The sequence below is a fragment of the Corvus cornix genome, chromosome 22, assembly GCF_000738735.6.
Source record: "Corvus cornix cornix isolate S_Up_H32 chromosome 22, ASM73873v5, whole genome shotgun sequence".
NCBI classification, from domain to species: Eukaryota; Metazoa; Chordata; class Aves; order Passeriformes; family Corvidae; genus Corvus; species Corvus cornix.
Window position 1 is genome coordinate 2,960,708 of NC_046351.1, and position 72,089 is coordinate 3,032,796.

Genomic DNA, 72,089 nt, shown 5'->3' on the forward strand with positions numbered 1-72,089 from the left:
CTGCTCCTGAACACAGAGAGCCGTCTCTATCTCTGTGTGACCTTGAACAAGCTGCAAACTGCTTTGAAGAAGTTTTGCTCAGTTTGTCTTCCCTCCTCTCAGGCTCAGTTTAAAGGCATAGAAAGGCAAGAAGTGAATTTCTGGGCACGGGGCAGCGATAGGGGATACACATCATAAAGTCACCCCAAGACAGTGGTTTACTGGGTGACTTTTTATTTACCATTTCTGCTTTCAAAATACACCGGAAACCTCCTGTTTAAATTGTTACTCACTGGAATTTCCCCCCTGTCCCATCCAGGTAAAAAACCTGTTGGTTATCAGATAAAACAGGGAAATAACACTTTATTTTCAAGCACAGTATCCCTGGACTGTTACAGTTAAGAATTTTAACTCTCCTTATCCCTCCTATTGTAAATTGTACTTATCAATCCTATTGCAAACTACTGTTATCAATCCTACTGTAAACTATCCTTACCAATCCCATGGCAAAGATCTGCTGTTGCACCAGATTTTGCCTGTATTAACCTGAGTATTTGTGTGTGCAAACAAAGATTTCAGTAAAACTCAACAACCAGCTGTTTTCACATTTGCTCCATGAGTGTAGAAACATTTAATGAAATTGCCTACAGTTTAGTGATTTGTATGACATAGGCAGTGTTTCCCTTCTGTCAGACCTGGGCCAGTTCTCAATTGCTTGAGGATGTAAACATGAGAAAACAAACCCAACAATTTAAATTAAATTCCCGATGTACCTGGGGAGAGATTATCTGCTCTGCTGCCATCTTTCCTTTAAATCTTCTCACAGTGGGGGTTCCTTTTGTTGCTCAGTGTTTTATTGCGCAAATAGTTCAGCACCAACAAATAACACAGGGGTGAGGGGATGGGCATTTTTGGAGGGAAGCACCAAAGAAATTCAGAATCCTTTTAAACCTGCAGTTCCATGGTAGAAGAAGAAAATATCCTGAGTTGGAAGGGACCCATAAGGATCATTTGAAATGCTGGAACGGGCTCTGAGGGAAAATACAGAGCACTGGGACACGGGCAACAAACAGAGCTGTGGACAGCAAGGAAGGACTCATTCCTTGGGGCAAGGAGTTTTTTAGTGCACAATTCCCATTTTCCTCAGGGTGGTGCTGAGCCAGCTCGGGCTTGGATGCTCTGGACTTTGCAGCTGATCCAGGGATCATTTTTGATATGTGAATTTACCTTCCTTCCTTTGTCCGTCTTGAATATTAATGGCGTGGAGATGTTTGTGTGGAGCAGGGACTGCCTTTGTCTTGTGCCTGTGCAAAGAACTCTGGTCTTTAACATCCCAGAGCAGCTGTGGCTGCCCCATCCCTGGAAGTGTCCAAGGCCAGGTTGGAGCAATCTGGGATAGTGGAAGGTGTCCCTGCCCATGACAGGGGGTGGGGCTGGATGGGCTTTAAGGTCCCTTCCCACCCAAACCACTCTGTAATTCTATGATTCATCCTTTTATTTGCCAATATCAAGCTCTTAAAACCTTTACAAATGGGTAGCAAGGAGAGTCTTTGCATTCAGCAAAAAAAAAAATAGAGGAAACTCGGGATGTAGCTGCAAAAGATGATGACCTTATGGAATCCTAAACTCCGCTTCCATGCAAGTGAAGCATGTGGCACTAAGACCTCAAACCATCCCCTCAGGTTGTACCAAACAGACCTGTGAGATTTCCAGCACCAGCAGCATCCCTGTGATCACTAGAGTCGCAATCAGCTCACTTCTTGGTGTGTCCAGTGCTGAGGAAGGTGGTTAATCACCAGTTAGGGGACATTCCTTTTAAAAAGGAGGGTTGGGAAGGAAAGGAACTGCTGTTGGAATATCACACTGGCTTTGGCATTAGACAGGCAGGAGCAATACATTAAAGAGAGCAGCAGAAAGTCTGATGCCACCTACGTTACTCCCATGCAAGTTTTAATTATAGCTCTGGACTTGGCTGAGATGTGTCATTGAGCCCCGTGTTCAGACAGCTTTTCCATGACTAAAATTGGCTCCCAAGGACAAGGCGTGGAGCAGGATCTTGAAACTCAAATGCGTTTCAGAGAAGTCATTCTGGGTAGAGCCTCAGAATTAAGCTGAATCTCTGAGCAGGGCACAGAAATTAAGCCAAATTGCAATCTCATTTGATGTATTCCTCGGGTTTTTCCTGGTTTCTGGGTAAAGCAGCTGGGAGGCAGCTCACTTCAAGCAATGAACTTATGACTGTGAGAGCTTTCTGTTTTTTGCCAAGAGACAGCTCTAATTGGTTTCCTTGCACTGGGAAAAGTTGTGTTTGGGAGACAGTGTATTTATACCACTGATCTAAAGGGAATTTTCAGCTGGGGCCTTTGGCATAGGTGGAAAGTTATAATTTGAATGAGTAAAGGGTGAGACTTTGTAATGCTTCACCTGGATATTGCTGTACAGAGGCTTGCTTGGTCTTGAGGCATTGACATGGAAGAAATGTGTAAGAATAAATTTTCTGTCTTTTTTTGATGTGAAATTTGCCTTCACCCTTTGATTGTCTCCTGTCAAATCACTTTAAGAGCCCACAGGGTGTCAAGAGATGATGTGGGGAGTGACATCAGCTTGGAAATCTGGAAAGTTGGAGTCTGGAAAGTTGAAAATAGTCTGGCAGTCCCTATTAACTTATTCCTCTTTTTTTTCTGAAGCCTTATAAAACATTTCACAGTTAAAGCCGAACTCTCTGGTAGGATTGAAATACCATCAGCTGGTTGACTCTGCCAGCATCACCCTCAACCCAAGAATGGTTGAATGCAGTATTTTGAGTGTGTCCTTTGATAAACTCCCATTAAGAGTTTGTTGTATTGTGTTTTAAATTTGAACTTATGTCTTAAATTTGTAATTTTTTTTTTGTTTGTTCGTTTGTTTTAAAATTGAACTCTGGGCTTAGAGATGAGGTGAACTGCTCAAGGTGACACAAATTCTGAGCCAAAGAGGGAACTAAATTCTGCCAGAGAAAGATTTCCAAGATATGAAAATATTTTTCATAGAATCATGGAGTGGTTTGGGTTGAAAGGAACCCTCAAGACAATGTAGTTCTAACCCCTTGCCACTAGACCTGGTTGTTTTCCTCTGAAAACAAAAAGAAACCCCAAACATTTCTGGATAATTTAGTGGTCCAGCCACCTGTATGCCATTAGGATTGTTTGTTCCAGGTGTCGTCTCTTGTTGTATGGAAGCAGATGGAAGTGTGGCTGTCAAAGCAGGGTATATATATATTTGTGTATCTTTAATGCAAGAGCAGTTTTAAAAGATGGAGACTTCCTAAAAGAAATGAGTCTTGAAATCTAAGCCTTGCTGGGTAACTAACCCAAATAACACCTTCCATTATTTAGGTTGTAAGCAATAAAAAGTATTCTTGCTCCCAATAGAGATTTCTCCATATATACTAGTTTCTGCTGCAAAGTTGATGAATCTGTAATGCACTGCATAATTAAACATTGCAGGGATATTGCTTTGGTGAGGAAACAAGTAATGAAGGGGATACAGTAAATTTTGGTGATTACAGATGCAATTGTTTAGCCCAAGCATTGCATGGTCTGCTTTACAGGTTAAAAAAAACCCCAAAGAACACAATTTCGATTAAGCTCTGCATTGCTTTGCTAGCAATGGATTAGGCTATTAAACTATATTTTTCCATTAATAAAACAAATGTTAATGCATTGTTTGATGCTAATAATGAAACCATTGTAGGAAGCACAGCTCCTTCCATTAACATTTATCACATCTTGTCAAGGCTGGGCATGCATTCAGGGCTTTTTCATCAAGGTGAGTTGGTAAGGCACAGCAGGAACTTGCTGCCCTCTTAGTCTGCTTTGTGTTTGCTGTGTTCTCACGGACAAGGCTGATCCAAGGGCTACAGAGAGCTGAACTTTAAATACATCAAACTATCTGCTACAGCACATCACTGGCTTCACTAAATTGTATTAATTCTTAGCAGAGCGAGGCGAGGAAGAAACCTCTGCTAAGCTCTGCCTGTTTCTAGAATCTATTAGGAGGCTGGAAATGCTCCACCAGCTCTCATGGTGATGCACAGATAAAGACCTGCCAGTCCTAAGATTTTTGCACTGCAGCTTGTCTTAGGCACAGCCATAAAAACCTGGTGTTGGAATTCCTCCCTCTCCAGCAAATCCAGCATGGCTGGATCTGGCTGCCCTCTTGGGGTAGGTGTGTGTGTAGTTATCAGGGCATGGGGATGGTTTAATACTTGTCCAGCTGCTAATGCCTTGATTTTTACCTTCTCCAGGTACTTGGGAGAAAGTTCAGGAGGAAAAATCTGGTGTCTTCAGGGGGCTCAAACTGGGTGCCTTACTGGGGTGGGGTTGTGCACATTGATCAGGGCATGGAACTGGTTTAAGACCTCATCCAGCTGTTAATATCTTGATTTTTATCTTGTCCAGGGACATGGCAGAAACCATCTGAGCTCAGGAGGAAAAATCTCATGCCTTCAGTGAGCTCAAACTGGATGTTGCTCACTGCAAGGAGAGGGTCTGGGGGGGTCTTTTCCCCCCATTTCTTTGTCAGAGCTGGTTGTGCATTAATCCTTTTATCCCTGGCAATTCTGTCAGCTGGCTGGAGAGAGAGCGAGAGAGAAAGCATCTGTACAATGTTTATTCTCCCTGTTGTAAAGCTTTGTGCAGACACTTAAATTGTGGATATTTTACTGCAAACAATGATAGCTGCAGATAAAAGCCAGTGTAAGGGGATGGCTGGAACCTCCCCATCAGCGATTTGGGTGATGCTGCACACAACATTTCCTCTACAAGGGAGAGCAGAGGGCACAGGCAGCTCGCTGAAGCCTCAGCAAAAGCTGTTTCCAAGGTCTGCTGGGGCTCTGGGAGCAGGGCCATGCTGCTCACAGGTGTCTGTCACCAACGGGATGGCAGCCCCTTCAATCACAAATAAATGAAGTCTAAGGCAAAACAAGCTACTCGTACGTTGGGGGTGTAGCCACAGCTGTGCCCTCTTCATCCAGAGCAGCAATATGTGTTAAAAGACTGTGAGGGAGGCACAGTTGGTGAGTCAAAGGCATAAATATCCATAACCAAGCAGGTTCAAAGAAATGCTGCTGTGCTATTAAGGAGAACATTTCTGAGTCTTCCCGCAGCGTCACAGTATCCATTCTAAAATGTACCAATTTACAAATGTGCCTCAAAAAGCAAACCCAGCCATTTACTGGGATGCTTCTGAAGTCTGTACGGACCTTAATTTGCCTTATCAAAGGATAATCTCTTGTGTCAAGACTTGGAAGAAGGCTTGATTAAAAAAGCAGTTGAAGTGTGAATGCTGGCACCTGAGTGGTGCAGAAGTAGTATTTATTTAAATGCATTTAATGAGTGATTTTGGTAATGTGGCCCTGTATTTAGAGTTCCATCAGTGGCTCTTGCTTCAGCAGGGCTTAGTCACACACCGCTTCTCTCTTGTTGCCAAGATTATTTCTCTGCTCCATGGCAGTCCCCAGGCTCGGGATGTTAAACACTGGACAAACCCAGCAAGCTCGGCACCCTGAAGCTTTTATTGAGAGCAGGGAAGGGCAGCAGCCTGGGATTTTGGGGTTCAAAGCGCTGCTGTGCCCTTCTCTGCTCTGCTGGCAGGTTGTTCATCAGCAGGGTTTAGGTAAAACCTTGCCTTGTGTGAGCTCCAGGGCACAGTTTGGGAGAGTTCAGCTTCAGTTCTCCCCGTTTTAACAGTTTTTGTAAGTATTTAAATTAAAATGAATTATCTTAAGCTTTGCTTAAACAACAAATTAAACCTCCTGTGACTATTTTGGCATGAATAAAATTTTCCATTAGGCTGCAAATGATTATTCTTAGTAGGACAAATAAAAATAGATTTTTTTTCTAGATCTTTGATGCCTTCTGCACTCAGCCCTGCCCTTCTGGGTGCAGATGGAGTGGCTGCCCATTCCTACCTGGAAATCTCCTTCAGGAGCTGTCATCCATGTAGAATTATGGCAAAACCCTGCTGGGGGTTTTTTGGAATAAAGTCGTAGCAGGGGACTCCTAATCCCTTTTGTCCCCATAGCACTGTTTTGTGTGTTGGGCCACATTAATGTTATATAGTATTAAGTGAAGCAAATACACTGTATTTGAATCCCTGCCCTGTAATTACACGACACAGTTCAGTAGATGGAAATAAGCTAAGTTTTGAATAAAATATGGTTGTTTCAGCTAACACTGTAATGCTTGGGCTTATAATTTTCCTCTTGAGCAGTCTTTATTTTTTTCTGAAACTCTTAAGTGGTCATGTTTAGGTTTTATTAGTCTTTTTTTGTTTTCCTACTTTCTCCAATGTATTCAAAGTGTCCCCTATTCAACTCATGTAATTTTAATTAAATTCAATAGAACATTTCTCCTTTCTGTATTAATGTACCTGTGTTGGCTCTTATAATACAATCTCAAACACTGTGAAATATAAAATTCAGCTCTTTCATGAAAGAGAGGAATATAAAGAGAACGCAGTTGGTGAAACCAACTGTTGGAGCAGCTGATGAATATAACCTCCTGCTCAGGTACAGAGCATAAAACCCTGTAGTACAGACAATTTCCTCCAGACTGAATGAAAACTGAAATGTAATTCATTGTTGAAGAGGGTTTGTGTTTTTAAAAATACTCTCTGGGGGAGTGTTACGCCTTTCTGCATGGCACAGAGGTGAGCTCAGTGTTACCTGTGTGACACAGCTGATGGACAAGTTGGTGAGGTTGGCCAAAAATCACATTAAAGACCTTGAGATTTTTGGGATTCACCCTGGCTCAGGCCTGCAAGAGGAGGTGGTGGCAGGGACAGTGGCTTTCTCACCCCCACCGACACCGGGTGTTGTAAACCAGTTTTACCTTTTCTGACAAGGGTGTAAGGATTTCAGAGCACACGTGAAATGCAGGTTTTCCTTCAGGATCTGGGCTGAATGCTTCGTTCCTGGTGTCACTGTGGGGATGAGGCCTGGGACCACGTGCTCACCCTTCATGTGGGCGGTGGGGGCTGTCTGAACATCCTGGCTGGTACATCCCTCCCAGGATCTGGAGGGTCACAGGCACCTTGTCCTTGAATGTTCCCAGCAGAGAAGAGCTGCCTCTGACTGCTGTGGGCTGGACAGGCAGCTCTGCCACTTCCCAGCGCTGGTGAAGTGGTTTGGGTTGCCAGGGGAGGGAATGGACGGACAAGTTTGGATGGACCCCCAGCGGATGATTTTTGTCAATTATTAGAGTAGCTTTATGGCCAGATCAGGGGTGGCCTTTCTCACACACCTTCTAAAATAAGGTGCTCTTGCTCTGCAAGCTTCTTTTTGTGGTTTGTTTGTTGGTCCTGAGCTCTCTGGAACTCTGCTCCAGCCATTGCTTCCCATATGCTCTCCTGGCTTTGGGAAGGGCTCTCTGGGCAGCCATCCAAGAGGTGCCAGATCTTCCTCTGCAGATAATGTTGTCTCTTTTAACAGCAGAAAATAATCAAATATTAAGAAAGGTTGGATAAAGGCCTTGAAGAGAGCAATTAATTTGATGCACTGAAGATTTGCAGATCAATTTTCAGCCGTGGGCAGCCTTACTTGACAGGCCTAAATTATATGGTCACACAAAAAGGCACAGATTAGGATGTCTGTGTGATCTGCAGATTGTTCCATTTTTCCTTGCTTGTTACATGTGCCCTGGTAGAGGAGACTTTTCCATCACTGTGCATCCAGGTGATCTTTAGAAGAACATTGATGGAAACCTAACTGACACCTTCCCTTCTGCGCTCACTTCCCCACTTTTAAACATGGAATGGACCTATGAATTTAGCAAAAAAGGCATTTGTGGCCCATCCTGTCATCAGGTTTTTTTTTCCAGGCTCAGAAGCTGCACTAAACCCTCATGCACCTCAAAATATTTGCCTTCATTTTCTTTCTGCTCTTTCACTACCAGCTGCTCTGCCCTATCCAGCAGGACAAAGTCCTGATTTTACATTGGTTTTATAACTGCTAGAGAAAAAGTCTCTCATATGCAGTGTGAGCTCTACTTTTCTGTAAGAAACTCAGTTTGAGCATGTGCCGGTTTGGCCAAATTCAGAAATATATCCTCTGAGAGAAGGCAGGTCACCCCCCCTCCCCCACCAGGTTCGGGAAAAAATAAATTTTCCTCGAAGGAAAGTGAAGGAGATAAAAACTATTTATTTAACAAACACACAGGAAAAGGAAAATAATGCTAAATAATAAAATCTTTCGCTGTGGAGGAAAAACCTGGGAAAGTGTTAGAGTCCTCCCTTTGGCCTCCTCAGAGCTGGGGCTTGGCCCAGGGCCAGGCCCTCTGTACCTGGTGGAAAGTCCTCCCGATGTGCTCTGATGTTGAAGCAGTCCAGTGGAAAAGGGAGAAAATCCGAGTGCTTCCTCGCTCCCCTGCTGCAGCTGGAAAAAAAAAATCACTATCTCTATGTGACCTTGAACAAACTGCAAACTGCTTTGGAAAAGTTTTGCTCAGTTTTTCCTTCCCCCTCTCAGGCTCAGTTTAAAGGCATAGAAAGGCACAAGAATTAATTTCTGGGCATAGGGCAGCGATATGGGATACACATCATAAAGTCACCCCAAGACAGAGCAGTTTCCACCCAACTGTGTGGTCACTCTCTTACAGGTTCTACCTTTTCATGCAGAAACCTTCAGAGTGTGACTAGAACACAGTGGGTTTTTCTGTTTTAAGATTGTCCATTTACTATATTGGCTGATGAAGTTATTTACAGCTCAGCTGTTTCCATGTCATTGCCTTCAGTTTGTTCCTTAATAGAGAAGGAATCTGCAATGGTTTTCCTCTCCCTTAAATCTGTATTCCACTGCTGTCTCATCTGTTTAATACATTTCCTTTACAAATCTAGACTTATGTTTGAGCCTAATGCCAGCAAGAGCTCTGGAAAGATTTATTCTTTTGGGCCCTAATGTGAAATGAGTAATGCTACAACTGGCTCCCTTGGTAGCAGCAACACGTTTTACTACTGATTGTCAGAAACAATAAAAAAGAGAATACGTTGGTAGTTTCTGTGCTATTTGCTTCCTGGGATTTTTGTCCTGAATTAACCTCCACAAATAGATTGCATGAGTAACTTTGGAGAAGTTCTCAGTATGTGTGGAGGAGAGAAACAAGGAAAAAAAACTGAGTTGTTGCTATAGCTTTTAATAATAAACATCAAGAGAATGAGGGGTTCATGGCAAGGCTGTGGTGACCCACTGGGCAGCTACTCTCCAGGTGTCCCACTGTGTTTTGCAGAGCACAGAAATCATCTCTCAGCATGGAATTTGCATGTCCATAGCTGGAATAAGTTGTGTTTCAACTTTGCCAACACACAACCCGAGTGTGTGCTGAAGGAGACTCAATTCAAAGTTTTTTTAATTCCAATTCTCTTTAAAAAGTCAAGATTTGTAAATTCTGGGTTCTAGCACTTGCCAAGGGATAAGGGTGTTTTTTTAAAGCAATGGTTGATCACTTGGCTCAGCATCAGAGTCTGGATTTATTAGTTTTGCCTGGAAATGCAAGTGCTTTCTGCTCTACTTATTAAATAGATGGGCATGGCCTTCTTTTCTAGGTAAAAATACTGCAAAAATTAATCTGTTAACAGCCTGTTGGGGTTCCTCTCCCCTGCCATGGGGTCCTAGGAGAGGGGACCCTGGAGGGGAGGCACGGGGTTTCCCTAGCCCCTGGTCAGCCTCGTTCCCCGTTGGTTGTTTTGTGTTCCCCTGCGCGGGCAAAGGACCCTTGGGTCCCTTGACTGCGGCAGTTCCTTGGCATCCTCAGCCATGCAGCAAGGAAAATAAACATCTCTGAAAATATCTACCAAGAATCGGTCCATATATTTTTTTCCATGGGCCTTGTTGTCTGATACATGTGTTGCAAGTATCCCCACTGCAACATTTGGTTGGAGAATGCGAGCAGAACGATTCCCTTGGAGGACAGCGACTGTGATTTGTGAGTAAACTCGGGATTTCTCTCCTTGTTTTTGTTTTGCTGTTCCATCTCTAAACTATGGAGGAACCGTGGAAAAACGCGTGGCTCTCCGAGACGCATATGGATATTTATCTTAAACTTGAAAAGATTCTTGAACAACAATTTGTAAATTTTAGTTTAATTCAAGCTCAAAAGGAGCTGAAACATTGCCTTTCATGGTTGTTTAAGAACTTTTTCTACGTTTCTTGGGACTTGATTCTTACCAAAGACTTTTGGAAGACCGTTTGGACACAGTTAATTTCTGAGTCAAAATATATGCCGATGGAAGATTTTCATGAATATTATTTAATTACCGAGACTGTTGAGCAATGTCAGCTGTATCCTAGCAAAGGGAAGCCTGCCTCAGGGACTCTACGGCCCAGGCCACGTGTGCCGAGCGCTCTGCGAGCAGTAGTGAGGCAATCCCCGCACGCGGGCGGAGCCATGCGAGCTGCAGCGTGGGCAGCAGAGCGAGGTGTGGCAGGAGCGGTGCAACCCGGCGGTGCCCGCCCAGCCCCACGCAGCGCACGGTGGAGCGAGCCCTGTGAACGCCCGGCCGAGAGGGGCGGCGATGGGGTGGAGCGGAGCCGCGCCCAGCCGAAACGGGTGCTGGAGCAGGGCGCGGGAGGGCCGCCACTTGGGGCCCGGCCAAGACGTGGGTGCGGTGCCTGGCAGCGGCAGCTCAGCTGCGACCAGAGGCAGCAGAGGCGGCGGCGCATGAGGAGCTGAGCAGCATGGCCCGGCTCAGCCCACGCGGCCTCAAATGCAACCCCCGGAAGAGCGCGCAGGCATGAGCAGCCCTGATGGCCCCGGCAGCCCCGGCAGCCCCAGCAATTCCAACACGGGAGTGAGCGAAAGCAAAAACAACAGCGAGACAGAAAACAGCAGCCATTCGGAAAAAGGAAAAAATCACCATAGCTAAGGTCTTAGGAATAGTAAAATGGTATAATGTTAGACAAAATTATGGTTTTATAACAAGATGTGACAACCAGGAAGACATATTCGTTCATCGTACTGCCATTATGAAAAATAACCCCCAAAAATATATCCCAAGCTTAAGAAATGGAGAAGTGGTAGAGTTCAGGATTGTCCAGGGAAGGAAAGGTTTACAAGCAGCAGACGTCATTGGGCCTGATGGTGTTTCTGTAAAAGGCAGTATATATGCTGCAAATCGTAGTCATGTCAACCAATATCCCCATTATAAGCCCCCCCCTACAGTCTCCCTTTCCTAATCCCACCTTTCCCCTTTATCCTATATCCTATTACCCCCAGTGTATTCCCAATCCATTTTTTCACTCATGGTTTTCCTCACAAAACCATGCCTTTACCAATTGTTTCCCCAAAAATCCCTTTCCAATGCCAAGTGGGGGATGAAAAGGGGTGGGGGGAAATTAGCTATTGTTGTTTAGAGTTCCAACAGGTACAAATAGAAGAAACCCTCTCCTGCCTCAGTTTCCCCACAAAGCATGCTCAGAGAGTCCTGTCTCCCTTCTGCCAGCCTTAAGATGTGCCAGAGAAAAAATCCATTTGGACATTTAAAGACTCAGGAGGGTGGCTTGTTTTTGTTTTGAAACTGTCCTTGTTATCTCATGTTTATCCTGTTGTTTTCAATGTTAAGTTTTAAATCTCTTTTAGTTAAAAATAAATGGGTGAAGTGTTGGGGCTCCTCCCTGCTGCTGTGGGGTCCAGGGGAAGGGGACCCTGGAGTAGAGGCACGGCCTTCGGGGTTTCCCTACTCCCTGCTCAATCCTGTTCCCCTTTGGTTGTTTTGTGTTCCCCTGCACGGGCGAGGACCCTCGGATCCCATGATTGACACAGTTACATCATCATCATCATGCGGCAAGGAAAATAAACATCTCTGAAAATATCTACCAAGAATTGGTCCATATATTTTTTTCCATGGGCCTCGTTGTCTGATATATGTGTTGCAAGTATCCCCACTGCAACAACAGCCATCCAAGGTCTGAGCAAGTGGACAGAGAAATCTTCTGTGCTGCGTGCTGTTTGGCTTTTGCAAGAAGGAGTTACAGAAAGTTATAAAAGGAAAGCTAACGTTTGGTTTTCAAATGGAAAGGAAACCAAGCCTGATCTTTGAAAGTTGGTATAACCCCATCTAGAGCAGGTCAGGAGTGTTTCAAACTGTCCCACTTTCAGCCTGGTAAAGTTCAGGAGTTCTTCTTGTTATATAAAATACATCAATGACCCGTGAGTGTCATGAAAGGAGTGAACTGGAGTCTCTGTGAGAAGTGTCTCGGGGGAAAAGGCTCTTTCTTTTCTCTGTGGAGTTTGGGTGCGGGAAACATCGCTTTTCTCCTTGGCCAAAAGATTTTCCAGGGCTTTAAGGCCAGGACCTGTCACCACGTGATTGTGGCAGAGTGGTGTTGATTTAATGCTGTTCCACATTGTCCTTAATGATTTAATAAGGTTTCTAATGCAGTTTGTGCCTTCCTTCCATCTCCAAGTCCCTGCTTCCCTTTAGGTCTTGGCAGGGAATATTGTTCTCCCACAGCAATATTCACTGGTTTATCCTTCCCCATGCCCTCTCCCATGCTGTGGCATTTTCTGATTTTTGTGTTGAGCTCCACAAGTAAGTTTTTCAGAGCAGTTTATTTGGCTGTGTTACATCAGTGATAGTGGTTGAGTTTTGGGAAGCACAACAGACCCAACTGTGATATAATTTCAGTAGAGTTTGGACAGAACTGTCCCATCCCAAGTTTTCTTCTTGGTGAAGCACCTCTTTGACACCTTCACTGCGCTGCAAAGGACATAGGGAGGATTTTACATTTGTTTTACATGTGTTGGACTAAACTTCCAGAGGCTTAAAATCTAATATCTCACCTGTGCTTTCTATCATTCACTTGAGAAGGACGAAAGGCAATTAAAATCACCAGCAGTGTCAGGAACATGACAGGAGTTGATTTTTTTGGGTTGTAGAGTGTTGCCTGTGATGGATGGCTCTGCAGGAATTGTCACATCTCATCTTTGTCTCCTGCCAGAGCTCCCTTTCCCAAAATGCTGTTGGGCTTTTCCAAATTGCAATGATTTAGAAACAACTACCTTGTCTAAATTTTTTTTTTTTCATCCAGGCAAAGGAGTGGGGAAGTGATGTTACAAAGAATTTGTGGCTGCCCCATCCCTGGAAGTGTCCAAGGCCGGGTTGGACAGGGCTTGGAGCAACCTGGGATAGTGGAAGGTGTCCCTGCCCTTGGCAGGGGGTGGCACTGGATGGGATTTAAGGTCCCTTCCAAAACAAACAATTCAATGGTTCTGTGATTCTATGACCAAACAGAGCCAACAGTGCAATGCAGAGAGGAGGGGGAGTGCTTGAGCTTGGAGCTGCTGCTGTCAGCAGTGATTTAACAGTTTATCCAGTTACAGCCCAAAAAGAAAATCACATTTTCAGTTTGCTGGGATTGGGAAGCAAAATTCACTTTGCAGTTGTGCTGAGAAGTTGGCTGTGACAAGACACCCAGGATGAAATGTAAAATATATTTCCTACTATTAAACGATTTTACTCTGGTAGAAAGCATGTGTTGGCCACATCTGGGCATAGCTGGATGACTGATTATAAAATGTGGGATGGCTTTTGCCTTGGAGTTTATGGACTAAATAAATAGTTCACAGCACGAGGGTTGATGTGAATATCTGAACACTGGCCAAGGAGTGGTGATACAGAGACACCTGGGCAAGCTGGGTCCCAAAATTACCCCATTTGTAGGTGGGAGTTCATGGCATGGAGAAAATGCTGTGATTTGAATGAAATTCCTTGAGATTCTCCCTGGCTCATGTTCAATCTCAGTTTACCACTTAAAACGTAATTTTTGGAGGACTTTAATGAGGTCTTTAAAAAGTTTGCAGCTGTGTGAGCTCTAAAAATAAAGAAAAACATCAAAATTGGCATTGAACACCTGTGAGTTTAGGATTTGGCTGGGAGCTCTGTGCTGCTTCCTCACCTCTTGTTGGCATATACATAACCATGATAATCATCTGAAAGAGTTTTGTTTTAATATACCATTTAGGTGAAGTGTGACTCCTCACTTGGTAAATAAGAGAAAGAAATATGGAGGAGGGAAAGGAAGTCAGATTTTACAGAGACACCAATGGATGCTGGGGCTAGATCTCCAGGCCAAATTTATTTCAAGGTTTTGTAGAGTTATTTAAAAAATGGACCTGCAAACTTTTAAAGAAATTATTTCCTAAATAGGAATAATTCTGTGCTCAAAATCAGATGAAGAATGGAGCTTGTGAAAATAAATTATGCCCCTGGGAATCCTGGTATTGCTCTTAGCAAAAGAGATTTATAGAGAGAGCAATGAGTGGAGATAGATGCAGTGAACTCAGTCTTTGCGAACTAAGACTGATTTATAAGTTTTGTTTTTGCAGTTTGTGCTACCATCAGATGGATTTATTGTTTCCTAAGTAAATTCATCACCATGTAGACAGGAAGTTCTTTTTCTCTTTTGCAGAGGGGGAGATCTCACTGAAAAATCAAGCTCATGTTCTGACTTGGATTTTTTTTCCCTTTAAATAATCAGAACAGATAAAGAAACCCCATTTCCATGAGTTTGCAGGCCAGCAACATCAACCTGTAGTGGATCACACCCCGTTCTAGAGGAGTGTTTCTTCCTGAGTGGCTGTGCTGGAGGTCCCAGATGATCCCCTCTGGAATGGGAGGGTCTCCAGGCACAGGGAGCTCCATGTCCCAGCTCAACGCCCTCAGCACTGCCCCACTTACCTGCCATTCCAAGCCAGGATGGACGTTCAGCCTCTGTGGTGGGAGAAAAAAGCTAATTTTCTCAGGAATCTGATATTTCACACTGCTCCTGAGCAGTTTGGATAATCATCTTTAGCACTTATTTGGGTCCTTGCGAAGCAGCTTCCAAATTTAGTTATGGGTTTAGACCACAAGATGCTGAATGACTGACTTGGATCAGCAAGGAGGAGAATTTCCAAGAGCTTTTCTTTATGCATCCCTGTAACAAGAGCGGTGGAAAATTTGTTGTAGAGTGGAAAGTTAAAGGCCTGGTAAAGAATTCACCTCTGATCAAACTGGGAATCTAAATCCAAGCTAATCATGGTCCAGTCAGAGATTATATATTTGACTTTGGGGTTAAGCTCTAGCATAAGGACATTGAAACCTGGGACAGATGCAAAGGGATGTAATGCTATAAATGAGCCTTGAAAATCATGGAGGGATTTGGTTTGTTTAATTTAGTGAGGAAAATTACACAAAAAAACCCCCAATTTTGTACAGTTTCATTGGTGAATATAATTAGAAGTATCACAGGGAGTTGCTGCTAACACAATATTGTGCTGCAAAGGATGTGGGCTGATGGTTAAAACTCTCACTGAGTGCTTTGCTGCTCTCCAGGCAGTGACAGGGAAATCCATTCTTGTAACTGGAGCTTGTCAGTGGCACAGAAATCTGAACTCTCTTTTCCCCTCTGTCCCAGCTCAGATGGATCAGACACTGCTAGGGTTGAGTTTATTCTGCCAAACAAAACCAAGCACCTGTCTGAAAGACCATCAGGATGCTCAGTGAATTCCTGCTGTAGGGCACGGTCATTATCCTCCTCCTGGCATTGTTTTGACGTCTCAAGAATTCCAGATGATGCTCCCATAAAGCAATCACCTTTCTGGGCAGTGTCTGCCACCAGAGCTGGAAACCTCAGCAGAAGCTGTGGATGGTGCTGTGGAGTAAGAAACAACTTTTCCAGTTAAGCTGGAAGTGAGGGGTGACCCAACAGCCACAGATTCTCTTGTCCTCTGAATCCCCTTGTCAGTCACATGCAGGACTTTTTTCCTTGTTTTATCCCCCACTTTCCAGCCCCCTTTGGTTAAAGTGACACCAGCATGGTAAACTCCACCCTGTGCCACTTGCTGTGTGCTCTTGACATGCTCACTGTGAAATAATTGATAGGGCTTGATGCTAAGCGCCTTCATTTTGATTCTGTTAGCTCGTTAATGGGCTTCCTGTATCTTCTGCCTTCACTTTGCAAAGCAGCCTTATATTTAATTAGCATTAGCTGAACTTTTTTATTTAGCTGGTAAAAAGGTTATTTAAGCCCTTAAGAAGAATTACTACAACTACAGTCGACCTAGTAATTCGTGTATTGTCACAGGGGCTAATTGGGCTCATATTTGGGGTGTGGAAGTCTGTGCACTTGTGGTACACGTATGTGAGCATAAATTAATGTTATTCTTCAGCAAAGGTCAAGGCACAGAGTATGGAAATAATAAAAGCATTGGCAAACCACTTAATGGCTGGTCGGTGTTCAGGAGAGAGATGAGCTCCTCCTTTGAAGCTTTCCCAGCAAATATTCATGGTTTTTTTCTAAACACAACTAAGATGTAGTCTAGTGACTATTTGGGGTTCCTCCTGATGATGTCTGGCCAGGTAATCGCAGTGATTAATGAAAAACACCAGCAAGCCTGACTCTTCAAAGATGGGTGTCACATTGGGGACCATTGTAGAGATAAAACCAACAGCCCTTGCAGAAGTGAGCAGAGAGAGTGGCAGGCAGCGGTGTCTCTGTAACTGTGTAAGTTTAATTGGTTGTATTCATCCTTACATGCCAACTTTTTTCTTTTTAAGAGGTGCAAACTGCAGATAATAAAGCAAATCCTGTTGAGTGCTGCACTTGGAATTGCCATCAATCCCCCAAGACTGGAAGAGCCTGTTCTGAAAAATGAGAATAACAGGCATTCATTAAAACTTGATTCAGAGAAGTTCATAAGCTGAGCTGGGTTATTTGCAAGTTTCCTTGGAGAAAGCCATGGGAAGGTGTTTAGAAGGACTCTTTAGTCAAGGTCTGAACCACAAATCTCTTCTATTTCTTATATGGTCTCCTTTACATTGGGCTACAAACAGTGGGAGTGTTTCATCGCTTTGTCCTGTTCAGAAAAACTCTGAATTCTCTGAGGGTACCATGGTCTTTAGTGTTCCTTCCAACACAAATTCTATAATTAGTCCATGTTCTATAGAAATTCTGTAGGTTGCCTATCCATTACCTTGCTGGATCCACACACATCTTCCCAACATACCAGAAACCTGAATCATGATTAGGTAAAACCTCCAATTATCATTCCCATACCTTTGGAATTACTGTAATAAAGCCTGAGTGGTGTCCCCCTGCCCTTTAGGGTTAAGTGTGCTCAGCCCACCAATCTGTTTTAGTGATCTCAGGCTGGTGTTTGCAGCACCATATATCTGCCACCGGTTATGGCCACGTCCCCAACTACACGGGGACTTAATGACCTTTTATGTCACACATCCTCAAGGATACCGCGCTAATGGGGTTCCAGAGAGCCCTTGGGAAGCGTGGAGCACGATGGATGTGAACTGGCTGCTGTTATGGTGATAAATTCCTTTCCATTCCCTTGCTGCCTGTTGATGGATCGGCGTAGGGAAGGTACAGAACCACTTCAGCCTGTCTGGGATTAAATCAGCTTCCCCAGCCTGGCTCCTGCACCTGAATATTTGTAGGGAACTCCTTCCATGAGGTTTGTCACAGCTGGGAAAAATAAGGCAAGGGTTTAAATCCCTCAGTTTTGTTTACCCCTTCTCCCCCCACATCTTCCTTGTTCCAATTATTTCCTTTCCATACCAAAGGTGTTCTGTTAACAAAAATACAAGCGTCACCAGACATTTATAAATCCTTTCTTTAGCAATTTGAAGGAGAATTTCTGGAAATGCTGGAAGAAAAAGGAGTTTAGATAACTAATCTGTTAAATGTAACAAAAAAACCATAATGCTGAGTTTTTTAAAGTAGAAAACCAAAACCTGAACAGAAGAATTAATGAGTTTGGTTGATGGCACTCAGCTAATTGTGTTTCATGATGTTTTTAACACTCATAGACTACACTGGGGTGGTTTGTGACATTTTAGGAAGTTTTGGGTTTGGTATTGGCCAGGTTGGATGGGGTTTGGAGCAACCTGGGATAGTGGGAGTTGTCCCTGCCCATGGCAGGGGGTGGAAAAAGATCTTTGGGGTCCTTTCCAACCCAAAATTCTCAGTGATTCTCTCATGGGGATCTTTCCCAGACAGAGTTTCCCAGTAAAGTTGTTATTGGTGCAGGCACCCCAAGCCTGTCTCATGCCAGGTTTGTGTTTATTTGAATTGCAGAGGCAGGGAGAGCAACAGATACTGTATTTGTGTTACAGCCTGAGATGGAATCTTTAACAGGGCTACTCAGGAGAGAGCAAGTTGCTTTTTAACATTTTACATCAAAAAATCAAAATACCAGGCTGGCGGGAGCAGAGGCAAGCCAGGAAAATTGCCATCCCTCTTAACAGAGGCTTGATTCAGGCATCCGTAAATGATAAGTGTGCTGCTCATTTGGGGCACTGGCTTTTATTTTTATTTTACCTGTTTAAAGAGAAACAAAATCTATTCTCCATAGCCAGCAAGGTAAAAAAATCAGAGGCAGAGCTCCTGTTGTTTGTCAAGGCACGGGTATGTTTGACATCGTTTTTGTCTGCATGTTTATTCTTGAGAAAGAAACTTGCTCCAATCAATTCCTAAAATCTCTATGAGGCAAAAAAATATTACAATGCAAAATACATTCTCCTGTCTACAGTCTTTGGTTCAGTATAATTAACATGAATAATGCAAGACAATTTTCTGATAGTTATTTTATTAGAGAGCTTAGCTGACTCATAACTGCCCCTCTGACAGAGCCAGAATGCAAATTACTTGGATAGAAATAGCACCGAACTGGTTTGATTAAAATGTGATACATATTTTGAATGAAAAATATTCAAGGCTTTACAAAATGACCTTAATGTCACTTCTCTTCCTCCCCCAAGGCCACCGAGGAAATTTTCATGATCGTCTGGAGACAGCTTTTCCCTTCTCTCTCTGTGGATCCACAGTCTCTGCCATTCATGGAAAAACAGGGTGGCTGATTCTGTTCCTTTTCTGAGCTCAGCTACAGCAGAATAACAATGGAGAATTTTGGCCTTTTTTTGGGAACCTGGCTGCTTTATCAGAGGTAGGAAGATAATTGAGCTAACAATAAACCATCAGACTTTAATCCTCGTTAGCAACTGGAGTCATCTCCATGTCCCTCTCTCCTCAGCCCCTAAAATCTGACTGTGTCTAGTCACCTCCCAGCTCCTGAAATGCCTGAGAACAAAATGTTTGTTGAGATTGTTTTGAAGATTTTTTGTGCTCCAAATTTTGGCTTAAGAGGCTGTAAACTTTGGGCACTTGGGACTAAGAGAGGGTCAGAAAATCCTTTTCAGACTCTGTGAGAGGTCTGAAAAGCCTCTCTTAATTTTCCAATTCATATTCCAACAAATTTTCCAATTTTTAAACTTCCAAATTTTCTCAATTTCCTAATTTTCTCTTTTAAATTCCACCTTGTAAAGAGAGGGTCTGGAAATGGTCTCTCAAGGGTTTTTTTGCTTCTCTTTCTACATTCCAGGCAGCCTGGGAAGGAGCAGTGCTCTGGATGGAAAAGACCAGTTGAAAATTAGAAAGGAGCAGTTATTACAGAGAATTGTCCCAAAACATGGGATTTCCAAGTCAGCTTTCTTCAGAACTCCAATTAGGTGGTGCAATGAAATTTTGTGTCACCCACTCCTTCACATTTGGTCTGGAATTCAGACAGACACATTTTCAGGTACAATGATTGTTTTGCCCATTCTCCTCCTGGCCCTGAGCAAAGCAGCTGCTTTTGTGTGGATCCTGAGGAGCAGAGTTCACTCAGGGTCCAACCGGCACCGGAGGCTCTTCAGTGTTTCTGTGGCATAAACAATTTGCATGGATTTGGGGCATAAACAAGATCTCCGTGCCCTTTTTCTGTTTCCAGGCTGGCTCCAGGCTCGCTCAGACTTCAAAACCAGCTTGAAGAACTCGAGGTCCAACCCTGCTGGACTTCCTGGCAGAGCCCTTCAGGGGTTTTTATTTGGAAAGCTATCAGACCAGAAAATTTTTCTTTAGATCTGATTTTTGCAGCCAGAGCCCATCCCAAATTTTTAGTGTGGTTTGACTCCCACTCCCACACTCTCTTCTGCTTATGAGCTTGTTTTGATCACTGTGGGGAACAGATCTGTGATAAAAGCTCTTTTACCAAGGCTTTTTTCATTTTATGGCCCAGAGACTTGGGTTTTGTGTTCTTATTCCCCACCATCCATTTCACGTGATTTACTTCTGACCTGCTTTTTTGCTTCTCCATTTTTTGATACCTGGAGATACGTTTGATAAGGACTAATCAGTTATCACTAATCCACCTCTATCTGCAGGGATACTGCCTCACTTATTAATGTGTGCAGCAGAGCATGCCTGTTACTCTTCCTCCTGCCACTGCTGAGTATCACTCTGTTCTTTCATGGCTTTCGGAGAAATTTAGCTGAAAAACAATGCCAATATTTCATAGAACATTCCTGAAGATAAGGATTAGAATGTGGAAAGCACAACTCCAGTCTGAAGTTAAAAATTAAAGGAGGAAGGGAAGGCCTGGATTTGAAATAGGTGACCCAAGGTGACCAGTGCTGAATAAAGAGTCTCCTGCCCCTGCCCAGGTCATCCAAGGAGCTGTGCTGGGAATGAGGTGGCCCTTGGGCCTTGAAAATGCTTCCCACTTGGATTGTGACACAGGATGAGATCCCCACCTTGGGTGCAGCCACTGCTGGTGGAAGGTGGAGTCCCTTGTGTTGTCACTGCCACTGTGCTGCTCTCAGTGAGCTCCCTGTTTTGCCTTCTCCTGGTTATAACATCCAGTTTCATCTGGATCCCATTATGCACTGGAATTAATGCCTTCATTTATGTGCCGCTGCTGCTTTTCCTTTTGCCTCTGGCACATGGATTTGCTTTGAGTACCACAGATGCAGTAATTGAGCTGTTCCCTCACTTTACTACCACTGTTTGGGCAGGTCTTGAGTCTCTGCTGGGGAACACACAGGTCCTAAAGACCCTGCTTTTTCCTCCTCTAACCAAATACAGTTCAGTCACTAAAATATTCAGGACTGGAATTTACAGTGGGTAGTGCTGAGTAGATCCCCAGTTTGCCTGAAGGTGACAGAGAACCATGGAATTGTATAGAGGTTAGAAATAGGTCTGGAAAAGGCCTTTAAGATCACCAAATCCATTCAGGGATGGGGACTCCACCACTGCTCTGGACAGCTCTGGCAAGGGCCTGAAGTATCCAAGGCCAGGTCGGAGGAGCTTTGGAGAAACTTGGGATAGTGGAAGGTGTCCCTGTCCATGACAGAGGGTGGAATGAGATGGGATTTAAGGTTCCTTCAAACCCAAACCATCCTGTGATTCCATGAAAGAAAACTTCCATGAAAAAACACAGAAGGGACTTTTCAACTGTTTCAAATCACCACACATGTAAATATTTGTTGTACTCATGTTCTTCCCCTGTTTTCTTGTGTGTCACTTGACTCCCAGTCTTAATTATTCGCATTATTAGGAATAAAATCTGTTGGAAGGTCTCACCTTCCCAAAAGCAGCAACATGCAGTTATCTCCATTCCAACCCACACTTTTCTGTCAGTAACCTGCCAATTTTTTATAACATGGTTTGGTTTTGACCTAAAAGTGTTCCAGTGCTTATTACAGGTTGTGGCTTTCCCTGTGGCTACCAGTAACACCAGGTAAATTTGCTATGGCTGGGTTATCTTCCCGCTGACCTGGGCAGCTCATGTCTGGTGGGTGTTGGATTCTGGCCCCTCACTGTGGCACATCTGAGGATTCATCCTTGCCAAAACAGCTCCTGGCTGGAGGATGCGCCAAACATCAAGCTCAAACAAAATATTTCAGGTTGTATAATGAAACCAGAATGTCAGTGATGTTGTTTGGTTTCCCAGTCACCAGTGGATGTGACAGAGCCTAAACCCTGCCTGTTTATGCATTCCAGAGTTGCATCCTGAGATAAATTCACTAAACAAACTGCACTAAAGAGACAGTGTAAGGCAGAAGTTCATGTGTCATAAAACTGCATTTTTTGCCCAGTGCTTTTGTTTGAGGAGATCTTTTCTTTGCCGCAATGAACGTTCATTAAAAAAATTTTGAGCTGCAGGATTCACAGGAGGTGATTTATTGTAACTGTAAGGATTTCTCATGTAATATTAACAAAAACAAGTGTGTAATTGGGTACAGGAGGCAGCATTAGGTGAGCAGGGTCTGGCAGCAGCCATGCACTCCTGGAATTGAGAATACTCCTTAGGCAGCCTGACTTGTTCTGGAGCAATTCTGCTGAGAGTTTTGCTTTGACTGAATTCTTAGTGCTGCTGAAAGGTGGCTGATTGATGGCTCTGAATAATAATAACATACTTAACACCTTTCATTTGCAGAACTCAGGGTACTTTCAGCCTTGTCTGGTTTATGTGGGGGTGAATTATGACTGGTTTTCTGCAAAGTCATGAAAAGGTGGTTCCAGTTCCTCTGTCACTGGTGTTAATCTGGCTCACGTGCTTCTTCCCACAGTATTGTTGCTCCAGGATGATGAATGGAATGCAGCTGATGCTCATGGAATTTTTTCCCTCTGCTTTAGGTGCAGCCCAGAAAATGGGAAGATATTCCCTCTGTGCCCAGCAGCAGCTCCATTGACAACTCTCTTCTGCAAAAATCTTTGGAGCTGGATCCTGAGACAGCACAGTTTGAGAAATTAAATGCCTGGATATTTTAGACCTTGATTCATAGTCACAGGGAAAGTGTTGAAACTGGTCCTCTCACAATAATGACCTGTGTCTTTGCTCATGCTACATCTTCAAAGGTGTTGGATTTCTTTCTTAATTTTATCGGATTTTTTTTTTTTTATTCCAAGATGGTAGAATTGCTTTAGGAGTTGTCCCTCACAGAAGGGCAGGTAAACTCAAATTAAAATAACTCTACAGGAAGCAGTGTTAGAGCTTGGAATATGAGGGGTTTCCTCTAGCACAATTCAACATCTGGTAAATAACTGTAAGTTTTGTGTGCTGCTCAGGGCATTAAGAATGTCTCTAGTAACCTTTGGGATTCTGCAGATGAACACCAGAGGAGTTAAACAATACATTATTATTAAACTCGACATTATTTTCATCTGTAGAAATACCAAATTATCAGCCCAGAACTGCCAGAGCCGTGCAGCAGCAGCATTTTTATGCTTCTGGAAAAAAAATGGAAAATGTGTTGTTTCAGTGCACGTGCCAAGTGCCAGACTTTTTATAATCCTATAGGAAGACTTTTCCTACTTTATTTTATTCCTTAAACATTGCAAAGATGAATATTTATGGAGAGGTCAGCTGCTTTCACGAGGAGGATCCCCACGGAAATTTCTGCTCAAGGCTCCCTTGGGACTGGTATATTCTTTCCCAAATGATCCGAAGGGAATTCTTCACATGAAGTTGTAATAAAATTGAGTGAGTGAAAATAGGAGGGAGGCATTTATTGAAGCAGAATGGAAAATAAGAGGTCCGGAAAACTGAGCTGCCTCTGAAAGCCACGCAGTCAAACACCTGCAGATGCAGGCACAAGAGATTATGGAAATTATTTGGGAAAATTGGCCTGGATGGCCTTGGCAGCACCTGAGTGTCACTGGGGCTCATTGAATATGCTCAAAACATAAAACTGGTTTTTTCTCTGCCACATTGCATTTTTCCACAAGATGAGGAACTCACTTGAAAATGATACCTGAATTAATTGCAGCATTCCATAGCCCTAGATTCCTTTGGAAACGGGATTGGGGAAGCGAGCACATCATGCTGCTGCTCTGCCCTGCCCAGTTCCTCAGCCTTGAGGCTTCTCTGCAATCTGTGTTTTACTGATTATTTGTAGTAAAAAGACCTAACAAACCCCAAATGGCAGAAATCTGTCATTTGTAGAGCCACTATCAAGGGTTGGATGTCCAAAATTTGATTACGGAAATGAAAGCCTGGCATGGATTAAATCCTGCACTCTTTTGACCTTCATCGTGTTTGCCATCACTTTGTCCTAAATTTGTGTTCATATTTCAGGGTTATGAATTCCCTGGTTAGGAATGTTTGATAATATTTTCAACTGTTTGCTTTGGTGGAAGACTTTGACTTAGCACTGAGAGAAAAAAGGACTTTTCAGACTGAAAACAAAGACTTGAAACTTTGTCTTCTGGTTCCTACCTGTGGTTGCAATTCTGCTGCTTTTTGGGTATTTTTAGCTTTCTCTGGCTGAGCTCTGCAAATCCTGATAGATCCCCCCGTCCTTTGTGCTGGGCTGCTGTGGTGGGATGCTGTTATATTTTGCCAGAGTGAATCGAGAGAGAAAATAATTTAGAAATTTAATTTAGCCCTGCCTTAGGGAATAGAAGTCTGGAGATACTGTGGTGATATTTGGGTGTTTGTGTGCCTGTGTCTCTCTCAGCTTCTCAGTCTGATTGCCCCTCAGTGAAAATTTGAGTTCCTCTGCCAAAAGCAAAATCTTTTGGGGGGATTAGAAACCCAGTATTGTGTTGGAAATCAGTGTTTCAGCAATAATCCAAATGCACAGTGCAGAGCAGAAGAAGAGTCATCCTATCTTCCTTCCACAGGAGCTCTCTTCCTCACTGGAATTTCTTGGGTGGAAGGGATTTCATGCTTGGAAGACCATGACTAGGGTATTTCTTTAGGTGCTGTGTTACTGTTGTCCCCAGGGACGGCAAGAATCATGACACAAATTCAGGTCCAGGATGAACGGAATTATTTAATTAATTATCGCCTCGTTTATATAACTTGGTTCGCAATAGAGAAAGGACATTATTGGCTGCTTGACCCGACACCTCCCAGAGTGATTGGCTGAATGCTACGACGCCTATTTCAAAGGATTTTCTTCAGTGAACCAAAACAAGACCGCGCGAGATTGAGAGTCATTTACAGAACCGTCTTTCTCTGTTCCTCAGCTAAAGCACGAGAAAGGAAAACTTCACAAAATGCTTCAGCAGCTGGAAAATTCCTCTGCTCCTGCTTTTCAGCATCTACAGTGCTGTTCAAGCCAATCCATTTTAGCTGCTGAAAAATGTATTGTCTTGAATTATTTAAGTTTGCATTCTTTGGGGGAAGAAAAATACTCTTTATATATACCTTCAGGTTCAGTGGCAACAATCAGCACAGATACAAATGTACAATGTGGTTAAATGGCTGAAAAGTGAAAGGTGGATAAATTCATAATGAAAATAGAATCCAAGTCTGAGTAGCCAGTGTTTAACCCTTATTCAGAGTGAGCTGCTTAAACCAAATACAATTCCCTCCCAACTGGCATGTGCCAGTTGGATGATAATAATCACTCAGTGATTTGGGGTACACCACATGTGGGCTTTGTCTGCCTGCTTTCAGAGTCCTGTATTCACATGAGTGTGAAAACATGTTACATCTGAGGACTGCATCCAAAATTTAAATTCCTTTCCTCCATTTATTCCAATTTCTGCATAATTTAGGTGCTGGATGGAGGGGATGGCTCTGGAGTGGCATCAGTGGCACTGCTAACCCTCTGTGCTCTGCATTCAGATTTGGTTTATTTGGAACATTTAAAATCACTGCTAGAACTTAAAGATCAATGGATCAGTTTTAATATTTGAAATGTTGCTTTAGAAGAAAAGTGCTTTCTGTTTTAAGGACTTGGAGCCTTTACTTTTGTAAAGCCAGGAGTCCAGAAAACAACTCAGAGAGGATACATTGCTTTTAGGGGTTAGAACTCCCTTGCTGTGTCCACAGTGTGAAATTAATCTCTACATCTACAGGCTCCTTTATTTGGAGTGGTTTTTTTTATTTTATTTGGCGTTTTTAACCAGTCGATTTCCTCGGTTAACAGTAAAATAACTGTTCCAGTGGGAAGAACAAGGTAGCTCCGTAGTTTCTTTGGAAGGAAAAAGCAGGGGAGTGGTAAACCTGTTTAATGAGCAAAAGTTAACGATGAACACCCTGTGGATAACTTCAATTAATGTCCTGCAATTGATGTCTGGCTGTGGGTCACAGGGCAGGGACAGAAATCTTCCTTTTAAAAAGCAGAAACTTCAGCTGCAACTGCTTGAAATTATTCTTAATTTCCTGCTGGGGGAACACCAATAAATCTTCTAGTGTTGAAGTCTCCTTTCCATCACACACCAAGTAATTTGGGGTTTGGAAGAGTTCCTAAACTGTTTCCCAGGCAATTGGAAAATATGTACTGATGGCAATGTCAGAAGTGTTTAACCAGCTTTAAAAAGCTGTTTTCCTCCTGCAACACCATGTTGGAGATTTTACAAGAGGTAATTGGAAGAGAAATCTTCAGGATCTGAGGCTCCAACCTCCCCTACAAGGCACTAATGTTGATCAAAAAAAAGATGGAGCAATGGATGGGTGCATTTTCCTGTTGGTTTGAGTAAAATGACGAAGTTCTCATGATTAGCAGAGGGTTCCAGAAAACCCTGCAGAGAGAATTGGGAATTGATTTGAAAACACCTTCCCAATTTTCTAAATTTTGCGCCCCAATTAGTAATCTCAACTCTGAAGTTCTCAGCCTGTTTCTGACCTCTGTGAAGCTGTAATCACTTAATAAAAACCAACATTGTTTGACCTGGGTTTTTGCAGGAGCTCAGGACTTCTGAACCATGAATCAATGTGATTTCGCAGAAGACATTTTATTGTTTACGTAACACTCTACTTACACATTTTACAACTGCTGTGCACACGATCACGCATTACTTGATTGGTCCCTCTATCTTGTCCACACACTCTGCACGCACTTTTCAGAAAATATGATTGGTTCTAGTCCAGTGCGGCACAGTCCTTCTTTATCTATTTCTTGCTGTCTTGGTATTCTGTTTTTCAGCTTCTTCTTTCCCAATTTAGCACAGTTTGCATTTCAGTAACCTTGATGAATTCCTGAGGGCTCTGATAAGAATAACTGGAGGTGGTTTGGCTGGGGCACACTATCAGGGTTCAAATACATTACAACAATTCCCCCTTTTTCTTCTTGCACCACCCAAACCCTTTTTACTATGTTTTCCAACAAATGGGTCGCCAATTTCATTATATATGGAATAACACAAAGCAATACAGTAATGGCTAATAGTAATTACAAAGCTTCCTTCACAATTCTTACACCCGTGCCCATGTGCCAATAACGAAAATCTATAGCAGTTCTATTCTGCAATGTCCTGTGTCTAGTACTATCTACATCAGTGAATATCTCATTTAACTGTTTGACTGTCCAACCTCTCACCTTATTAAGCATCACCAGAGCTTGAGCAGCAGCAACACCTAAAGTAAAAAAACCCCAATGTTTATTTATCGGTAATATTAGGAATCAGAGTGTCCTTCTCAAGCCAGGGGTGAGCCCATTTCACTGGTATCCATCGGGGTCCTTCATCTATAATGACACAAGCATAACCCCTTCCCCTCATTAATAATTCCACAGGTCCTTCCCATGACCCTGGCATAGGATTTTTAAAACGAACTTTTGGTCGGTGCTGTATCAATTCAGAATCTTGCTGCAAACCTGAGTAATGTGTTAATGCTGGTGGGTCACTGTGAGTACCTACTAACCGCAAATGATTCGTAACATAAACTGCTTTCAGTACTCTGTCCTATGGGCTCAGCCCATCCTCTCCTGTTTTCTGTTTATCAAGCAGCCCTTTGAGTACCTGATGTGTTCTTCCAATCATGGCTTGTCCAGTAGAGTTACCTGGAATGCCTGTGCTATGCCTCACTCCTCAAAGAGCCAAGAAATCTTGGGTTCATTGGGCTATATAACCTGGCTCATTATCTGTCTTGATTTCCTGAGGCAAGCCCTTTATGGCAAAACCGCCTTGCCAGTGTCAAATGACAAAACGAGACCCTTCTCTTGTCATAGGAGTGGCCCAGACCATGGCAGAAAAGGTATCTATGGCTACATGAAGGCGTTTGAAGCGACCAAAAGGGGCATAGATAGTCACATCAGTTTGCCATAATTGCAGAGGCCCTAGGCTGCGAGGATTAACCCCAGGACCCAATCCACCAATCATACCCTGCCATTGTGGACAGGTTGAGACGATTCCTTGAGCGTTCTGCAGTGATATTCCAAATTGTTTGTGTAAAACCTTTGTGCTTTGGTGAAAAAATTCGTGAGGCCTTCTGGCTTGGCCAAACTTATCAGTATTGGGAGAAGCAGAGGCCCGAAGTGGTGCCACCAATTGGTTAGCTTTCTCTTTTCCCAAGGCCAGACCTTCTGTTAAACCAGAGTGACTCCGTATATGGGTGATAAAATAATCCTGCTTGCGAGAATTAAGTAACTGCCAGAGCTGCACAAAGAGTTGCCACAACCGCCAGCTTCGAGTTTCTTTCAGTAATGATCGCTCCATGCACTCAACAGCACCTACTACGTAAAGAGAATCAGAAACAATGTTAACAAGATCATTTGGCCATTTTTCAAATACCTGGATAAGAGCATGCAACTCAGGAACCTGCAAAGAGTTTCCTGGTCCCTCAAGGATTTCACTGAGCCATTTGCCTTTGTCCTGCCAAGTCAGACCTGCTTTAGAACTCTTTTGGCTGGCATCAGTGAAAACCATGAGGCCTTCTACAAGTTGCTTTGATAACCAAGGTAGTCCTTCGACCTGTTGATGTAAAGAAAAAAATTTATGAGGGGGAAAATGAGTACTAATGAGACCTGGAAAATTCAACAATGCCCATTGTAAGGTGTCTGAATTCTGTAATGACCATTGCAAGTAATCCTTAGATAATGGAAGAAGAATATTTTGGGGTTCCCTTCCTGCAATTTCCAATGTTCATTTCCGTGCCTTCACTGCAATTTTTGCTATAGCCTCCATTCACGTAGTCACAGATTTACCCAAACTGAATGGTAAAAACACCCACTCTAAGATCTTTAGTGGCTGTTTAGCCGGGCCATCCCACTGCATCAGTATACCCATCACATGTTTTTCCTTATTCAGCACAGCCACAGACAATGGCAAAATAGGAGACCAACGATCTGCAAAGGAATCTATGAAACTCATGAAAGTCTCCTTTGCCTCTTGCTTAACGGTTGTATGGGACGGTGACGGAAGTCCCATGTCTGGGACAGCACGGAATGCCTCCCGTGCTAGCTGCTGAGACTGCTGCAGAATTGCTGTATGTAAACGTGCCTGAGCTTGGGGTACCCTTGCAAGAGCTCAAGATTTTCAATCACGGCACCATCTATACGCCTTTCCCAACCCGCTTGCCATAGCAGTCTCTGTGTGGGTTTCAAAAAGATTTCTGCCAGCTTTCTACAGTCAAACGGAGTCATTAAACCACTCGTAAAAATATGGTGCAACAAAGTTTGCACGTCCGGGTTGGTTAATCCATACTGCATCCCAGCTTTTTGTCCTTCTCGGACGAGCTTCCAATTGAGCCCCGCCCACTGGCGTTGGTTCGGATTACCGGGGGCAGCAATTCCCGGGAACGCTTGTGCAATAAATTCACCCTCAATCAAAGCCTCCCGTATGATTCCCTGCCACCGCCGAGCAGGATTGTCGGAAGCAGGGCGGCTTGGGGAGCCGCGGGCAGGACTTTCTTTTTTCCGCTCCGGCCTTTGAGCCGGGGGATCAGTCGTTCTTCGCATTCCCCGGCTCCGCTCCAGCTTTTGCCCCGGTTGGAATTTCCCCGCATCCCCTTCTCGCTCCCGCGGTTTTCCCCCCTTCTCTGTTTCCTCGGCAGGAGTCACAGGGCGGACGGACCCCCACCGGGGCCACCCCCCCGGGGAGCCGGGCCAACGCCGTCCGAAAACTCGGCACCGCGACACACATTCAGCAGCTGATTCAGGATTCTTTCTCCCCTCCGCCACCAGTAGCGGTTTCTGTTTTTCTCTTTCTTTCTTTCTCCTGCCGCCTGTGCTCTTCCTCTTCAAAGCTGCGCAAATGCTCTGCCTTTGAATGCCCGTCATTTGCATCTGAACGGGCGGTGAGGGGGGTCGCGGGGGATATCCGTGCCCTCCTAATGCAATTGTTAACTCTTCAGGGGATGCCACGGGACACCCCGTAGGTAATCCTGGAGGCTGTGGAGAGGGGAGCTCATCCACTTCCATTTTCTCTGGTTCTGGTGCGGGCTGCGGAGCCTGTAACTCCGTCTCCGCGGGTGCAGAAGGCAGGGACGGTATAACTGGGTCTACTCCCCCAAAGAATTCTCGTGCTTACGTCGGAAAGGCAGCCGCGGGACTGCCTGGCTCTAGATGGGCTGCTGCCCCTACCGCAGCTGTTTTTTCTGCTTCTATTTGCCTTAGCACCGTTATTATTAATTTCCATACTGTGCTAAGTCCCTTAGTTTCTTTTAATCCATCCCAGAGAGCGATTCCCAGCCTTTCCCACTCAAGGGTGTTGACAACACTCCAGAGGGTGGCAAAAAATCCTCTCTCCTGACCCCATTTTAACAGTCTTTTCAAGACCTCTGGGTCATATTTAATTTCTCTCTCGGAGACAATACGCTGGAGAACCCTGAACGTGGCCTGTTCTTCCTTTGACAGTCCCTTCCCCATCCTCCAGCCCCCGGTCACTCACCTCTTCGGGTGTACCCACTGCAGCGTACGTTTTCCGGAGCTCTTTTCCCAGGAGCTTTCTTCTGCTCCCAGACTCCAGTGGATCCATCCTCCAACTCTGCCCCCCTCCACGGTCCAGCCGCAGCAGGTTCCGATGGGGTCCCCCGGCCTTTTCACTCCACAGACCCCCTTCAGAATCCAAAGGGTCCTGTCTGCTTCATTATCGCAGCGTTTATCACATCGCGAGGTCACCAGCATGCGGGAGCTCAGGACTTCTGAACAACGAACCAATATGATTCCACAGAAGACATTTTATTGTTTACATTGCACTCTACTTACGCATTTTGCAACTGCTGTGCACACGATCACGCACTTCTTGATTGGTCCCTCGATTTTGTCCACGCGTTCTGCACGCACTTTTCAGAAAACAGGATTGGTTCTAGTCCAGTGCGGCACAGTCCTTCTTTATCTATTTCTCGCTGCCTTGGTATTCTGCTTCTCAGCTTCTTCTTTCCCAATTGAGCACTGCTTACATTTCAGTAACCTTGATGCATTCCTGGTGGCTCTGATAAGAATAACTGGAGGTGGTTTGGCTGGGGCACACTATCAGGGTTCAAATACATTACAACGGGTTTTAATACGCAGAGCCTGACTTTGCTGCGGTAATTTGTCTTCAAGTTTGATAATTGGAAGAACAAAGCAGAATGTTTTGATTTGACACTGAGTCAGGTGATGAGCATGTCAAGTGAGATTTGACTGATGTTTCCTTTGCTCCCCCAGTGGAATTTAAATGACTTATTGTTCAGTTAAAATGCAGGCAAAAACCAAAACCTCCACAAGAATTATTATTTTTTTTCCTCATTGATGTGGTGGATGGGGTTTGATGGAGAGCTCTGTGGCTGCAGCACGTTCTGTCATGTATCAAACAATTCTGAAGCTTGTTCTGTGTGAAAACAAATATTTTCAATAGGGACAGGATTAATTTTTGTTTTTTAGGCATTGAACCCATTTTTCTGGGGTTGGCAAAGGAGTCTAAATGATGTTACAACAACTCAAGATAAACAGCCTTGCTGAAAAGAGATTTTCTTAATGCAAAGGTGGAAGTTGTGACCCCCTCCTGTGTGGGCACAGAGCCAGGGCAGTGACACGAGTGCTTGCTGAGGGAAGCCATATGTGTTAAAGGTACCTGTTATGATGGAAAAAAAAAAATTCAGGATATCTTTGCTTAGGGTGGGGTTGAGCTTTACTGCAGACACACCTGTAGGTGTTGCTGACACAGTAGGATTACATATCTTGCTGTATCTGGTGAAAAATCCAGGAATCCAGCAATACTGGCTTTTATTATTTCATATTATTTCCCCTCTGCCCACCAGAAGCAGCTAAGAAACCAAGCGTAGTCACAGACCACGCTTTTAATTCCTTTTTGGGCAATGAAGCTTTTGACTTCTTAAAGAAAACTTTTTTTTTCCCTGAAATGAATCAATTTTCTTTCCAGTTTCATGCTTTGTGGTATTGGGCTAAACTCATATTTTACACATGTCAGATGTACATCAGAATGAAACTTTTACCTTGGAGATGACATGTAACCCAAAAAGAAACCAAAAATCTGATGAACTGGGGCGTTTCTCTTGCCAGCCTTCTCTGGCACCTGCGTTTCCTCCATGGCAAGGAATGTACAGAGAAGAAACATCCCATGTCCAACTTTTTCCCAATTAGACTAAACTGCCACATTTCCAGCCTTTTTTTGCCAGGTTTTTTCACTCTTGATGCGAGCTGAAGCAGTTAAGAGTATATCTACTGGTGTGCCTCTGTCTGCTCTAGGAGCAGGATTTTTTCCTTCTTGTCTTCATCCTGTTGTAAAACACCAGATATTTGCTTTTTAGAACCACTGCCTGTTTTTCTGGATGTATCATTAGTCAGCAGGCTTGTGCTCCTTCCCCAGAACCTGCAGAGAGATGTTGCTGTCAGGGAAGGACATTTCTCTGCCAGTAATTTTTTTTCCCAAGGCCATACTTCAATTCCAGTAGCTGATCCTGAGACCTGTTACTAGTTGGGGTCAGGGCTGATTTAACAACCATGTTTGGAGGCAAAATGAGGGAATATTTATTGCTTCCAGTGAAGATCAGCTCCCTTTGCATCTCACCTGTGCTCTATTATCACCTTTGCAAACCTGGCTTTTATTCCATCATGAGCCACGCTAAGTTCTGAAAAAAACTGCTGTAAATACATCCCTAATCTGTGTTCCAATGACAGAGGTTTAACAACTGGTTTTGATCCTTTCATTTTCCAGCAGGGAGGTTGCTGTGTGAACAAGGCTTTCCAGAAGTTTTACATATGTCATTCCTCATCATGATACTTGAAGGGTACAGTAATTGGTTGCAACAGCTTAACTATTTTGCAAACAAGGCAGCACAGCTCTTTGGTGCCTTCACATCTCAGTCAGAACCTGTGTGAGGCTGAGGAAGTCTCAGGCCTCAGGCCTGGCCAGGAGTTAAAGCTGGGCTTGTTTTTGTCCCTTTTAAATGCGCTGTGGGTCCTGATACGACAGGAGATGTTAAAATCAAACTTGTACCCAAATGACTGACTCTGTGTACTTGTCGCTCAGAGCCCCTGGAAGGAGCTTCATGGGGAGAGTTATGGGCTTGAATCTCAGAGTTTTTCAGTTTAGGGATGATAGAGACAAATAATCTTCTTCTGCAGGTTTAAAATCCACCTTAGAAGCAAATTGCAATTTTTTGGAGGCTACAGAAAGGCAGGATTGAGCTGCTGCTCTGGATCCAGGTCTGCCTAGGTAGAGCTGTGGAATATTCCAGAAGTAAAACACACCTTTTCCTCCATTCCCTGAAATAGGAGAGTATTCCAAAAGAACAGGTATTTTTAAATTTGCATTCTAAAAAGATACATCTATCATTGTGCACTTCTGAAAGAGGGTTTTGTTCAGTTTTTGGGCTCGCCTGGAGATGGCAATGTGGCAGTGTCATTGTTACACTGTGGGCTTCTCTCAGGAATACACACAAATTACATAAAACCAATAATATGAAATAAAGCTCCGTTCGAGATGGCTTTGATAATATAGGGAATAAATACGTTAGAAACATACAGATAATGGAGCTGAAGCACAGCTGATTTCACTAAATGAAAAGACTGGTGAATGGTAAATTAATTTTTTATTGCACCCGAACACCCACCACACTTTTAATGCCGTGTAACTTCCATTGTAGTGAGTGACTTACACGAAACACAAGCCCTGTCCTGTTGCTCCTGGGCTGGGTGGCAACAAAGGGGCTGAGTTACCTGAGCTCTCAAGGTCCTCATCACCTTCATGCTCCTGTGCCTCTATCAGGCAACTTAAATTTCTTGTTTATCAACTTAAGCCTGGAAGCTTAAAGAAGTTTTTCATGACATTTTGCTTTCTTGTAGCTGGAGAATTTTTTTCAAAGGGGAAATTAAAAGGTCTTGTGCTTAATTACAGCACTGTGAAAGTAGGGCCAGCTCCAGTAGAACATCCCGGAATTGCTTGGGTTGGAAGGGAGCTTAAAGATCATCCGGTGCCATCCCTGCCATGAGCAGGGACACCTTCCACTATCCCAGGTTGCTCCAAACCCCATCCAACCTGGCCTTGGATCCTTCCAGGGATCCAGGGCAGCCACAGCTCCTCTGGGAATTCCATCCCATTCCTCATATATGCTTCATTTTCACTTGTTTCCAAGAGTTCTGCTGTGGGTTATCAGCATCATCTTCAATTCCGTAGTGGAGGGGCTGATGTGGAGGAACATGGACCTGCTCTCTTCCAGGACAGCTTACAGACAAAGCTGGAGAGCTATCCCAGGTTTATTTTCACCCAGTTTATTAATCTGCATTCACAACAAAAGGATCTCAGGATCTCCTGCATTTGTAGCTGAGCAGACTTAAATGCATACAATCCTTTTGGGTCCTTCAGATCATTAGGAATACAAGGGACGTGGTAGATGACAGAATTTGGGAACCCACTTCTATAGGAAGCTCTGGGGACTTAAGAAACATGATTGCAAAATTTTTTTCACGGGAGACAGTGCCTGCAAACTGAACACAAAGGGTTTGCTCACTAGAGTGTTCTGGCTCCGAGCACTGCTTTAAAACCCCTTTGGGATCAAGATATCTGAGTGTGGTAAACTGTTTTCTTTTCTGCTTCAGCTTGGATCTCTCTTCCAGTGCCTGATTTCTGTTCCTACAGCACACCCCGTTCTGTTCTAATACCTTTGCTGATGGGGAGGTAAATGCAGTACAAATTGTCACTTTAACATGTTGCACTTTGTAGTGTGTTGAATAATGCATTTAACATGCTGTCATGATGTACCTCACCGTGCCAAACCTCTGCAGCCCTGACTGCTGGGTTGGTGCTGTTTGTTTACCAAGCACTTTGTGCTTCAAGAATTTTGTTCTGCACATATAATCATGGAAAGGACAGAGGAGATATTCCACAAATAGTTTGAGTGACCCCACCAAATGAGAGAGGATGGTTTTTCCCTTTCACTTGTTGTTTTCTTACCTTGGGAGATGTTTGGAGGAGAAGGGAAGATCAGCTCAGATGCTCACAGGTTCTGTGTTGTATTTTTAGTTCTGTCACAGCTGTTTATGTCACCCTGATGTGCCACCCCATCACACTTGGTTCCCCAGCTCCTCAAATTGTCTCTTTAATACCTCAATACACTGTCCAAGTGTGATTAACTGCACCTTTCGAGGTCTACCTGTGTTGGTTGAAAAGCTGACTGCTCATGTGGAAAACACACACCCCTGGCATCATCTCCTTGCTGTGATTTCAGACACCATTCCAAAAAAGAGGGGTTTACTGCATGGAATTGCTTTTAAAAGCCTTGATGTCCCATAAAATGTTGCCCCATACAGTCAGGATCAGAGGCATCCTCTACCTTTCCTTTCCCAAACGTAAATGGAGAGTTTTTGTCTCACATGTATCTACAGGCAGCCAAAATCCCAGATTCTCCCAGAGTGTGGCTGTGTGGGGCTGCACGGGAGAGGGAGAGCTGATACTCTGTTATCAAGTGTCTCATTTGGACACATTTAATTAATTTGAAAGACAAATGAAGGAAGGACTTCAACCATCTGCCTAACGCTGTGCTTTTCTCCTGACTTTTTTTCTGACTATAACATCCTGGCAGTTCTGTGGCATCCAAGCTCCACTGCAGATGGAGCAAAGAATGGAGAAGGTGCTGGAGAAATTCAGCTGCTGTGGGGCCTGGACTCTCTGTGGCTGGAGGTGTGAGGGGAATTCACTGTAGTCATCCACAAAAGTTTGATAAACTGTAATCTTTTTACATTTGGGTTAATTGCAGCAATTTTAATCTCCCAGTTGACTTCCAAAGGTTTAGTCCAGGATGTGGCTTGGACAAGTGTTGTTAACTCCATCCCAAGTGCCTGGGGAAGTGCAAATGTGGGTTCCTGGAGCTGTGGTCCAACCACTTGTGCCATGCTCTGGTTGGTATTACTGAGCCCAGATGACCAAGGAAAGCAAGTGCAGGATAAGAAGGGTGATTGAAGGCAGAGCTTTCAGTTTAGATTAAATGATAGACACTAAAAATCTAAATGGATAAGGAGAAGACAACAAGGGAATGATTACCATGGGACGCTGTTTTTCACACTACAAGGAGAACCAGGAGTCAGAAAGCAAGTGAGCTTCAAAATAGAATGGAAACCATGTTTAAGAAAACCAGAGATTAAAGTGGGGGGCCTTTGCAGTTGATGCTGCAGCAATTTAAGATACAGATTAATTCCAGACAAGGTTAAGGGATTTCCTGGAGGACACATACCAGTGTTCCACTTGCCATTTGCAGCTCTGACAAAATGTAACCCTCTGGTTGTTTGGAGGCTGTGCACTTGTCCTTGATTACATTGTTCTTTGAGCATCCAACACCAGATAGACAGGCTTAGGTGACCTTCATCTGGATTTGCATTTCCGTGAGAAGCGCTTGATAACTGTATTGTTCTTGTTGTCTGGAGGAGCTGATGGCTCAATCTGCCATCATGGAATGGAGAGTTTTTCACATGGTCTTCGAAGTTTGAAAACCTTTTAAATCCTTGCACAGCATTTGGTAAAAGAGGGCTTTTAAAATGCAGGTCATTATTGTCTGTGTTGAGCTCTGGGTAGTGAATAGGGATGCATTTCCTCTTCAGAAAATTCTGTTTATACTGCAATGATGCTTCAGGCCAATTTCTGTATGATTTCTGTGCATTTATCTTTGTTGATGATGTTTTTTTTGAAGAAGTCTGTCTTTATATTGTCAGTGACTTAATGTTGAGAATCAGAGCTTTAGGATTTGCAGGAGAAAGGAAGTGCTTGAGAGGCATTGCTGAAATTGTTTAGCCAATCTTTCATTTTAACAATAGGGAAATAAAATTACCCAAGTGCAGAAATAGGTATTTCTGAAGCAGAACATAATGCTCATCAGCATAGATAAACACAAAAGGATTGATGTGTCTTAAAACTGTGTCAAAGGCTCCTGTTCAAAAGCCACAGTAGAAACAATTGGAGCAGGCTCCTCCTGCATCTCTTCTCTTCCAGGGTGGATTAAAAGGGGTTTATTGGAAAAGGAGTTTTTCCTGGAGATGGGAGTCTCGAGTGGCTTTTCCCTGCCTGTTCCCTGCTCTGCCAACTGCATGCCCTTTGGTCCAGGCTTCTGTGAATGAAGGCTGGTTGTGATGAATTTTGCTTCTAAACCCTGAAATATGGGAGCGTCAGGAGACAGGAGCATCACCAGATCAGAGATCCCAGATGCTGGGATAAAGGACAATGGCACTGGACAGAGCCTCATTCCTCTGGGGTGAGACACAGCTTCAGGGGAGAGGATCCCAAAGGGGAGAAGCCCATCCTTGCCTAGGTGTTCTCTCTGATTGCCACAAATATTTTGCCTTTTTCAGGTATTTCACTGCAGGGACTGATGCGATGATCAGGCCTCCTGAGCTCTTCTAGGAGCTCCAGCAAAGATATAAGAAGGTATTTAATACTAACCTATTCATGTGTACTAACAAACCAGAGTATGCAAACAGGGTTTGAATGACACAATTCCTTTTTCCACCCTCACATTTGGTAATATTTGCTTGTGAAAAGAGTGTCAGTGCCCAACATTGCAGTCACTGCCTGCACCACTGAGTGTTGCCTCTTCCCTGTGAAGAAGTCTGAGTCTGGTGCTCCCCAGCATGAGAAAGTGTTGATTTCTAAGGATTTTCCAGGGCCCACACAGTCCTTCCCTGCACTGATGAGAACTGAGCTGCTGCAGCATCACCCAAGGCTTTCTACAGCTTCACTAATGGTGTGCAGTTCTATCTGTTGAATCATCAAGGAGCATCTTGCCCTAAATTGGGCTGTCCTTCTTTACAACCAAGCCTTTCTGGGACTGCTCTGCCAGATTAAAATGGCAAAGTCATGATTTGGCCATCCCTGACTGCAGGGCTCTGGGGTTCAGTCTGGACCAGGCGTAGACGAGCGGAGAGGAGAGATCTCTATAGTCAGATCTTGGAACATGGGGTTTATTGCAAAGGGCGTGGGTATAGGGGCACTGCTTAGAGCTGCCAGACTCAGCTCGGAGCAGGCCCAAGAGAGCAAGAGAGTGAGCGGGTAAGTAAAGAGGGAGAGAGAGCGGGAGAGGAATGAGAATGAAGAAGAAGAAGTGATGAGAGTGTAGTAAGAGAGTGTAAGAGTGTGCGAAGAGTGGAATGGAATGGTGAAGTCCTGGTTACAATACAATAAATCATCTTCTGTACTGAATATTCTAATTGTCACTAACTAATCTAATACAAGATACAAATCCTATAGCATTTACATACAGCCTATAAGAGTTCTTCTATTACCATTGAGTGTTACATCTTAACTTCTAAAAACTACTCTTTGGACCCCTTCTGCTGAGCTAGTAGGGTCTGCTCTGACCCTTGGACCTGCCTGCAAGCAGAGGGTATTGTTCCATCAAGAGGGGATTACCTTCAGTCGGCCATACCATTGTTTTCCAGTTGTTCAGTAACTAAGACTTGGTAATTCAAAGGTGGCTTTCATTTCGATGTCGCTTATAGTTTTCATATTCCCAAAATCTTTTGTCAGGCAATCATATTTATAAGACTTTCCTGTTTCATCTTCCCCAACACCTGACCTTCCTACTTTCCAGGATCTCTGCAAACTTGGACATTTCTCTGGTTGTGTCTCACAGCAGCTTTCCTGAAGTTAATTATTTGGTTGTATTACTGCAGAATCATTCCATCTGGATTCTGGAGTGTTTCCTTTTCCTCCCTCTGCGGTTAATTAAATGCACAGAATAATGGTTTGAAAAATGCTTGCTGGGGGTCGGAGGACCTTTGGAGGCTGGTGAATGTTGTTTATCTAATTGAGAGACTTGTCCCTGATAAATATGCTCCAATCTCGTCTGAGGTCCACAGGAATTAAGCAATTTTCTGATGTACTGAGAGCTGATATCACTGCAAATAATGTTTGCACAGGAGGCAATGAACAAATCTGTTCTTTGTGAACCTTAGTCGGAAAATCTAGGAAATAAGGACGCTTTGGAAATGAGATAATGGATGGCATTAGCAGTGACCTGCTCAAGCACCAGTCTCTCTGGCTGTAAACAATTCAAGAATATTTGTCATTAATACATAATTTTGCTAATGGGAAATGGCTGTAGCTGAGTATTTCCTATGACAGGAATTTTACCCTGGAAAATACAAACCTAATGAAAACCTCCCTGTGGTGATTTCCCAGTTTAAATGAGATGTTTTGATAAGGCGAGAAAATGTAATTGTGACTTCTGTAATCTAAATTAAAGGGGAAGACACCAGGTTGATTTGATGTGTCTGAAGTACTTTAGGGCTGTTTGTTTTGCTTGTTTTGCAGAGGGTTTGTTTGCTTTGTACTTGCTAAGACGGGATGTTTTGAAGTCTGGCTGTTTTGGGTTTCCAGCAGAAAGGCAACTTCTGCTTTTAAAACAAACAAAAAATTCCTCTTGCTTGGAGACAGGGAAGTTTGTTTGGTTTTGCCTCTGTGCTCCACCCTGGAAGAGAAGAAGAAGTAAATGCTGGTGCGCTTCATGTTCTTGTCAATGAGAAAACTCTCTGTTTTTAAAGGCAGAACACGGGAAAACTTGACTGAATTTGCCCAACTTTCAAAAGCTGCTGGAGATGATGTTTTATGACGTGGTAAACAGAAAGATGAGTCCATAATAATATTAGTTAAAATTAAAGTTTTGAGGACTTGACTATTTCCCTATATAAAATAGTGTTGAGTGATAAAGTCCAGACACTTGCTAAATCTCCCAGTAGAGGTGGTAGGAGAAATCAGCCAAAACCTGAAATGTGATGACAATGAGCAGGAAAACATTCTGCAGCAAGAAAATTGGCATTTACTGGTCTGACTTAAAGGGAACTCAGAAGGACCTAAAGGACAGCTGTGCTCCTGCAGATGTCCAGGATGAAACTCCTGATCTTCCACAACTTATCTTAAGTTTGGCAACTTTAGTATTGTCTGCTTGAATCCTTATTGCGTGTATTTCAGATGCCATCCCAGTGCATTATCTTGGCACAGAGAGTTTTGCCTGGCACAGAGAGTTTTGCCTGGCAGAGCAAGTCAGGTCATCTGTCAGTGGCTAGTGTTTTTCCTAACCCAGCTACACACGCAGCAGAAATGCACCCCTGGATTGTGGAAATGCCAACACCAAAAAGAATTGTAGTAAATATTTCCAAGACCTTTTGGTGAGTTGTGGAGTCCTGACCAATGAATCCTGTGAAGGTATTGGCAGCTGGGTCCCCCAAAGTCCCAGTCACACAATTCTGTCACTTCCTAGAGCAATCCATCGTTACATGATGCACATATTGCTGATCTTCACCAAGAAAGGCAGCCTACAAAAAGCTTTTCTTGGTGTTTTAAACAAAAATAACAGCTCTGCTAAGTTGCTGAAGGTCAGTGTTCAATGGCATGACATTGGATATGACACCACTGCTAATCTAATCAGAGAAAAACAGATGTGGGAAGCTCCCATGGTTTCCTGCTTGTTAAGATTAGATTTGTCCTGTGATTATGAGTCTCTTTTGTCTTCTGGAGATGTGGATGCTTAAGCAGTACTCTTAAAGATGCATTTGAGAATTATTAAGAGATGGTTTGGCAGAGCATCTTCTCTATCTGCTGTTCACATTACTTTATTAATGAAATAAATGTTATCCTCTTCAGAAGTAATAAAGACAACTCTTTTATGTGTGTGTGCATCCCAGACAAGCATGAAAGCACTACAGATTTCATAATCTTTGCCATTTTTTCTGAAGACAATTAACTGGGTTAAGGAAGATTTCCCTTGTTTGGTGGCCAGACCTTCCAACAGTGCCTGGTTTTATTTATTATTTACTACTTAACATCAGTCACCTGTTTCTATTTCCAGTGTCCTCTTTTTCACACTTGATTAGATTTTTTTTGGAATATTTTCCAGGCCCAAACTCCTCCTTAAGCCTCTCCACTTAGGATATTTCTTGTGGTGCAAGCCTGCAGAGCCCAGTTTAATGAATACCTGTGCGGTGGTTCCAAACCGTAAACCTCAGTTGCACTTTGAGTGGGAGAATGGACTGAAAATTTTATTTTTCCTGTGAATTTTTGTTGTGCAATCACATAATCCTTCCCTAAACCTGTCCCAGGGAAGGTATTTATCCTTTCTTTTTGTCTAACAGATTTGCCATTATCATCAACCTGTAAACAAGACGTCCCAAAGGTTCGTTAATTTTAAAACCCAACGGCAGACGTGTTCTGGCGTGTAAAGGCTGCCAGAAAGGGTGGCCAGGTGAGCATGGAAGCACATCAGGGGTTGTTATCAGAATCCCCAGGACTCCCATCTGCCCAGAAAAGCTCTCCAGGAGCAGATGTTTTACTGCCTTGTCTTAGCGCGGCGCAGCTGCCGTTCCAGCCTCGGCAGCACAGGCTCCTTGGGTTAACAGGGAAACTGAAGGTTGAAGGCAACGATGTCTGAAAATAAACTCCAAACGGCAGCATGGTGGAAATTAGGCAGGTCTGAGTGAAAAGAACGTAACGATCTCTGGCAGTGCTTAAAGGCACCTGCTGCTGTGACACTATTCCAACCCTTTGTTCCTTTGATCCAACTTGCACGTGTCCCATGTCCTTCCCTGGGAGTTGAGATGGTGCGAGTGGGGTGGAGCTAGGATGGAAGAAGGATTTTAAAGTTACTTCTTTAGCCTAAATCCCTGTGTTTTTTGCTGATCCCTTGTCCTGCCTCTCCAATATCAGTCAAGCGGATGAAAGGACTGTTCTTCCCTGAGGGAAGGCTGGAGCAAAAAGATGGACCTGCTTAAGCTTGGAACCCAGAATGATGGAGATGCTCAAGGTCTGTCAGGGTTGGAGCCCAAAAGGATGGAGATGTCCAGTATCTGCCAAGGTTGAGCCCAGCAGGACAAAGCTGCTCGAGGTCTGCCTGAGTGATCACAGGTCACGAATTGAGCGCTACTGTTTGCAGACCCCGCTATTGCCTCTGGCTGTAGCAGGGCCATGTTCAACGAAGTGGCAACACAAAGCACTTCCTCAGGCTCTGACTCCTTTCATCAGATAGGGATGGGGCACAGATGGCAAATTCTGCAGTCCCTTCTTGTTCCAGTTGTGGTTCTTATGGAAAAGGGCTGCAGGGTCAGACCTGTGCACTTTGCTAAGATTGAATCCTCACCAGGAATTGCATCAACTGCACTCCGTTGGTTTTAGTTTCGTTTAACAGACCATAAACAATTTGTTTATATAGACAGCTTTTCATCTTCCACAATGAATCACCAGTGAGCTCTCCAGGGATCAATCCCTACTCTGGTTGTTGCTTTTCATTTATATACCAGGCTAGGATGATTTAGATCATCAGTGTTTCCATCTCAATTCTGAGGCAGCTGCTTTATGGCTTTTTCCTTGCAGAAAGGATCTTACTAAAAATCTCCATTGTGGATTTGGCAGATTAAATTTCACTTTGGAATACTTTGCTATAAAGTAGAAAAGAGATGTTGTGACCTATTTGCCACAGAGAGGAGAACCCCAGTCCAGTAGTGCTCAAAGCACAGGTCCCTCTCTCCGAGTGGTGCTGCTTTAATGGGGATAATAATGAGCTCTCACCCTGTGTGTGCTGAAAGGAAAGGAAATGTGTGGTACAGAGCACTATGTCCTACAGCGAGAGCTCAAAGACATGGGAGATGACCAAATGGGCTGAGGTGATGCCCTGAAGCTGACCGAGTGGGCATGAAAGCATAGCCAAGGGTTTTTAGCTAACAACTGGACTTCTTGTGAGTGAGTCTGGGAATCTGGGATGAGGTACAGCCCAAATTCTTGAGAAGAGCAGCCTGGGCTTTAGGAATGGCTGGAACCGGAGAGAACTGAAGAAAAACCTTCTTTGACTTGCAGTTTCATTTTAAGTCCATCTGGATATTATCCTGCAGGACAAATCTGGCACACGAGCCTCAGGTCAGAATTTCAGGTTGTCTTTCAAAAAGTTTGTCTTCTAGTTTTAATTCTTAGATATTTTTAATTAACATTTTACAGTTTCACATCTTGAGTTCGATGCACTAAGTGTAGTTACACCTCCAGTGTAACTGAAGGTAACCACCACTCTTCATATTTCCATCAGTTCCTTAGGGAGGACCCTCTCCTCCTGGAGCCCAAATAATGTATAAACTTTGATGAAAAGCATTTCCCCTGAAGGGTCACTGAACTCTTGGCGTGACTTCCCTTGCTGAGCTGCAGAGGTAACTCAGATTAACAGCCCCTGCTGTTGCTTTTAACCTTAGAGAGAAGGAGATGCTGCGGCTGTTTTATTGTGAAAAATCCTGGATAAAAGAGTGAGACTATTCCTTGAAACTGCACCAAATGTACTTAATTAAAATTAGGTCTTGGAAGGGACTGCTTTTTCCTGTCAAGGTCTTTATTTTAAGAAGTAATTATAGCAAATAATTAGTTATCCTCTCACCTTGCATTTGGTGATTGCTTATAATAAGAGTCCACTTGGAGAAGCAGTTGGCTTTTTTCCTTCATTACATATACATAGACCCAAAGAATTTTTTATAATCCAGCAAATATAATTCGTATTTCACGACGTGTTATGAGTTTCTCGTTGTATGTATGTCTTAAAATGAATTAATAAATAATTTTTACGGTTCAGTGAGAAAAGCCATTAAGGTGTTTTAAATGTTTGGAAGTGCAGGAGTTGAAAGAGTGGGTTGATATATAGGGTGCAATGGGAGTTGGGAACTGTGCAGGAATGCTGTAGAGGAAATCTGGAGGGCTTCAACTACAAATTATTAAAATAACCACAGGTGAAAGAGAAGAGAAGAGAATTTAAAGGTGAAAGAACATGAGAAACTCTCAAGTAATAATAGCACGGCGTTCGCTCACTTATTGTGGTCTATTTAGATAAAGGTAAATGTTAGATTCATTTTAAATGTTTAAACAAATCAGTGAAAGTCTGCAAATAATCTGTCTGCTAAGGCATTGTTCTTGCCCCACACGTTGGAACTCTTTAGGCTAAGAAATGCCACTTGTGAGCCTGCAAAAAACTGGTGGTGGGGCTCCAGGTTTGTCCTGGAATTCTTAATTATTCTGGACAAGAGAATGCATAAGAAAACAACTGCATTGTGTGACTCCTGGAATCCTGGAGGTGAATTGCTATCCATTAATTTCCTTTTTCTGCTCTAGCATGAAAAGCATGGTGCTAAATCCATGGGAATGAGTGTAAATTGAGTGTGGCACGATCTCTGCTGAACTACAGAAACTTTCTGCAATTAATTGCTCAATCGCTTCATTTGGGAGAAGAGCAACTGCTATCAACTCTAAGTGCCACCCATGTCCCAGGGTAAGGTCTCTTAACTATTTTTCTGTGTTATTTTTAATTAAATTGGAACAAGCATTTATGCATAGAAATCTCAGTGTAAACATGTACAAGCATTTTTATGCCTCCCTCCAGCTGCCATGCTCTACAGGCAGGAATTTTGTTCCATTGTGGCTGTTCTTGCCAAATTTCCTGGGGAATGTGCCAGGAACAGCCAAGTGGGCAGGTGAGGGACCAGGGCTGCAGCACAGGGACAAGCACCAGATTGGGAAGGTCCCTGAATCCCACTGAATTCCATGAGAGTATATATTTACAAGGGCATGGAGTCACAGGACAGAGGGAATTGCTTCAAACTGCCAGAGGGCGAGGTTAGATGGGATATTGGGAAGGAATTCTTCCCTGGGAGGGTGGGAAGGGCTGGGATGGAATTCCCAGAGGAGCTGTGGCTGCTTCTGGATCCCTGGAAGTGCCCAAGGCCAGGTTGGACGGGTCTTGGGGAAGCCTGGGACAGTGGAAGGTGTCTCTGCCCATGGCAGGGGTGACACTGGGTTATCTTTAATCCCAACCCAAACTATTCCAGGATTTTATAATTTCTAAGTACTATTTATTTAACTATCTAAAGCACTCAGTCTCTTCACATTATTGCAGCCACTAGCTAAATGACTCCATAAAGCATAAAAACTGGTTATTGGTTATTTCAAATATTGGTTGTGAAGGAAATCTGTGACTCAGAGAACAAACTGGTCATTTCCAGGCTACTGCTGATAAACTGAGAGAGGAACTTTAACCCTCATGAGGATTAAAATGTGGTAATTGATAAGAAATTTTATGACACTGCATAAGTCATTAATTTAAACAAAAAACTAAAACCAAACCCACATACAAATCCAACAAACATAAACAAATAAGTGTTTCTTGCAAAACAATTCCCTGATGGAAAGTGATGCCACAATTCCGTCCATTTTGGCAGAGAATCCAAAAGCAGCTCCTGGTCCTGGTCTATCCCCTGAACTCCCTCTTTTCAGATCTCTGAGTTTGAGATGCCTCAGGTGTGCAGACATTTGGAAGGACAGGTTGGCTCACGGGGGCTCATTGAAGCTGTCAATGAGTGTCTGGGTTGACTTTTCTCTACAGGAGACTCTTCCCTAAATAGTACATCTTCCATGTCGGGATTGCCATGGCAACAGTTCATTCTGAATTACAAAAATTAGGTATCAAACCCCCATGTGCTGCATCTCCATGTAAATGAGTGCCAAGAACCAGGTAGAGACTTCTACATCTTCATTTCAGGGGATTAAAACCGCTGCTGCTGCCTGCCATGACTTGATGGAGAATTGCACTAAAAAGCTCCCAAAAGTCTATTTAGGTAGAAATGCTGAATTCCCCCTTGAATGGGTGTCCTGCAAGAAAGTGGTTTTGTTTTAATTAAAACAAAAAAGAAAATTAACACCTGCCCTGTCCCAAAGAAATTTCTACTCACTAAGCAGTAGTAGGAAATTATCACTTTGCCTTTCAAACCCTATTGTTGCATAGCTTCTTAAATATTTAATTTTCATTAATGAACACACTCCAGTGTTATCATGGAGGAAGTAGGCTTTGCAAATCCCTTGTAGGGTTTGAAAAACTTCTACCCCAATTTTGGGGATGTTTGCCTGTGAGCAAGGCTTGAAAATGAGAAGTTTTCTCAATTTCTGGAGTTCCACTGTAAATGTCAGTATGAATAGAATTAAATTTTTTATATATCACCACCCCTCTGTTCTGCTGCAGGTAGGCAGGAAAATGCATATGCTGCCTGATGGCAAAATGTCATTGCTCTGTCATGAGCACTTGTGGGTATAATCCAGGTGTGGGGGTGATATTTTCTCTGCTAGAGGTCACTTTGGAAAAGGGCATGGAGAAAGGAGAGAAGGAAAAGGATGTTCTGTGAGCTGGAAATGACAGTAGAAGTTCTGCCTGCACTTGAAAATTGCTGTTTGGGAGGTGTTGGTGAAACTGAACAGCAAGTTTCTGCTTAATAATTAAATAAATTGGAGTAGAGATGCTTTTTACACAGGTGGAGTGGCCTTGTGGGATCAGGGGCTGCTGCCTTGGTCGGAGACATCTTCATGACTTGCAGGGCAAGTTTGTCAGAGCTCTTTTTGTACAGCTAAAGGTTAATAAAGGTTCATGTGGCTGTTCAGAACCACTGAAAGGACAATAATTGCACAAACTGAGTAATGGTGAACCAGTTCTGGGTTTCAAATGAGCCGCTTTCTACCTGAGACGATGGGGCAGCCAGGCGGACTCTGTTCCCAAGGAACAAGGACAGGATGAGAGGGAATGGCCTCAACTATGCCAGGGAAGGGTCAGGTTGGACATCAGGAGGAATATCTTCATGGAAAGGTTTTTTAGCATTGGCAGGGGCTGCCCAGGGAGGAGCTGGGGTCCCCATCCCTGGAGGTGTCCAAGGAAGGCCTTGACATGGCACTCAGTGCTCGGGGCTGGGGAACAGGATCTGGCACAGCTCGGCCTCGATGATCCCAGAGGGCTTCTCCAACCTAAGAAGTTCCAAAGAACTTCCTAAGTTCCTGTTTTATTTTGATTTGTGATCCTGTGTTTCACTGGGGTTCAAGAGAGCAGAAATATGGAAACGTGAAACTTATCAATTAATTTACTATTAGCATGTAGGAGCTTCAACATTTAATGAGAAAATTTTATTATTTTCTAAAGAATTATTACAGAATATCCAATCAACAGATTGACTATTAAGAGTGACTCAACTCCTCCTTGCAAGCACTGATCACTGATAAAGGTTCCTGTGGCTCTTTTCCCCCTCTCCTCCACCCAGGATCTTGCTTGCCAAAGTAGGTGTCCATCTAAATAATCCCTGCCTTTTCTCCAGGATGTTGGAATCCAAGTCAGGGATTGAATGTGCAATTTAATATGCAGATGATTTTTATTGCATAAAAATATTAGCTGAACACATGAATCTGGGCTATTATTTGTTGTGAACTGTTCAGTTTTGGGTGATTGCATCAAAATGCAGCTAAGTTTTACTAAGTGAATAAAGTTTAAATTGAATTTCCCATGAACATCTGAAGGATGTCAGCAGCAAGCTGAGGGTCTCTTGGTTTTAATTGGGATAGTCTGATAAGGAAAATTTTATTCCAAGTGGTGATTTAAAAAGAAATTATGGCAGGAGGTAATCTGAAAGACTACAACACTCTTTTTTACCCTCAACTCAGCCTTTTCTTTTCCAAAGTACAGATAAAAATCTATAAATAATTATATGCAATTACTTTTTTAACGAATATACTTTTTTTTTTTTTTTTGGTGTAGTTCCTGCACAAATGATACTTAGGACCATATTCTATATTCCTAAGGAATTTTTTAAGAACAATGACATAACCAGTTTCCAGAAATTCTAGCAGGCAAGAGGGATTTGATACAATATCAATAGTCATATCTGTTGATTGACTATTCCATTTTAATTTTTTAGAAAAGAAAAGTATTCCTGTTAAATGTTGATGTTCCTCCATGTTAAGTTAATAAATTAATTAAGCTGTTAGGTTTCACGAGTCTAATATGTTTGGATTGTCATGAAGGAAAATGTTCTGATTTCGTTTTGAAAAATAAAATAACACAATGAACAATAGAATGATTGAAAGAAGGCTCGGAATTCACCTTGTGCCGGCCTTACTTTTGGATAACTGGGAATATAGGAGCTACAACCATTAATTAATAGCTATAGAAATAATCTAACTAGAGAATCACTTGCTTGAAATAGTGAAGCAACAAAGTACACATGGCAGAACAGATATAGAAGTTTTATAGGATACTTCAAAGCAGGGAGAACCCGAAGCCGTCGGGAAAATTTCAATTGCCTCTTGTACAAAGGATGTGCGATTAAATAAGCAATTAGTTATGGATTATTCACTCAGCTAGACTGCTGGATATTTGAGTAGCACGTTAACCTTGAAATGACTGGGTTTATAGCCCTTACTGTTTACGAATAAATTAAATCTGCAGTAAAAAACTCACCCTACCTGGGCTTGATCTTGCAGAGAAATTTTGCTGTTGACTTTCGATCAGAGCAGGGCCAATGAGGCACGCTGGTGGGAGAAGCTGGAGGTACATATTGAAGATGATCCTCCCTGCCTAAAATGCTTTTAAATAACTGGGGGGTGTGAGGGAGGTAGAAGAGATGCGTAAATTTCCTTTAAAAACGGAAAAGCTTTGCAAAGAATCACCGAATCATGGAATGGTTTGAGTGGGAAGGGACCTTCAAGCCCACCCAGTGCCACCCCTGCCACGGGCAGGGACACATTCCAATATCCCAGGGTGCTCCAAGCCCCGTCCAACCTGTCTTTGGACACTTCCAGGTAAATTGTTTTGGTGTTTTTTTAAAGAGCCAGTCTGTAAAATCCTTTGTCCATGTATCACCGGCTGCAGCACCCATATGGAAGTTTCCTTTCCATGTCTCAAACTCTTATGGAGCTTTGTGCAGCAGAGGACGGAAAGAGCACCAAACATGTTCTTCTTGTTTGAACTCCCTGGTTGTAGCTGTGAGCCCAAACTGGCACCATAAGCCTGTGTCATTTGGCAATTTCCAGAAGGTGTTTTATAAAATGAGAGGAACTAGATCAGAACTGAGCTGACTTTTTTCTCAGAGCAGTATTTACATGTGCTCCATCCACTTTGGGTTGTCCAGCCACAAAAGCAGTGTTCACCATCTGTGTGTTGGCACCTAATTTTTCTTCTTGTCGAACCAGGTAATCCATTTTCGCATAAGAAAAGTTTTTTGTGGGAAAAGGAAAAGCGGGAGGTAGTTCAGATGTGCTGGTTGCTGTCACAAACACACGTATCTGTGCTCTGCTCTCCAAACCCATGATTGCTTTGCCCTGGCACAGAGAAGTGGTTTCTGTCTTCTGCACAAGGTGAAGAAAACAAGGGGTGGGGATAAAATGCTTCCTTATATTTCCCCAAGCCATCCATCACTAAACACACTCCAGGTGTGGTCTGACACACCTTAAAGTGAGCACATGGAAGGGCAATGAGCTGTGTGGAACAACTGAAACAACACGGACCAAAAATGCCAAAGCTACGAGGGAGGGTGGCTCAGAACGTCCTGGTGGGGACAGCAGCCTTTGGCACTGCTGACACCATGTACCCACAGCAGCTCATCCCATTTTAGATTGATTTCATCCCTCCCTCTCTCTGGGACCTGCTCTGGTCCCAACAACAGCAGTCCTGGTCCTGCTCCTCTGTTACTCATTCATGCAAAGGGAGAACAGGTCGGATGAGAACACGCCCTCTTGTTTGTGTGACTCAGAACTTTTTTAAGTGCTGGGGGAGTGATACTCATGACTGTATTTGTTACCTCATCAAAGACAGCAGAGCACACAAAAAACTTGGGAAGAAAGAGGGTTTTTTTCTGGTTTGTCGGCTTCAGGTTCTTTGTCAGTCCAGTGAGGCAGAGCAGAGCACTGTACCAAGCACTGTAATTTATAATGTAGAGAGACTGAAATGTAAAATATAAAATATCTCTATATATTCTATCTAATATAAGGGTGGGGAGGACCTGGCACAGGTTGCCCAGGGAAGCTGTGCCTGCCCCATCCTTGGAAGTGTCCAAGGACAGACTGGACAAGGCTTGGAACGACCTGGTTTAATTAAAGATGTCTTTGCTTATGGAAGAGGAATTGGACTGGATGATCTTGAAATGCCCTTTCCAGCCCAAACCATTCTGTGATAAAATCACAGTGACTGAGCAGAAAGAAAAGCTGAAAATGAGTTGTTTTCATGTTTCCATTTTAATGCTTAGAAACCTAAGAAATTTCTCACTGGACACAGCATCCTCTTGAGGGATCCAATACCTTTCTTGGCACTATTTCAAACCCAGGACCAGCTCCTTGGCTCTTGGAAATTGTGACGGTGTTTCCTCTCCCAGGGACTGATGAGTTTCCTCATTCAGAGGGACTACATGGGTCTGCAGTATAAACAATATTATTTATGTCCAAGAACATTTAGGGGTTTAAGAAACATTAGGATTTCTGCTATATTTTTAGACGTTTTCTATTCAAGGCAGAATAAAGAAAAAGCAGATCTGTGATTGAATTTAGCAGTTTCTGTGCTTCAGTATAGTGAACAACGCCAGGCAGATCAATTACCCCCCCACCCCATCAACTGATCACATTAAAAATGAAGAGTAAAGTTTTCATGGCATAAAGGGAGAAAACTCTGACTTGAATTCAAAATAAATGAGAAATATTAATATTATGTTGGAGAAATTAGTTTAATGATATATTTAAAAACGATTAAATTAATGTTTCTCATTAGTGGCACAGCTTAATCATTCTTTGCAAGCAGAGGGAAGAAAGTAAAGCAGTATCATAAAAGATCAAATAGTGATTCAAAATTAATTAATCCAGCATTGTATAAATCAGGTAGCTTCAATAAAAACACTAGTTCCGTATTCAGTCCTTACGGGCAAAAGTAAAAATAGAAAATGCCTTAATTAGTGCCTTTTCATTCAATCCACCTGACCTATTTATTTTTAATTGAACTATAGGGTGCTAAGCACACTGTGGAAGTGCTAATTGCAGTACTAAATTTTTTAACATTTCCCCCTGAACTCAGTACCTCGTTTTGTGGGAGAATATCGCAGAATAAAGGAGAAAACTGGTGCCTTGCTGCGCTGGGAGCTGCTGTTGTGTTTCCTCTCCTGCTCCTGACCTGTTTCATGCTGTGCAAACACCTCGTGGCTCTTGCTACCATGAATTTGCTTTGACTGTGTCAAGATTTATCTTGCAATTATTGCTCTGTGAACTGGTTAGAATAACTGTTTGAGCGACAGCAGTGAAAGAGCTTTTGTTATTAACTATAATAATTTGTGAAGTACAAACTGCTTGACAGGCCTTTTAATGACTAATTGCTTTTACATTATATTTGTGCCAATGAACCTCTTTGAACTGAAGTTTTCTAGTGGTCCTCCAAGCAGATGTGTTGTCCTGAAATCAGGTTTATTCCTACTGGGTAAAGGAAAGGAAAAGCAGGGCAGAGACAGACCTTTCTTTAAATGTCACCATATGCACTGGGCGATGTTGTCATGGCTGGTGCTGTGAACAGGAGGTGAACCACTGCTACTGCTATCAAACTGATATTTCCCATTGCTGCCTCACCAATCCTTTTCTTCTGGAGCTCCAAATTTTACTGAATTTCTCAAGCACTAATCGCCAGAAATTAAGTCCAGCGTTGCAGCCTGAAGAACAACTCCCTTTAAAAGAGGCTCTTCTCGAGCTCCAAGTGAGGAATTAAAGCTCATCTGATTCCCCAGCACTGATGCCTTGAAAATTAGCACCTCTTTGGTGTAAGCAGCTCTGTTACAGATTGGCTCAGGGAATTTTACAAGGGCAGATAATATTTTTTGCAGCTCCCACGGGGCTTTTTAATGGAGATGAGTCAGGTGCCTGAGCCTCATGTTCTTTGTGATTCTGGGGAAGATGAGAACACCCTTAGCCTGCCTCACTCCTCCTGTTCAAGTCTCTTTTCAGACAGAAAAAAGCCCCAGGCAAGTAATTCGTATTTATTTTTGTTTTTCTCTCCATCTCTGGCCAGCTGATGCAGTGCGAAGAGGTTTATAAAAGGCTGAGGTCTGGAAATCATCAGCTTCTGTTCAAAGTCCTAAATTTGTATCTTGAGCACTTGAATATTCATTGCCAGCCCCAAATATTCGAAAATCATGATTCAGGATCTCCCAAAATAATGAGAAATATGAAATACATAAGTGATTGTCTTCACCAGTGGTAAGGGCATAATGTCATCATATACTCGTGTTTTGGTCACTGTCCTAAAATATCTTTTAATTGAACAAAATATTCTCATCTTTCCTCTGAATACAGAGAGGAACCCTGTCATCCCTGTCACATACCAAGATAGGTACTTGAACACACATTTTGTAACCCAAGTGTCCAAAATACCACCTGAGCTTCCATACTTCCTAGTTTTTTGTAAAAAGAGTTGGAACATATAGAAAATATAAATCCCCTGGGGAATTAGGATGGTTCTGCTGCTGTCCTGGAACTGCTGAGCAAAATGCTGAGACACTGATGGCACTCTCTGCTCTCTGAAAAAGAACTTTGTCTCATCCAGCAGGCAAAAATTGTTGAATTTTCAAATGTGGGTGGTTAAGATCAGCACTTCTTTGTTTCAGGTGTTTGTGGCATTCCAGGAATTGTCCATGAGTGTCTAACAGGGATATCTGGGAAATTCCAAATGGAAATGGACTGCTTCAGCCTGACCTCAAAGCTGTGTGTTCAATTCTCTTGTCATGCCAAGTGAATTTGCAATAAAGAACTTCATTGTGTATTGATTTTAGAGATGGATGTGGACATAAATACTGCTCTAATTGTTTTACATTTCTAGAATTGCATCTGAGCTTCAAAAGCAACCCCAGGCCTCTGAAAGCCTCGTGCTCAACACTTTGAAGCTGATATGACAACAAACTTTACGGAGAGGGCTTGACTGGGTTTGAATGGTCTTAAAACCACACTGATGCTTTCTAAGTGGAAGATTGAGTGATCGGGATGAGCCAGAGACAGTTCCCGCTGTGTGATCCCACAGACATTCTCTGGGCCGAGCACCTCTGAAGTGCACAGAGTTAATCCAAATATTCATCCCTGGAACACCAACCAACAGGAGAGCATTTCGTCAAGGCATATGGAAAAATCAGAGGTTCTTCTGGCACCTACTGCTTCTAAACCAGAGTTGTAATAATTCACTTTACAAAGGTGATACAGATGATTTTACATATGAATTCAATTTTCAAATGCCCCTGAGCTTTGAGCATCCACTTCAGTAATCCCTTATTTGAATTTGGGTGGACTTTTTACAGTCTGAATTCAAAGCCTCTTCAAACCTAATTTAACTTCTTCCATGATTTAATGTGGAAATGGCAAAGAGCAGATAATAGTGTGTTAGTTAAAGAAATCTATATAATGAGTTAAATCTCCATGATTTCTGGGAAGGCCTGAAATTAACTCACTAAAGCTTTCTCCTGGCATTGAAACAACCTGCTTTTGCTTTACAAAAGCGTCCTTAAGTCCCTGGGAAATTGATGCTGGATCAAAGTGCTTTCACAAAATTCTCCTCACGTGGTTTCCTCAGTGACACTTCAGGACTTTTTTGGGAGACTTGGGTAGAGGGGTCCTGATTCCTTAGGGAAGGATAGGGCCAAGATCCAGACCTGTGAGTCCTTGCCATAGGATTATTCCTCCTGCAAGACTGTATGGGAACACTTTTCCTTGCTGCAAACAGGTCTCTAATTTAAATAAAAGGAATGAATCACCCAGGAAAAAAGTGCTGTTAGTTGCTTGTGAAAGCTTTGGAATATCACCGGGCTCTGTTATTTCTGTTGTGTAATTCCTGCATTTTTGGAGTTTCTGTGCATTTTTTTCAGTCCTCTCTGCTGAGGCATTTCTTTCAAGCTCCTCTCTTAGCAGTGTGTTATTTGTGATGCTCAGAAGGTGTTTTGCTGTGGACAACTCGTTCTTAAATGTTAATGAAAATAAATTGAAATCTCTGGTTGCAAAGGCTCTGCACTGGAGGGTTGTTATAACCCATCATAAAAATCTTCTTTCCAAAGCTCTCCTGAACACGTAAATAAAACAGGAGGCAGTTCGGTCAACACTTCTGAGGAGTCTGCCCACTTTCAGGGAGCAATTATTAACTAGAGAAACATGATTTGGCCCTGGAACTCTGAGTGTTGTCTCAGGCTGACCCTTGTCCCTCCTCAGCCTGGCTCTGCAAAGCAAAGCTCCACTCTGCCCTTTGTTTAATTAGGGGCTGCTTCTACTCTCATTATCCAGGACGTTCTGAGAACAGGGTCTTGAATGGTTCAGCTCTGGTTTCAGTGTGTTAATAAAGAGCTAATCGCCTGTTTAGGATGAGTGATTAAAGAAAGTGTATTAAACTAAATAAAACCTTTTTATTCTGCAATTGCACACTGTGTGGTTATTAAAGAATATCTATTTCTCCTCAAATTCAACCTTGATTGTAACCTTGAATTAACTTTCAAGAGCAGATGAGCTCCTAGATAAAGCTGTTTTCTCTCTGGAGGGGGAGGAGGGAGGAGAATGAGATCCAGAGATAGCAGTGAGACATCGGGTCAGGCAAAACTAAGGATTAATGAGTGTGTGTGCAATCTATCATATTTGTGAGGACCAAAAAACATCAGCACCACTGGGGTGCTCAGCAAAGGCTGGCAGAGAGTGGCTGGTGCCCCTAGAACCTAGCCATGGTCTTTCTCACCCTGCTCCAAAATAATGGATTGCATTATATCTCTTGAAATCCTACACCATTCCCATCCAAAAACACACCAGATTTCAAACCATAATTGCACATTATGCAAAATATCAATCATTGTCTAATTTGAATTGGTTGCTCACCCTCTGCCTGAAGTGACAGGCCTCAGCCATGGAGTCTACCTGGAGGCAATGAGGTTAAGTCATATTTTAGTGTTCAAAATCACAGTAGATCACTGCAGATTTTGGGATTTAGCCTTCTCAGCATTCGAATTCAACATAAAGCAGAGGCCAGAGAGGAATTCAACTGGCTTTTATCTGTGGGTGTGAGTGCAGGCACAGCAGGGAGAGGAAGGATAAAGCATTACGAACAGCTGCAGATGCCAATCTGACACAGTGACCCCATGAAATCACTCAGTTCCCACTGGTTTTATGCAAGAGCCGCTGTGTGGGGCTGATTTTCTGTTTGGGGGGAGCCAGGAGATGGTGGCTGTGCAGCTCAGTGGCACAGCAAGGTTTTAGGATGTAGCTCTGTGGTAACAAACGTTCTTCCTGCTTATCCTTTATTCCAATCAACCTTTCCTCTGATTTGCTGCATTACAACAGCACTGAGCAGTGTGGTGTTGGCAGCAGAGAGGCTGAAACCGTTTCTGAGCACAGGCAAATATTTCTGGGCATCCGCAGCTTCAGCAACAAAGGTTGGGATGGGACTACACAGGTGAGGAGCACCACACTGGGGATGGATGAGAAGGTTGGGCTTGGGATCTTCACTAGCAAGGCAGGGAAGTGAAAATTATATTGAACTTGCCAGCCAAATCCTTAGTCCTGGAGCACAGAGAGGTTTTCTACATCCACTTTCGGTGTGTGGAATCCTTATGTGAAGAATCCCATGCAGAAAAGGCAAAAAGTCCATGGTAAATAAGTGTCCTTCAATGTCATGATGAAATTGAAGCTCTCAGAGCAAAAGCACTGCTGGAGTCCTTGTAAATATTTTGGTTCAGTCCTAGGGAGTCATCAAGTAGACAAGAATGTCAAAGTCAGAAGGGAAAAAACAGCAGCTCTGAGTGGGCCATGATAAGCTAGAGGTAACTCAGTGCTGAAATCTCTAGGCAAGATAAACATGGCCCATTACTCTTGGCTTTCTTTACTTTATTACTCACAGAGCTGCAAGTGCCACTTAAGACAGGGCTCTGTGCTCCTCTTGCCTTTCCTGCCTGTTAAAACCCCATTCAGCCCAGCAACTGCTGTGTGAGCACACAGAGGAGCAGAGGGGCTTGTGAGGTTATAAATTGAGTGGTTGTCTTGATTTCCATTTTTGCATGGAACTGCTTCAAGTGAAGCTCATGTCAAACAATAATCGAGCTCCTGAAGTGGCTCTTGGGTTCATTCAGCCGGGCTGGGGCTGCTCCTAGCTCTGCCTCTTGTGTTCTGTGCTCACCTGTAGTCAAACATGCTACAGCAATATTTGTTAAGTGCCTGGTTTAATTTCATCTCCAATTTAAATTTTATGAGGCAGTTACGTGTTAGTTAAAGGGCCCTTTGAAATGACTGAAAGGATCAGGTGAATTTTAAAAGAGTGGATATTTAAAACCTCATTGCTATTTCAATTGAAGTGAATTTTAATATCTGAACGACATCTTTGTTAATACATTGAAGATGCTTAGTGCTATTAATTGATATGGAACAGAGTAGCAGTGACTTCATTATGTGGTTTAAAATACCAACTGGTCTTAAAGCTATTTCTGCTATGCATTTCTATTAAATGCCAACTCTAATGTCTATAGAGGCTCCTGGAGACCTGACTATTGATTAAATTACCTTCCAGTGAGGGCTCAGTATCAGGCAGGGAACATTCTTCTTAAAATGTGTAGGAAATCTCTGGTTTGGAAACATCAGGGAAGGTTGGAATTCTGCTTTATCTGGGGCTTAAATATGGAATAATAATGTTACTGATGAAGAATAAAAATAATATTGTGATAAGAAAAGGTTGTTATTAACCTAGCGTTGGGTTTTTAAAGAATTTTTTATTTATTCTGCCTACCATAGAGCATCCCAGCTCTTGTGTCTCCCTGGCTAAAAAGGCTGGTACAGGAGATAAAGGGGTAAGTGGAAGAGCTCAGGGTTAGATGAGGATCTCAGCTGTGGCCCCCTTTGTAAAATTAAGGAATTTGCCTTCTGTTCTTCTGCCTCTCTGCTTTTGCCTTCTTGCTCATTTAAATAAAAGCTTTTCAGGGAAAGTTATATAAAAATCTTGACAGCTCCTTATGGCAGCTCCGTGTGATGAGAAGATCAATCATTCTTCAGCTTTTCCACATTTCCTATGCTGGCTTCAGAGCAAAATTTTCCTTTTTTCCCCCCTTGCAAATGATTTACTGCTCAAGCCCCTGCTGTGGAAATTCACTTTGGGTAGTCTGATCATGTTACAAAAATCTGGTCAGAGTGTGGAAAAATGGACAAATGTTCTCAGAAATTATTTGGTTGACTGTTTATGATGGGATTCAGGTGCAAAGGCAGGGACAAAGGATGTCTCCGTTTCTCTGGATCCAGAAGCAGATGAAAAAGAAGATTTCCCTCAAAATACTCAAGGCAAGGGGTGCTAAAAAGGAAATTTTATTTACTCTTTTTTTCCCCCACCTCCAGGTCAGGGACAGACATAAACTTGTTTCTTAGAACCATTTAGGAAGTCTGGGAGAGATTCAGGGAGAAAATTTGTCTTTTTATTTATATAAAACCAGCAAAATTTTCTCCTTTCCCTCTTTGAAATCTGGTTTAATATCCTCTTATTCAGCTTTGTCCTGCCTTTGGAGGTTAGGATACCCCTTGAGTGAAGATCGCCTTGGTGCCCCAACCACCCTCTTAGCATATCCCACCCTCCCTTTGCAGATATGGGAATATGTTGGGATTTAGGACTTCCCACAACTAAAATGTGTAGAAATGAGCCACAGAGTGGACATTGCTCAACGAGCTTTTCTGGATCCCCAGGCTTGGAAGGGTTTGCTTTGGATGAAAGTTATCCCAGAGTTCTGTTGGAGCTGTGTCATCCTAGGGTTTAGCTGACTTTTTGGGGAGCATTTTGGGTAGATTCCCAACTCTGCACTGCAGAAATACTGCGTCTCTTTGCCTCTGTGCATGTTTAGACTTCCTGTCAGTTGTGAACGATTTTCTAATTCCCATTTCACAGCACCACAGCCACCAGAAAAGTACAGGAAGGATTTTTAAGGATACTTTAAGTCATTGTACCATTACCCCAACATGATTCCATAATTCATGGAAGAACCAGAGACCAAAGGCAAGGAATCTTAATAAATCCCTGAACTTCAAAGGGCATAACACTACTACAGAACTTTTCTCTAAATTGTTTAAGAACAGTGTTTGCTCTGCACTTCTACCATTCCTCAGGTGAGGATTTATCACCTTTTAATTCACTCAACTATCCCAAATATGTTTAATTTGGGAGGAGAAAGCAGAGAGATAGGGAAGAAAAATGGCATTGCTCCCTTTACAGAAAGTTTAATTGATGCTACTGGAGTTCCCTTTCAGCAGAGGACTCAAGTGAGATGTGTGAGATCATTTATTGTGGCTGCTACATTCTGGTATAACAAAGATTTTAATGTAAAAAACATTCCATGGTGCAATAGGAATTGGAATAAAATCTGTGCAATTTGCCTCGCAGTAAAAACATCTAAAGTTTAAAAGGTATTAATGCAGCCCTATGAGACACATCAATAAAACCAATACTAAGGATGTTACAGGCATGAAAGTGTTTTCTAAATAAACAAAATAAAGGTAGGTGTGGCCTGAAACAAAGATTTCACTTGTGTAGCTTTATGGAAGGAAATAAATCTCTTGCTTTCTCAACTCGAAACTTAAAAACATAAATTATTTTTGATTCATAACGTCACATCTATGTGAAAACATCAGTTTCGAGGAGCAGCATGAGATTGTGGCTAAAATTTGAGGGCCCATTTTTGCACCAAATTGTGAGCTACCTCCCAGGAAATGGGCTGCCCCATGATAATGAAGAAAGAATTTAGTCTTAAAGTTGGTGTTCTCAAACATGGCAGCGATTTAAGAGCAGCTCCCTTGAGCCTCATGTCTGTCATATTGCAGACAAACTTCCCTAGACCTTACAAAAATGTGGAAAAGCAGAAGTCTTTACTTTGGAGTGGATAAATTAAAGCACATTTTTAATTCTCATCCAGATTCAGAGTAGCCTTAGGTCAACTTCTCGCTTTTCATTTTTGAAGGATATTAAAGTGCAGTGAAAAAACAGTCTTTCGGGGGATTTAATACAGTTTAATACATTCATTTTAAGCCCCGATGCAGATGAGTTTTATTTTGTTCATTTGTAAAGATAAAGGCTCCTGAGTGTGGGGGGAGGAATTTTCAGAAAACTTTGCTTCAAGCAATAAAAAAAGATTCTTTTTTTGTGTGTTTGCTCCAAGGATGTTTGACAAACTGGGGAAAAAACCCAGTGTTCAAACTTTAGCCAGTTAATCTGCCCATTATTTTCAAATAGCATGGCCAGGATGAAATCTGTTCATTCAGCAAGGCTTAGTCCTCCCCCATCCAGCACCAGGTGACTTTAGACTTGCATATATTTTGCCATTATTTGACTAGCTTTTCCGGGACTGGGCGTGTAATGCTTGGCCTGCTAAGCTTCTTTTCTCCCATGCTGCTGGAAACTGGCATTGCTGCTTAGATAGTTTATGCCAAGGGAGGTTTTTCCCAACTGTTTATTCCCAAGTACCACCAACCTGCCTCTGCCTCATTGGTTCTTTGTGGTTTTTTCTCGGGGTTCGGTGTGTTTTTTGTAGGTGTTAGAATAACTTTGCAGAGGGCTGGGTTAGGAGCAGGAATTATGTGAGATTTCGAAATGAAGTTCATAAGAATGCAGATTAATCCCTGGTTAATGAAGTACAATAGCAGTGTGCTTGGAGTTGAAATGGGGAGACAGAAGTGATGTCACCCTGCCATTGTTCCCAATCCCATCAGTTGGCAGCTCTTTGCCAGCCCTGGACCAATTTGCATCTTTTCTCCAACCTGGAAACCCTCTGTATGGAATTAATAGTGGCTTTCTGAGCTGAAAGTGACCAAGGAGAGGAGGTAGACCTTTATCATTTTTCTGCTGGTCTGTGACTCTGTTCAGGGCCTGTAATGCATTTCACTGAAAGAAGAAAAAGACACTTAAAAATGTACAGGTATATTCCTGCTTTTTTTCCCTCCACTTCATCCTTTCATTAACTCAGGTAATAGCTCAGGTGAGAGCTGGCTCCTTCCCCAGAGAATTCAGGAATAAAGATAATACCTCTACCTGTGCAGGCCCACTACAAAATATTTAGGCTGTTGAGAAATTTCCAGCTGCTGGAAAGGCAGCTCTTTGCTCTTTGAAAGAGGAGCAAGCCAGAAATCCCCAGTAGAAGACAAGTTGCTACCACTCATTAATTTATCCCATTCTGACAATGCTCTGTGAGAGCAGGCAGGCCTTGGATACAGAAAGCTCCTCATCCACTTGGGAATTACTCATCTCATTTTAATGGAGTCACATCAGGCTGAAAGGGGAATTGGGCCCACTCACTTCAGCCCTGAATCGTTTCAGTTCAAGCTTTCCTATTGACTTGCACGTAATGATGGGACTCTGGATGAAGGCAAGGGCTGCCTGTACATGATGGTATGGAAGCCAAAGCTCCATCTCCCCTCTCCCATTTCCCGGGTGCATCTCCCAGTCATGTTCTGTGCAGGATCAAAAGCAGCAGAAGTTTAAAAATTACATTAGGATTTAAAATAAAAGCTTGATAGTGCAAGGCTGAGCATGTTTGTCCTGCGCTCCTTCACTGGTGGTGCTGTCAGATAGGACAAAAGTGATGGGAGGCTCAGTGAGGGCTGAAATAAGCCTTCAAGTTTACTGACATCTTGGAGGGAATTCAGCATAGGTTCTGCCTGCGTTGTGTTTAAATTAAAGGGCTTTTAATTTAGGATTCAACAAGCAAGGCTAAAAAAGGCATTTAACAGAAAGCAGTGATAATTTCAAAGCTCTGGATTAGGATACTAGTTAATGGATGAATTTAAACCACCAAATCCTTCCTCCAAGAGAGCATTACAGACACAGCCTTTTGTTTCCACAAAGCACAGAGCCTCACAGATTTATTTTTATTTCCCCCACCTCCCTCCAGAAAGGGGATGTTTGACTAAATTGCGATGATTCAGGATGCTGAATGAGTACTCTGGATTTTAGAGGGGCACACAATATCCTTTGCCCTGGTGGCAAGAGCCTCCATGAATTATACACCTTCTGCTTCTATATTTGAAATTAGTGGGATTAAAGGCTGAGAGTGATTCCTTTGGTGCCTTATCTGCATGTTTTCTATTTGAGTTTACTTCAGTACTGGGTGTCTATTCCAACCAAACCTTGTTTGAAGCACATGGCTGATTTTCTAATGGTCCTTCTGACATTAATGAGAGGCATGTTGTCAAGGAAGCATCCATGGAAAAGCCAAGGAAAAAGGCAAATGAGTAAAGGAAATATTAGTACATGTGATGGTAGAGAAGAGCATTTGGTGTTGACTTGATAAATGCCATCACTACAAGGGCACGATAAAACACCTAAAAAATGAGATGTGTGAGACTCTGCCTAATCTCCAGTTTTATATAACTGTACCGTGACAAATCGAAGTATTAGACCTGATAAGGTTTTAATAAAAATGCAAATAGAAAAATCCTGCACTAGAAATGCTGGAAGTTAGTTCTTACCACTAAAATAATCTAGTTGTTCTGGCCATGATGATGAATATGCTTATACTATTTTGGGGGCTTTTTTATTTCAAATACTGTGGAAATATTGTTGTGGGAGAATTGCAGCTGGGCTTTGAAGGTTGCTCAGTCCAGACAGGAACCAAGTGAAATGAAGACTCCCTTCTAGAGGCTGCTGTGAACACATATTTCTGACCTTGAAAAATTTACAGTCCAGGTATTTAATGTGGAATAAAGCATGGGAGAGACATTAGTGGGTACAGGGGCATGAGAGGACTCTCCAAAGGGAGAGCAGGCCAGTGGGTGAGCTGAGGTTTCTTGGCTTATAGCCTGGTGTCTTTTCCCAGAGTTAACTACATTTAATGGCTTGTAAATCCCAGCATTTCAGCAGTGACTCCAGAAGTACCACACGCACCCGGATCCTGACCGCGGGACAGACATCGACTTACTGCTCACTGGAGAAATAAAAATTCCCCTTTCCTCAGCTGAGACACAAAGCCTCATAAAATAAAATCGTGGCCATGAGCACAGGGCTGACCCCCTGATTCCTAGAGTTCCTCAGAGGTACCAAGCACAAAAAGTGCTGTGCAATAGTGCCAGAAGCTGAGAGTGCATATGGGTTGTCCTCACCCAGGGAAGAAAATGTGTTACAAGCTGGGCAAGGATGATGGGTTTGTCTCCTAGCTCTGGAAGGAAGGGATGAAGAATTCAACAGCATTTCAAACTCCCTGTGCCATGAACCCTATTGGAAATGCAGCCTGTGAAAATGAAGTTTTACTCGTTTGAAATTGGGTGGGCTGAGATCTATCAGTGTGGGGCACCTGGGAAGGAGACATTCCCTTTGTTCTGGAAGAGGACAAATGCCAGCTGGGCTGTCGGAATTATCCAGTTCATCAAGGTTCTAATTACCACCTTCTTTGATTAATAAAGTGCCCAATGCTCTACTATCCCTGCCCTTCCTCACTGCCCTGCAAAGCATGACAGGGTTCTGTGCTGCCACAGGAATTGTCCCCACGGTGCCCCTGCAATTATTTGGTTTTAGAAATTAAACTGTGCGTAGATTATATATTAGATGAACTTACAGAAATATATACACACGCACCTTTCTCCTTCCGGATTTCTCCTTTTCCTTGATGCTGGATTTTAACAGTGAGGGCTCACCCCTGTCCCTTGACAGTGTCCCTGGATCTTGGATTTTTCCTTTTTTATATGTTGTCAGTGTGACTGACACTCTTGACTGCCCTCAGCAACGCTCTGGATTCCTGGCCAGGCCAGCTCTGGTGTTCCTGGAGCTGTTTGATCAGAACAGATTCCCCTTTAGCAAGTTGCAGAGTAGGAGAAAATCTACATACAGAAGAATTTAATGAGAGACAGTAGAAATCACCCTGCAAAGCTGCCAAGTTCTTATGTGACTCAGAGGAGAACTTGGCAGGCAGAAAAACCATTTATTTTGATCAGATGAAGACCACATTTCTGCAGAGATAGGAATTTCTGCACTGGTAGTTAATAGATGATCCCTGTCCTGAATAACTTAGTCCTGTTATGGATGAGGGTATTGAGTCCCATTCCAAAGGGTCAGAATGCAAGGGCCAGGCCCTCTACTAATAGAAAAAATAAATCCCTTCTGCTGTTAATATTCCTTTGCCAAGTGTGGGAAAACAGAGCTGGGGAAGAGGCTGCTAAGATAAGGTTGTAAATGATCAAGGCGAGTAGTAATCAAGGCTCTGGGAGAGAGTTTGCATATTAAAAAAAATGAAACATCTCGGAAAGCCAAGGCAACTGGGTCAATAAATCATTAAACACTCAAGACTATTTTGTAGGTACAAAAAGCCCATTGTGGAATTCCCCCTGAGGATCATTTTGTTGCTCTGTGGTTAAAATGAATCCTTATGCTTCAGAATACATCCCCAACCAGTGCATTTCAAAGGGCTGCTAATTAGCAGTGCCCAGATGTAGGAAGGAAATAGAAGAGGCCAAGCCAATTTCAGAATAGCAGGGACTTCATCTGAAGTGGAGAAAGGCTAAAGGTGACAATCAAGTCCTCCCTTAACTGGGAGGGATCTCTGTGACATCTTGGTTCTCCAGATGAATTCCTAATTGACTCTGCACAACTCAAAAGCGTTTCCACAGGACACAGTCTTTATCTCTTTGTTTGCTCTTGCAGCAGGAGGGACAGGCTGGGACAGAAAGGGACTTGCTTTGCAATGGCCCCAGGATTCTGGATTTGCATGTTCTGTTTATATACTGAAAAATAAATGATTTGCTTGATTTTTATCCACTTGTGTTTATTACACATCTTTCCTTTCCTCTCTCACTTTCCCCTGCTTAAGACCATTCTGATGTTATCTACTTTGGGAATTACAGAACCAAGCAGTGGGTTTAGGTGACATGACTCTCTAGCCAAGCAATATTTTCAAAAATTCTTCTGCCTTTTTTATGTTTAAGACTTCAAGGTCCACGCTGGCACATCTTCCCTTACACACAAGAGAAGCAAATACCCCATTTTAAAGTAAACTTCAGATTTTCATTGTCTTTCAAAATTACTTTGTGAGCTGAGGGTTGAAAAGTAAAACCAAAAACACATAAGAGAGTCAGAAAAATACATTAATTAGCTGTTTTGCATTCATGATACAGCTTTTGATGTATGTAAGACCAAACTATTCTGTCCAAACTAAACACATTATGGAACTCCCGCAAGCACTCCTGCACACCCTTCATGTTGCACTTTGGGCACAAGAGGCTTACACCAAACGTCAGAGAAAAAGCAGGAAAGTAACTTTTAAAAGGTGCTTGATTTTGTGTGCTCAGCCTGAGATTATTAAAAAAAACCCCATTCAAAGCAGCATGGGGCTTATACTCCAGGGAAACCTTGCAGCATCTCAAGGTGATCATACAACGATGCTGAAGTTCCTTTAAAAACCTGCCTCTCTTTTACTACATGACAACAGCCAATCTTTATTGATATAACACTTGAAATGAACAGTTCTGTTAATATTCACAGCCCGTTAGTGACAGTGACCAGATTTTTGAAGATGAATTTATATTATGGAGAGGAACAAGGGGGAAGGAAAGGCCTCCTTCTACAATGGATCTGCAGAAAGCACCAGCCAGAGAGGAAATAACCATGACTGAGTGGAACAGGTAGATCCATCAATTACATTTTCAAGTTCCAGGAAGCCACAACTGATTTTGTTTATCTTTCTACCGCTGTGATGTTTCTGTAAGCAAGAGAAATCAGATTCCTGTGTCTTCATCTTCCATGCAATTTTGTAATTTGCCTACAGAGCCTTTGAATTTTCTTAAGAAATACAAAAATCACTATCCAGCATTTCTGGGATCTTAGAAAATATATAATTTAGTATTCAGCATCCCCGGGAACCAGATGCTCGATTCAGTTTTGGGTGGTGGAAACGTCAGCCTTCACACTGGAAGTTTCCAGGATCACATTCCAATCCCACCAGGAAATATGAATACTTTATTTAATTTTCTCACTCTTATCATTTACTTATGTTAAGCTAACAGATATGTTGTGATTGTCTTTTTTAGTCCTGAAAATACAGATGCTTGACTGTGGGGTTTGCTTTTGTTTTTCATAGTCCAAACACCAAGACTTTCCTCTTGATGTTGACAGGAGAGATTGAGTTATTTTCCTTCTGAATGGATTCTGTGGACAGGATGGATTAAGGCTATTGACAAAACACACACTGTGAGCGTGGTGGCCCAAGGCTTTGATGGAATGTGTTTTATTGACAGGACAGATTGAGATGGCTGTGACAAAATGCAAACAGCCCAATCCATTCCGCTGATAAAACACATTTATCTAACGATCAAATCCATCCAGTTGACAAACCCATTTTTGTTTGAAATTGAAAACTATCTTTCTGAGGGGAAGGAATAGATTCCTGCAAGTAAGCAGCTCAGCTTAATGAGAAGCTGTGCTAGAGCATTTCTAGCTATGGAAGATAGAGATGTGGACCACTGCAGAAACAGCATTAGAAATGACAGGAAAAACAATTTTAAATTAAATTAGCCACATTTCAAGAGCCCAGCACTAAAGTTTACACAATTCAGGCTTTGCAAGTCCTTTATATCTCAAAGCACCCTAATGGAACTTGAAGGGAGACCTAAAAGCTGTGTTCACTGTTGACCCTGCAAATGAAAATTAGTCCTTTAATAATAAAAAAAAGCATTTTGTCAACAGCTGCGGTCAGGTTTGGTACATAAAAACCACTTGGAGCAGCCGTTGCTGCCTGTTCTTTGTCTATCCCTGTGTCCAAAGGCAATAAAGGTTAGGATGGCTTTCCTTTCTGACAACCCTGTCTCTTTTCAAGCACTAAGTCTTCCTTTCTCTTAGCCTGTCCCATTGGTTAGCATCATTTTACTCCAACTTTGTCCACTCTCTGCCTCAATCTCAATTTCTTTCTCCCTACTCCAACTTCAGCCAGCCTCTTCCAGGCTGAGAGAGAGCAAAATTTAGAGCTGTGTCTTCAGTTTTTCATAATCCCGAGGTATTTCTTCCTAATTATATGGCCTCAAAAGCAGGTATTCCTCTCCCCTGGTAGGGAGAGTTTCTGAGGCACAGGAAGGGAATTTCTTGGCTCTCCTTGACATCAGAGCAGATGCAGCATTTTGACCATATTGACATTTAAAGGAATCAGAAATGCCATTTTCCACTTCATCAGTGGTACTATGTCCTGTGTCAGAGGATGTGAGAATCAATATAGTGACACTACAAAGCAAACATGTTGACATTTGAAGCTTTTTCCTTTACTGTTTCTATTTTAAAAATACCAGATTTGCACAGGGGACATGAGAGAGGCAGAAATTAGCATTGCTTACCCAAACGTCATCTTACTTTAAGAAAGCTTTAAAACCTGAAATTCTTATTAGTGGCCTCTATTTCTTAACACACTGAGGTAAATTTTCTTTCTCTCTGCAGGGAGATGAATGGAAAGTAAAATAACGTCCATGTTGAGGTGGTTTTGCCACTCAGATCATGAAAAAAGCCGTACACACACTGCAACAACATTTGGGTAAAATCTTGGTGCTCAGAACCCTCCATTCAAAATAGGGAGGTTTTTTGATATTATATAGTTTATATGTGGTTTGGGCTAATAAACATATATGTGTGTATAATTTCACTAAATTAATGTATATTACTCAGCTTTTTGATTTCTCCAGCTCTCCTACACTCTTGATTCCCATTCCCTTTGCTTTCTGTGCCTTTCTTGGCAACTGCTTTCCCCAGAATTTCTCTTTACAATCCATGTGACCAAACCCTTCATTTTCCATTTATAATATCTCTGCTTTCTCACACTTTTTCTCTTGGAAGCACTCACACGTCTTCACTGCCCTGAAATGTGGCCACAACTGGTTGGAATATGCTCTTTTTCTTGTCTTTTATTTTGGGTTAATTAGTTAATTGTTCCCTAGCTCATCACTGGAGTGAGGTACAGATCAGAAATCTTTAGAAAAGTCCTGCTAAGAGACTTTGTAAGAACTGCACCTTGAGTCCCCTCCAGGGGCCGAGGGAAGGTTTGAGGCAAACAGCTGCTGTGAAGAATTTGGAATGCTCTGGTCTTTCTTTTCATGAAATTAAAAAGGGCAACTGACCCTCTGTCTCCAGGCAGCTGTGGATCAAATTATGGTCTTAACTGCCTTCCAATAATATCAATTTCTCTTCCTCTGCAATCACTCCTTGCCTGCTGTTCCAAAGGGTTGTATCCAAATTGATTCATCCCTTCATGGAATGATGAAAACCTGTTCTGGTGAGAATTGAGCAGGAGAAGAGGCTGCACTCTGACAAAAGTCCTGTGACAGGGACACCACTGACACAGGCTCCCCTGGGCTGGCAAAGATGACTCAAAAGCAGCAATATTGGCTATGAAATGGATCAGTCTGTAACGATTGCAGTCCATATTATCATGTTTATTATTCTTACAGTCCAAAGAAGAGAGATTTTGTTCCATCGCCCGCCTGGGAGCGGAGATCAGCAAAAATGACTTTTTCAAAATTAAGGGGAAATTGGGAAGAGCACCTTAAACCAGGTAGAAGAGGTATCTCTGTAGGAAAGTTTTGAGTTCAATTTTCTGTCTGTTGCAGAAACCCTGTATGAGTTTGGAAAAGCCACTTCTTTTAGCTCATCTCTTGCTCTAAAACGAAATAGATTCTATTTTTCCAGAGAGGATAAGCTGCAAATCTAATTTAAGTATCTTGTATTTTCCCCATGTTTTCAAATGACTCTCATTATAGTGATTGCATTTGATTAACAAATATTCTCCCCCGTCCTTGGCAGCAGCCTGCATACAAAACTTGAGTTTTGCCTTGAACAGAACATGCAGCCCTGGAAATCCTGGCAGCAGGGAAGGTCTTCAGCGAAGTGCCTTCAGTGTGGGACTCTGCCTAGAATCTTAATTAAATCAAATCATCTTTCAGTTTGTCTTCTCTTTATGCAGCCTGTATTTAAGATTGACACATGTTTGGGTAGCATGAACATAATTACAGCACTTTAAAAACAACAACGCTGACTTTGTCTTGTGGGATTTTTTCCCCCCTCACCACAGTCGAAGTTCAGCTGAATAGCCCTACCACAGACCGAAGCTGTGCTTTTATCTGTATTTCTTGGTGACAGGCACGGGTTACAGAGCTATCAGTCGAGGCAGAGCTGTCACCCTGCACTCCACAAGGTTGTGCTCTGCTTTAAATTAACATTCTTTTCTGTTGGTGCCCAGCACTCTGAAAATCCCTATTATCAAAGTGATGGCTGTAGAGGGCTTTTTCCTCATCCATCAGCCCCGTCACTGCTCCACTGCCCCTCCTGCCATAGTTTCCTTCTACTGTATGCTTTCCTTCTACTGTATGCTTTTAAAAGAAGCTGCTTTTGTCAAGGCTGATTTTCTGTGGTGGTTTGATCGCCTCTGTAGATCTGGATTCATAGGTATCCACAGCTGCTAAGTTTAATTTCTGTAAATTAAGGAGGAATAGTTCAGTGAAATGTGTCTCTTCTTTGGTTCTGTGAAGCACCAGCACATGCCTTCACCACTGTTCTAATCTCAAACCCTTCATGTGAACAATGGCAATTTGAATAAAAAAAGCCAGGTTCTTGTGCAAAAGCAAGTTTCACATAAATCTGACTAAACCACGGGGCTGCATTTGAGCCATCGCTTGGTGTACGTGGTTCTATAACAAAAATGGCAATAAATCCTTGTTAGTAATAAATAGTTAATAAAAGAAGCAGCAGTCAGTTTTCCCTCTGCTGATGCACCCCATGCTCAGTGCCAACAGAGATAAAATATGTCGTAACAATCAGGATAAGCTGGGTGTGGACAATGAATACAGGTTTTTTCAGGGATTTGTTATGGAAGAATGAGAATAAGGAGCAGGGAAAAGCAGCAGTGGTTAAACCAGTGGGGAGATATTGCTTTTGAGAACTGGATCATCTTTCAACTGAGCACTCAGTGCATGGGGGGAAATGGAGCAGGGAAAACCAGGTTACAGGAAGGATACTGTGAAGGAAATTTTGTAGAGCTGAATGATCAGGAGTGATTTGTAACTCTTACAGATCAGCCAAACTTACAGTGGGAACAGCAAGGTGCTGCCTGCATCTCCTTGAAGGTGCTGGCTTTGGGGATAGATGCTCTTTCCTTGGAGAGGATCGGGATCCAGAGGGATGGAGCTGGTTTGCATCCACAAGTCTAGGTTAACTGGAAGGTGAAGCAGAAAATCCTGTCAGCACCTGTGAAATACCAGCCACAAGATCCCCCTGTCCACAACAAAAGGACAATGGTTCTTCCTGAACACAAATTGCCCCTGGGACTCTGTCACAGTGCTGGCAAATATTTCCTCCCTTCATCAAACTTTGCTCAGTTCTGTCCACACTCGTGTGTCTTTGTCCAGGAGCTGGCAGGAATTAAAGGAATTACAGAATGGAATTACAGCACAACACACAGAGGTGCCTCAGGAAGCAGAAACCTGCAGGCTGGTAGTGATACTTATTCCCATCTACTTCACCCTAACATGTGGTATAATCAAAGTAATTAAGAAAACGATAGGGATAATAACATGAAAGGGTAGTTTTTCTCTTTTTAAGCATTCTTTAACAAAATGAATTTAGTGGCTTCTGTGATAATCTTTCTTTACGAGGTTTCAGCAGTAGCTGTGTTGATTAACCTAACCAGAAATACATTTCAGATTCAATTTCACTGCTTGTTTTAGAAAGGAAAAGCTTTTCTCTACCCAAAGCCTGGCCTTCTTTGTCAAACAATCCACAGGCTGTTAACATTTCATGGAATTATGGAATGATTTTGGTTGGTAGGACCTCAAAGTTCATCCAGTCATAAGGGCAGGGACACCCTCACTTCCAGTTGTAGTCACAGACCCAAAAGATGATGGATTTATTGAGCTGTTTGGGCACAATTTGTGTGGGTATGGATTGATACACTTCCTTTATTTCACTTATTTCCCTGAATTCCCCCCCTCTCTCTGCTGCTGTGGGTGGTAAAGTGACAAGGAAAGTATTCCCTATTGCCCAGGAAATACAAAACTGTTTAATTCCCCCTGGGTTTCAGATGCAGCACTTCTATTACCTGCTGTCCCTGGCAGAGCTGACCCTCCTCCAGGACTGCACCAGAACATGGAGCTGCTGGGTGTTTTGTGTGAAAAACCAGGAGGGAAGACCCAAAATAGAGCTGTCCCTGCTACACAGGAAGTTCTTGGAGATGCAGGGATAAAAAGTTCACTTAGAGCATTATTATCGCTCTTGATCACACTGATAAGTTGGCACGAGGTTGTACACTGCTAAAACACCAAAAAAAAGAGCAGCTGCCGTGATGTCAAGTGCTCTGTCTCATCCAGTGTGACAGCTCTGGCACTGCCATGGGCCAATATCCAGGGGAAATACAGTGCCTGTGAGTTATTGGGAAAAAACACAGTAGCCAATGTGTTAATTTATAATTTTTTATGGTGGCTCAATAATTACAAGGAGCAGTTCCCAAAATGTACAGATCAAGGGAGCAAAGTGTCACAGCCAGAGAGGTTCCATTTTTCCCATCTCTTGCAGACATCTGCAAACACTTGTGTTTGTAGGGACTGATTCGGGAAAAGCCAGTGATGATGAAAGGATATCCATTATCTTTAGGAGCTGCTGGAATAACACCAGGGTTATTAAAACTTCCAGCCAGGGCCCTGTTAGCTGTTGGAAGTTGAAAGCATCTTGTTTCCACCAGTGTTTTATCTGTAAATTATCTGGGCTGCCTGTCATATGCTCAGTATCTCTACAGGTTCTGTCAGTCCTTTAGCAGCTGAAAAGGTGCCCAGTATTAAAAGGGACTCTCTGGCAGGGCTGTGTAATGCTGTGCTTTGCCACTGAGGAAAATACTTGATGAATTTTAGTATTTTTATTCTCTTCAAAAGCATCATCTTGGGCATTTCAGCCTAAGTGTGTAGAGCAGGAATCGTTCCCACAAAATGAGGGGAGATTTGGTGATCCAAGCTCTGATCCTGACTCTGGGTGCACTTGGCTAGGTCATAAAATCTAAACTGTACCTTTGCCTGCCAAGTATGTATATTAATAATTCCCTATACAGGAGGAAGATGATAAAACCCTTTATGATTTTACGATCCTTCACTGGTAAATGTGATATTGAAAGGCTGGATGGAAAATGGAAATATATCAGACATTCCCTGGCTTTTTCAAAAACCCTTTTGCAGAATATAACCTGTAGCCTAACTCACCATGAAATGTATTATTCACTTAAATACTGCATTGCAAGATTGTATTCCAGCTGAACAATATTTCCTACTGCTCCCTATCAGATGGAACAGGCTGCTGCAACTACTCCATAATTGTTCTACTAATGTACACTTTTATTAAACTCCTGCTGTTTTCTTGACTGGTTTATCTGCTAAAAATAGTCTGATTAATAAAACGGATGTCAGCTGTATCCATCTTTATGTAATTCCCCAACTGTACAGTCCTAAACAGTAATTTGATTTTTTTTTTGTTTTTTGTTAGTGTTAAGCAAAGTCAATTTTTCTCTGCAGTGGTGCTGGTGGACTGGTGGGAGGACTTGATAAATCTGAATTCAATTCAGTTTGGCAGCCAGAAGAATCCTGGTGTTCACTGGGTCTGTTGTGCCATGACAGCCATGGAGCAAGTGAGGATGCCACCAGCCCAGAGAGCCTGGATGAAGGCCTTTCCTTAGATTTTAACCTCACAAAATCTGAAAATAAATATGAATGGGGAGCCATCATAAAAATCCCATCTGCATAATGAGATGCTATGGGTTTTGAATTCCCTCTGGAGTTTCAGGCGGGTTGGCCAGGTTGTCCTCTGCCTGCTCCTCTCCAAATCCCAGAATTCTGACAGCATTTTGCTGGCCGTTCCCAGGAACATTTGAACACTGCCCTGGTAGGTGCAGATGGAAAGCAGCATTTCCTTCTTCAACTGAGTTTGGTATTTTCCTTTAAAGCATGATAAAAATGCTTTATATATATTTTACATATATACCCAGAGGCTTTACTTAAAGATACATGCAGTGTCTTTTGAGCACCCCAAACTTGCCATAAATAAAGCAGGGTCATTTTCACATAGCATCCTCGTTATGTACAATTCCAGAACTGATAAATTCTATCAGGATACAGATAAACTTCATTGTAGTAAGTGATTGTTCCCCAGAATTTTGAAGTTGAGGCATTTTGGACGCTCCCATGAAAACAACAGGATGTTCTTTCTGTCTGTCTTCTAAATTAGGTTGGGTTAAATGAAAGGACTTGAATCCTGAGGTGCAAAACCAACTTGGGAGGATAAAAAGCTTTCTTCAGCATCTGTTTTTCCAACAATCAAGGAAATTTTGGCTAAAATTGGGTGCCAGCT

At 42.7% G+C, this 72,089-nt stretch overlaps 1 long non-coding RNA gene across 1 annotated transcript; it reads right to left on the reverse strand.

The window, feature by feature from the left end:
- Nucleotides 1–24,580: 24,580 nt before the first annotated feature.
- LOC120411178 lies at nt 24,581–30,958 on the reverse strand. Its single transcript, XR_005603570.1, has 2 exons — nt 30,386–30,958; nt 24,581–28,230 (listed from the first exon to the last, which is right to left on the reverse strand). It is a non-coding gene; the product is annotated as an uncharacterized LOC120411178 (long non-coding RNA).
- Nucleotides 30,959–72,089: the final 41,131 nt, after the last annotated feature.